Source organism: Malus domestica, chromosome 03 (genome assembly GCF_042453785.1).
Source record: "Malus domestica chromosome 03, GDT2T_hap1".
In the NCBI taxonomy this organism is placed as follows: Eukaryota; Viridiplantae; Streptophyta; class Magnoliopsida; order Rosales; family Rosaceae; genus Malus; species Malus domestica.
The window spans coordinates 34,698,652-34,769,639 of NC_091663.1; the positions used below are offsets into that span (position 1 = coordinate 34,698,652).

At 39.8% G+C, this 70,988-nt stretch overlaps 4 protein-coding genes, 2 long non-coding RNA genes and 1 pseudogene across 9 annotated transcripts; 3 read left to right on the top strand and 4 right to left on the bottom strand.

Moving 5' to 3' along the window:
• The first annotated feature begins 4,753 nt into the window (after nt 1–4,753).
• On the top strand, nt 4,754–6,098 carry LOC139194291 (uncharacterized). Its single transcript, XR_011579053.1, has 3 exons — nt 4,754–5,346; nt 5,680–5,782; nt 5,893–6,098. It is a non-coding gene; the product is annotated as an uncharacterized lncRNA (long non-coding RNA).
• Nucleotides 6,099–11,873: 5,775 nt separating this feature from the next.
• Nucleotides 11,874–14,302, bottom strand: LOC103413377 (vicilin Jug r 6.0101-like). The gene is made up of 4 exons (XM_029100686.2): nt 13,759–14,302; nt 13,380–13,636; nt 12,997–13,293; nt 11,874–12,548 (listed from the first exon to the last, which is right to left on the bottom strand). The coding sequence occupies exons 1-4, from the start codon at nt 14,300–14,302 to the stop codon at nt 12,078–12,080; spliced, it is 1,569 nt and encodes a 522-aa protein (XP_028956519.2). The 3' UTR covers nt 11,874–12,077.
• Nucleotides 14,303–21,691: 7,389 nt separating this feature from the next.
• LOC139194566 (uncharacterized) lies at nt 21,692–22,820 on the bottom strand. Its single transcript, XR_011579537.1, has 4 exons — nt 22,634–22,820; nt 22,453–22,550; nt 22,272–22,369; nt 21,692–22,096 (listed from the first exon to the last, which is right to left on the bottom strand). It is a non-coding gene; the product is annotated as an uncharacterized lncRNA (long non-coding RNA).
• A 4,788-nt stretch (nt 22,821–27,608) lies between these two features.
• LOC108170236 (uncharacterized) lies at nt 27,609–29,775 on the bottom strand. Of its 3 annotated transcripts, none has more exons than XM_017324910.3 (6): nt 29,510–29,775; nt 29,068–29,147; nt 28,885–28,980; nt 28,252–28,355; nt 28,015–28,151; nt 27,609–27,906 (listed from the first exon to the last, which is right to left on the bottom strand). In XM_017324910.3, exons 2-6 carry the CDS (start codon nt 29,125–29,127, stop codon nt 27,824–27,826), a joined length of 480 nt encoding a protein of 159 aa, XP_017180399.1. In that variant the 5' UTR covers nt 29,128–29,147; nt 29,510–29,775; the 3' UTR covers nt 27,609–27,823. The 3 variants fall into 3 exon arrangements, with proteins under 3 accessions (XP_017180399.1, XP_070675504.1, XP_070675505.1); XM_070819403.1 differs by having other exon boundaries at nt 29,479–29,604; XM_070819404.1 differs by lacking the exon at nt 29,510–29,775 and adding an exon at nt 29,219–29,281.
• Nucleotides 29,776–36,932: 7,157 nt separating this feature from the next.
• Nucleotides 36,933–38,842, bottom strand: LOC103423548 (non-specific lipid transfer protein GPI-anchored 16-like). The gene is made up of 4 exons (XM_008361635.4): nt 38,448–38,842; nt 37,682–37,708; nt 37,392–37,445; nt 36,933–37,283 (listed from the first exon to the last, which is right to left on the bottom strand). The coding sequence occupies exons 1-4, from the start codon at nt 38,782–38,784 to the stop codon at nt 37,069–37,071; spliced, it is 633 nt and encodes a 210-aa protein (XP_008359857.3). The 5' UTR covers nt 38,785–38,842; the 3' UTR covers nt 36,933–37,068.
• A 15,538-nt stretch (nt 38,843–54,380) lies between these two features.
• LOC103427395 (F-box/kelch-repeat protein SKIP30-like) lies at nt 54,381–57,763 on the top strand. Its single transcript, XM_008365448.4, has 3 exons — nt 54,381–54,695; nt 55,484–55,534; nt 56,306–57,763. Exon 3 carries the CDS (start codon nt 56,382–56,384, stop codon nt 57,417–57,419), a length of 1,038 nt encoding a protein of 345 aa, XP_008363670.1. The 5' UTR covers nt 54,381–54,695; nt 55,484–55,534; nt 56,306–56,381; the 3' UTR covers nt 57,420–57,763.
• A 783-nt stretch (nt 57,764–58,546) lies between these two features.
• On the top strand, nt 58,547–61,709 carry LOC103427421 (uncharacterized; annotated as a pseudogene). The gene is made up of 10 exons (XR_011579538.1): nt 58,547–58,684; nt 59,036–59,199; nt 59,337–59,517; nt 59,662–59,718; nt 59,797–59,867; nt 60,140–60,218; nt 60,377–60,424; nt 60,598–60,698; nt 60,793–60,853; nt 61,157–61,709. The product of XR_011579538.1 is annotated as an uncharacterized protein (transcript).
• The last annotated feature ends 9,279 nt before the right edge of the window (nt 61,710–70,988 follow it).

The window sequence follows — 70,988 nt, forward strand, 5'->3', positions numbered from 1 at the left end:
TAACAAATATGGGTCGCTCCAAATTCTGTACGGATCCAACACCGCCAAGACTTAGGTTATGGTCTATGTTCTCTCATGATATCAATAAGAAATAATCTCATACGGTTTTATTAGGAATATTAGCATTCTAAGAAACTCAGTTACGCATTCATCTCTAAAAAATAAAAAATAAAGATGGTAAAGATGATTTTTTTTGGAGTGCTAATGAGAATCCAATTCTTTTTTATTATGGTATAAACAAATTATAGTATCAATATGTTACCGATCAACATTGTCAAAATAGTAGTGCTAGCTTGTTTATAGTTTTATTCTTTTTTTTTTATATAAATAATAGGATAATTTAAATTAATATATTTAAATTACCGAGAGGGGGATTCAAATATGAAACCTTGAATTGAAGGTAAGGACGAATACTCTTAACCAACTATATTAAAAGTCAGTTGCTAGTAATACTATCTAGTTGCAAGATCCTTAACAAGAATTTTGTTTGTTATTTATTTTGTAAAAAAAATTTGATTTTTATTTATTTTTAAATTTAAGTGAGCCATTTAGAAATAATAATTACTCGTTTTTTATTGACCGACTCTAATCCTTTTTTGTCTTGGTTTTCCCTTGGGTCAAGTGACCGACTCTAATCCTTTTTTGTGTTGGTTTTCCTTTCGGTCAAGTGACCGACTCTAATCCTATTTATACCCTATAAAACCCTAGCTAATTAGCAAAGCTACTACCATATCAAACCCTGGCTAATTAGCTACTACGTACTTCAACAAACTCGATACCTACAAAAATCACCTGCAACCAGAGAAGGAAAAATGGCCGTTCTGCCGATGCCATTCTCCATTGTACCACACCATCGTCGCCATAAGCTTGTTTGTAAGGCCAGTTCGGTCATCACAACACATCAACCGCAAACCCTATTCCAAAGAGTCAAGTTTCAAGAGCCCACGCAACATAAACTTGTTAGCGATTACCAAAGTTTGTTTGGGTTGGACGTTCACATTCTCTCGAAACCCGAGCGAAGTAAGAAAGAGTGTTTTGGAGGACAGGACAAAGAAATTGCTGCTGTAATCCAGAGGTTGGAGGCATTTGCGGAGAGAGCCATAGAATTGGAGACGCAGAAGTTCGAGAATAAAACGAAAGGGTTAGAACTATCAGACGAAGAAAGCAGGATAGTGCAAGATTTGAGCAGAGAGATTGTTAGCAAGTTTTTGGAGAAACCCATCCAGTTCTTGAGGAGCAGTGACGAGGACTTGGAGGAAAAATTGAAGGAACTCCAATTCCTTGCGACCATTCTTGAAGAGTCATGTTAGAAAGGAGGAATTCATGCATGGCTAGCTAGCCGCCACTGCAGAAAAAAAAAAAAAACCCTTTTCAGATGAAAGTTTTGTCTTTGGCTGACGAGAGATTCCATGGCACAAATTTCGTAGTGCAAAATCCATCGCTCAAAAGTTTGTCCGATGAAATATAAGCATTCGTTTGGCGAACATAGTTGACCCGACGAAACAAAGTCGTTGGGTATAAAGGAGCCGCTTCTTGGTCATAGAACTATTTGTTTGTTTGGATTCTTTTGTACATGTATTCTTGCGATGCCACGAGAATTATTATTTGTTTGTAATTAAATCATGAACAATATTGTTAATGCAAAGAGTTTAGGTTCTTGCCCCTTTTTGGGAAAGTTTCAAAGAGTTACTAATATAGCTGGCTTTCAATTTGTCCCTTTTTCCAATAATATTGACGGTAATTTTAGATGTCCTAATTACGAATGGAATGAAGCGAAGTAATTTTTAGATGTCCTTGGAACAACATGACGCTTGTTACCATTCCGCATAAATTATAACATGTTTATTTATTTTTATTAATAATACCCTAAAACCCTAGCTAATTAGCAAAAAGCTACTACCATATCAAACCCTAGCTAATTAGCTACTACGTTCTTCAACAAACTCGATACCCACAAAAAATCACCTGCAACCAGAGAAGAAAAAATGGCCGTTCTGCCGATGCCATTGTCCATTGTACCACACCATCGTCGCCATAAGCTTGTTTGTAAGGCCAGTTCGGTCATCACAACACATCCACCGCAAACCCTATTAGTCAAGTTTCAAGAGCCTACACAACATAAACTTAGCGATTACCAAACTTTTTTTGGGTTGAACGTTCACATTCTCTCAAAACCCGAGCTAAGTAAGAAAGAGTGTTTTGGAGGACAGGAGAAAGAAATTGCTGCTGTAATCCAGAGGTTGGAGGCATTTGCGGAGAGAGCCATAGATTTGGAGACGCGGAAGTTCGAGAATAAAACGAAAGGGTTAGAACTAACAGACGAAGAAAGCAGGATAGTGCAAGATTTGAGCAGAGAGATAGCAAGTTTTTGGAGAAACCCATCCAGTTCTTGAGGAGCAGTGACGGGGACTTGGAGGAAAAATTGAACTCCAATTTCTTGCGACCATTCTTGAGGAGTCATGTTAGAAAGGAGGAATTCATGCATGGCTAGCCGCCACTGCAGAAAACCCTCAGACCAAAATTTTGTCTTTGGCTGACGAGAGATTCCATGGCACAAAGTTCGTAGCGTAAAATCCGTCACTTAAAGGTTTGTCCGACAAAATATAAGCATTCGCTTGGCGAACACAGTTGACCCGACGAAACAAAGTCGTTGGATATAAAGGAGCGTTTCTTGGTCTAAGAACTATTTGTTTGTTTGGAATCTTTTTTGTACATGTATTCTTGCGATGCCACGATAATTATTATTTGTTTGTGATTAAATCATGAACAATATTGTTAATGCAAAGAGTTTAGGTTATTGCCTTAATTTTTTGGGAAAGTTTTTCAAAGAGTTTTTTTTTTTCCTGAACAAACGTTATTATCTACATTAAAGAGGAAGAGGTTGGCTTAACCTCACAATCAGTGGCGAAGCCACGTGAGGGCGAGGAGTGGCGGCCGCCACTCCCCTCGCCGGAAAACACAGCCCCAGCGCAGGTTTAGCCCCTCCCCTCCCAGAAAACCCAGCCCCTCCGCTCAGTGGCGGATCTATATAGGAACCTGGACGGTAGGACCCGTCGGCGACCTTGAATCTTCGCTTGAAATTTTTCAGGGACCCCTCGTACTGGAAGGAGAAGGCATGTGCAAGCTGAGTGGCAGCGTCTTCACGGAGGAGACGATTGCGCAAAGAAGAAGGGAATGTTCCTTTTTTTAACCCTGGCCCAAAACGCTCGTTTTGGCAGTTTGTTTTAATTTTTTAAAAAACATAAAGATTCAAACAATTGGCAAAACGCTGTCGTTATTCCCTTTTTTGTTTTAACTCCCCAACCCCAGCTCGTCCCCCACAGTCCCATCCTACTTTCAACATCTTGATGCCCGCATTTTTACATGTTCACCTGATCTCCATTTCCCCAAAATTCTCAAAACCCTAAAATTCTAAATCCCACCCAATATTTTTAATTTTTTTTCTCCAATATCATACATCAATTTGTTTCATATCTCCAAACCATCACCATTTGGTTCAAAATTCAAGTTTATTTTTTGGTATTTTAATCTAATCTCAATTATATTATATTAGAAATTAATGGAGATTTATATCTATTATTGATAGTTTTATGTTTGCATACTCATTTGATTATTGAAATTTTGTTTCTTGGTTAATTGATATGTGTTTCTGTGTTTTTTTTTTATTAATCGTGTATTGTAGAAATAAAAAAAATGAGAGATCAATGGTTGAGTGTCAACTTAGTTGTTTACATTGAGAAAATTGGGTATTCCACCACATAAGAAGTCAGTGAAATTGGGTACTCACTGTTGAGTACCCAAGTATTATCATTGGGAAAATATTAAATAGACATGTGTTATAATGTTATTAGGCCACCTGTTATATTGTCCTTTTTTTTATCTTCCGGCCCCACCTTTTTTTTTGTGGTTTGTTAACCCATTTCTCTCTTTTTATTATTATTACATTATTTATAAATATTGTATTAATTTTTTAAAAATAATTTAAATATTGTTTAATGCTTATTTTACGATAAAAGAAATTTATTTAAATCCATCTAGACTCCTGTCTAAATCTTACCTAGGTGCCTAGCTGCTAGGCTCCAGTCTGCTGCCTGACTAGCGCCTAACGTTTTTTAGAATCTAATCCTAACCAATTTAAGCTTCTTGAATGGCTTTGATATTACCACTTACAACTGCTTTGGTGAAGAGACTGTTTTCTGTTATGAATATTGACTAAAAACTTTGCGCTCTCTAATGTAAAAGCAACAACTTCGATTGAACCTTACACTCTTTTGAATTTTGCCCCTCCCCTCGACAAATCCTGGCTTCGCCACTGCTCACAATGGGCTAACAATAATGTAGTTCAAATTCGTCTTTGGCGAGAATCGAACCTAAGACCTCTCACTTACAAGTGAAGAGAAATATCACTAAACCGTAGTACTAAGTGACAGTTTCAAAGAGTTACTCTTCCGCATAATTTATAACATGTTTATATATCTTTACTAATAGAATGCCAGAAGTCCATTTGGTGTCTCAAGGCTTCACCAAAAATTTCTGGACTAGAAAGCCCCTCAAACAAAAAAAATCAAAACTGACAGAAAAAATACGAATATAATTGCTAAGGGCATTTTAGTAAATTTAGAACTAAAACTAACTATTTTAATTAGCAAAAAAATGATGATAATTATCCACAATGGAGTTTTACGGTTATAGAACTCCCTCATTCGTCCCCCCACGTCCTCTAACTTCTCTTCCATTTTTAAAAGCTTTTTCACGCCAAACCTCCTCTCCAGATTCCTTAGTTTCTTGCAGGGTACGGGAGGTCAGATCACTCAGGAGGTGTAAAGGCCTCGGCATTGGAAGATATAATTTAATCTTTCCCAAGCTTATTCTTATTTTTCCTCCAGTAGGTCTTCCACAAATTTTTTGCGATTTCTTCCTTGAGTTGAAGGGAAGCAACTTCTAACCTATTGCTTCTATAACTCCTCTAATCATATTGCGTTTTTATTGTGTCTTTTTTGGAGAAATCTTTCTGATGGGGAAGCAACTTCTAACCTATTATATTTATTGTGTTGTGTTTGTTAGCATCGGCTTCTTGCAATTGTTTATGTTGTAGGCTAATGGCTTCTTAAGGTTGTTTCGTATTACGTAAAAAGACAGAAGGAAGGGCGGTGATGGAAGGTTTCTAATACATTATGTCTTGGAATCGCATCAATCAATTTTAGTCGAATATGAATTGCAGGTTGTATAAAGAACGTAGTGTCCCAGTCGTTGGAAGTGGAAAAAAAAATTTCCAAACTGCCAAAGAAAAATCCAATATAATATCCAAACATTTTCGTATATGGAAAACTGAATAGTCAGTCTCAGGTATTTGCTTCCACTTTTTCTCTTTTGTCTTCTTTCCCTTTTGATTCCTATCTCCATTTTTATCCTGCATTTTAATTCAGATTTTGTGTTTGTTTCTAGCATCGCAAGGTATAGTTTAATCCTTTCCCAAATTAATTTCTTGAGTTGAAGGGAAGTAACTTCAAATATATATGCTGCTCTCACATCAGATTGCTTTCGGATTGTTTTTTTTTTTCTTTTTTTTGAGAAATCTTTAGGATTGTTTGAATTCCATTGCTGACATTTAATTAACGTACTATATTTATTGTGTTGTATTTGTTTTCTCTTATAACCTATTTCTTTCTGATTAAATAGTTGCAGATGAAAAGTTTCGAAGCATCAACGTACGTACAAACATTATCTTCAAAAGAGAAGTGAGCTTTTAATATATTGCATCCCAATCTCTCCAATCACAATGGTGTGACTGAAGTATATCTATTTTGCTGTTACATTCCACTTGGATTTTTATACAAGATTTGAAGGACTATTCTTATGTAAATGTTTTCTTTCTCTTTGATTCATATGCAGGGTTAGGTGATTGAGACTCTCAATGTATCATCGGGTGATTTAAGTTGTCATCTCCAAAGTTTTAATTATCATGGATTGAGTCAAGAAGAGTAGGATTCTTTAGGCTTCTTATGTAAGTATCATGAATTATATGTACGTTTGTTATGTTGAAAATGTAAAGAATCACCCATGAAGAGTAGGATTCTTTAGGCTTTCTCTTTGAAGTTCTTGGATTGTTTTTATACTTTTTATTTAGCTTTTAGTTGCAACTAAATTATAAGGATCTTCTATGTTATTTATTACTTCTTCTTTTTTTATACGTATTCTAGACAAAATACTTCAAATTTATTGCTTCCAGTTATGTGCAGCCATCTTCTAGATTTCATCACTCACCTCCATACTTGGTATCATCTTTACTATTAGAAAGCTAGAAGGATAGTTTGGTGTCTTAAGGCTTCACCAAAAAAAATTGGACTATAAAGCCCCTCAAACAAAAAAAATCAAAACTGACAGAAAAAATACATATAAAAACCCCAAGGCTAATTTCGTCAGAAAAAAAAAATTTCATTTTTTAAGAAATAAAATTTTAGTAGAAAAAATTTAAAACAACAAACGTGGAAGACACAACTTCAACCACGTTCGGCAGTTTTCGAAAAAAAAGGGAAAAAAACACGAAAAATAAAAAAGGAAAAAACTTCCGTGCAAAACTGAAACCCATTATCTTGCGAACTGAAACCCCATTATCTTGCCATGCCGATAGAATTAAAACCCACTACGATATCCTGTTTTCTGGAATCTGGATCCGTCTCTCACTAACTCTCTCTCTCTCCCTCCTCCGCAGCCACCTCTCTCTCTCCCTCCTCCGCGGCCACCGCCAGCCGAACCTTCTGTCACTAGCTCTTCCCATCTAACTATCTATCCTCTCCAAACCACCACTGATTTAATCCCGAGGTATATACTTTTTGGTTTTTCAATTTATTTATTTATTTTTATTTGTTTCATCAGTACAGGCTTTTGTATTTATTGTATTAATAGGAGAAATAACCTCAAAGAGATGATAATTTGTATTTGATTTCAATTGCCAGAGTCGAAGCTCTGAAAAGGGAGCAGCATCCAACCGCACCAGCAACTTTCATGTAAGCTCCGATCTTCCTCTCGCTCTATCTCAGTTACCCATTTGTTGTTCATCTGGATCTTGCTTCGATTAAGCTATTTGTGACTTAAACCGTCGCCTTCATTGCCATATTTTCCAGGTACCCAACTTCCCAATTTAAAAAACTAGGGTTCCATTACCCTTTCGAATTTCTCTCATTTTTTTTGTGATTTTGTTCCTGGGTTTGATTCTTTAATTTGATTTTACTGGAAGTGTTTTACAGTTTTGGGTTAGAGAGAAGGAGAAGGAGAAAAGAGAGGAAGCATTTTACCGAGGGAAAGGTGAAAAGGGAAAGGGGGATTCTAACAGCGAATAACCCACGTCGACTGTTTTTTTTTTTTTTTTTTTTACCTAAACTCTGTTTGCTTCTTTTCCCATACAGGTTGTTCTGATTGGGATCGGTTTTAACCCTCTTCGTCTCTCTGCACACACAACCACTCCACTTACTTCTTCTTTTTATTTTTTTTATATATCCAGGACAGTTTGAAGATTTTGCTTCCTTGAAAATCTAGCGGCAAGAAATCATCCGTACGTTTTGGTTTCAATGTTGTTCTTTATCGTTTCAGTTTAAATAATTTGATTATTTTCTTACGAAAATTATGCAGATAAGAAGAAGTCCACCCATTGATACTTCCAAGTTCCATGTAAGATGTTGGGGATCCTATATTTGCTTTCTTATATGTTTCTACAATTTGTCTCTGTCTGAGTGTTGAGATTTCTGGGCTTATTAGACCACACTAAACCGAATAGGAATCGGCGAGCGAGAGAGGGTGGGTGGTGCCACTACAATCCTACTTCTTCTGCTCTTCCAGTGCCTTCCAGGTATTTCTCTTCATTATTTCTTGCTTTGTACTCTTTCTAACTTATATTTGTTCCATTTTTTTTCTCAATTTATATGTTGCGGTGAGAAATATGTCCTTTAGTTGTCTTTTTCTGTCGGCGTTTGTGATGATTGCTAATAAAAGAAACGTTTGTGATTAACCAAACGACATAGGTTTTGCATCAGCTGAAGATTTTGCTTCCTTGCAAATCTAGAGGCAACAAATTTTGTTGTATGTTTAACCATTCTGTTTTCTATTTGTTTTCGTAACTCTTTTTGCTTTCAAAGTTTACTGCTTGGTTAAATTTTTGTACTAAATTCTTCAAGTTGTTAAGATTGGGTAAATTTAGGGATTCATGATTGGGTCCGTGGTTGAAGCTCAGGAAAATTAGCTCAATCGGATCTGCAAATGGGTTAAATGCATACTGTCTTAATTTTGGTTATGGTGGTATATGTTTGGCTCCGTCCTATTAGTTTGTGTTAGTCTGTTTTTTCCTTTTCGAAATCCCCAATGTTATGTGTTCTGTCAATTCGATAGTGTACATTTCATGAATCTTTTAACTGTGATCTAATTTGTGTAAGCATCATTTTCCATTGTTGAATTTCAATGCTATGTTTCCATATTTTCCTTCAATTTTACCTTTATTAAGAATCATCCAAATTGAAATTTCAGTTTTAAGATTTCCAGAGGACTTCAACATATCAACTATGGAGGGAATTGATAGAAGCAATATGTCAGAGGTTCTTAACTTATCTGTATTATTCTTCTTCTGTAGAGATGATTTATTTTTTCTTCTTTTTCAAAAATAAAATAAAATTCATTCTTTTTGGCAATTTCTCAATGTAGGTCGACAATGAAGAAATTCACTTCGGACAAACAAATGTTCAAAATTCTCAACAGTCAAACCAAAGTTATCGTAGGAGCAATCAACAAAAGCAAAGACGACAATCTATGAATTCATCACAGCGGGCTCAAATTTCAATGCAACGACGTGTCAATTATCAAACACGATTGAACTCAGTAAATATAGTACAAAATCAAACGGAAGTAAACCAAGATGACATCGGACCAACATCGGCGGGTAACTATGATTTTTTTTTTTTGTCTCTATTAATTATATATTTGTAAATTCATACGTTGTATGAATATTTTTGTACAAATTATTAAGACACATCTATTAAGATTGAACGAATAGTTATTTTACATTGTCATTGCCTTTCGTACTATCAATGGAAACATCCACTTAATAATTCTCTTATGTCTATAACAATTTCAACATTCGGATTGTATATATTTACCACAGTGACCAACGTTTTAACAAGTACCCCAACAAAAAAAAAAACAAAAAAAATAAGGAAAGGAATATGTCTGGAACGGTAAGTGATAAATTTTTTATGTAAACTTGGAATAACAGTTCAACTATAATAGTCAAGGAAAAAATACAAAAACAATTACAATTATGTGCAGCCATCTTCTAGATTAAAATATAAAAATAACAGTTAAACTTGGTAAGTGATAAAATTTTTACGTAAACAGCTTCAAATTTATTGCTTCCAATTATGTGCAGCCATCTTCTAGATTTCACCCCTCACCTCCATACTTGGTACTATACTTTCTAAAGCATATACATTAACAATTACAATGGAAAAAAACTAACACAATACACATTTAGGGGCGCGTAGCGCCCGTGATGTAAAAATGCCTCTCGCACGCACGTTAGTGCGTGCAGAGAGGCTAGTTTTTATTAATTTACCCTAAAGATATTAACCGTTACATTGTTCACCTTATTATAAATCTTGAAAGGATTGCCACCTTATCTTGACATGGTTTGGGTAAAAACTCAAATCTATATCCTTTCACCTTATCTTGGCATAGTTTGGGTAAACTCAAAATCTATAGTACTACTGTTATAGTATTTGTTGGAATTTAGGATTATTTTGTTATTTGAATTTGGGCTTAGCTCATTAGTATTAGGGTTTTGTTTTCTTGCTTATTAGGGTTAGGTTAGTTCTCTATATATATGATGATTTGTAGCTCGTAGAATAACAAGTTAGTCACAATGTAGCCTCTAGGGTTTTGTAGCCGTTTCGGCATTCTCAGCTAGTTTAATAATATTATTATGTTGTTAGTCTTGTTCATTGCGCACTCTGATATTTAACTTGGTATCAGAGCAAGTTTGATCCTTCGGGATTTAATCTACCCTTGATTCATATCAGTTTGTTTGTCCATCTTGTTCGTTGTTTAGATTGTCGTTGGTTTAGTTTTGGAAAAAAAAATTGAATATATGTGCTCGGAAGTCACACCACTCCCATCTTTGCAACTTTCATCGAAGCGCTTCTCGCACCAGACCCGACCCCACCACCACCATCTGCCTGTAACCACCTTGCACCTAAATCGTACCCATTGTTGCACCTGCACCCATGTCCCTTGCCGTCGTCTCGCAGCTGCCAAGCCATACAGTCACCCACCGCTGCATCACCTCATCCAGGCCCGCCTGGACCACTCCTGCAGCAGTACAAGATCCATTTCATCTACACTCACTCCTAGATCCATCTCCGCCTCATTGACCCTCTGCACCCCACGCGTTTTGCACTAGAGTTCCTGCACTTGTTGATATGGAAAGGAAAAGGAAAAGAGGGACGATGGAGAAAAAAAAAAGGAAATAGAAGAAAAAAGAGGAAGAAGGAGAAAAGAAAAAAGAGGAAGAAGGAGAAAAGAAAAAAAATAGGAGAAGAAAATAAGAAAGAAAAAAAGAAATTATTTTTGGATGTTTGTTTTAGGCCTACAGGAATTGTTGGTTGGTCTGCTTGGAATTGTGACCACTCGAGTGATAAGAATTTATTGATTGCTGGAATTGCTTGTTTGCTCGCCCGCTCGCTTGGATTTTTCGTTTGTTCGCTTGATTGCCCGCTTGCCTTGTCGTGTCCGCCTAACGGAGCTTGTCTTGTCGTGTCCGCCTAACGGAGCTTGCATCCGCATCTGCTTATTAGCAAACTCATGACGTGTACCGCCATGAGTTTGACAGGGGTGTTGGAATTTAGGATTATTTTGTTATTTGAATTTGGGCTTAGCCCATTAGTATTAGGATTTTGTTTTCTTACTTATTAGGGTTAGGTTAGTTCTCTATATATATGATGTTTTGTAGCTCGTACATAACAAGTTAGTCACAATGTAGCCTCTAGGGTTTTGTAGCCGTTTCGGCATTCTCAGTTAGGTTAATAATATTATTATTTTGTTAGTCTTGTTCGTTGCGCACTCTGATATTCAACTGTATTGTGTTGTGTGGAATGATGAGTTTATTTGTTTGGTTCTATGGGATGGATTTATGCCTTCGAGCAATATTATTTGTGAGGTGATTTGCGTATTCTTTGTGTGGTGACATGAGAGTGAAGGGCCTACGGATGGAGAGATTTTTTTAATGTGACTGATACACAGAATGATACATCACGTGTCACTATATAAATAGTGAGATACATGTGTTAAAAAGTTAATAAAGGTCGTACTCAGTGCACAAGGCTCCCGCTTTACGCAGGGTCTGGGAGAGGTGAATATCAGCTAGCCTTACCCCCATTTATGGAGAGGCTGCTCCCAAGTCTTGAACCCGAGACCTACCGCTCATGGTCTGGTCACAATGAAAATTTTCTCCTACGGATGACCTTAGGGTTCGATACCTTAAACTTTCGGAGGATTTGTACGGACATAGTCCAATACCCCTGCAAGTGCGGTTAGTTATGTTGTCTGACCATGGAAGCTACTTTATCATGCCTGGTAGGAGGAGTGGGTCTTAAGGTTAGATACTGCGATACCTTAAAGCGTTTGTGAATGCTAAGTGAGCACATAAGCTTGGCATTGTTACGTATCTATTTCAGCATGACAAAAAGCAGTATATGTTTTATATAAGCCATAATTTACACTAAAATTTATCTAAATTAAAACTGAAAACTTAATCTATAACCTAATTATAATCACAGTAAGCAAAAAAATAAATAAATTAAAATTAAAAAAAAAAAAAACCACAAGACGTTGGCTGCAGAAGTCATTGTCTTATTTAAGGATACAACCCGAAATTTACAACATTTAGTTAGCATGCATGTGAGTCATGATCTTTTATTTAAGGTTACAACCCAAAATTTACATTGGTTGACCATGTTGTAATATACATATCATATCAGTACCACAAAACTGCAACCTCCTCTCCTTAGAGCTTCTCAGTTCTCACAAAACCTCAACTTTCATGCATAAGCCCGGCCATGCTCAAGCTGATCATTTGGTCCTTCGAAAAACAGTTCATCTTTCTGGTTGTTGAAAATACTTTCCACCTCACTCGCCGGCACATTAAACGACAGCTCCTTGGCTTGCCTGTCAAACTGGCTCACCACATTGTTCTTCCCTACCAGTGGGAACCTGATGTTGTCATGAGCGTTGACCTCGAAGCAGAGGACTTGGAGGTTGTTGTTCCTTGAGGCAATGGTTGTGAAAGGATGGCCGGCGGGGGCAACGAACACCGCTCCGCGTCGCAAGTCTCCGCTCATCCTTTGGTAAGTTGGGCTGCTCTTTTGTCTCTGCTGTGACCTTCCACTGGACTGACGTTGTCGACCCCTTGAGTCAACATGTGGACATGCCATTTCAAAGTAGCCTTCGCCATCTAGCACAACTGATATCTTCGTAGCCCTTGAGTTGAAATATGGACCGGCCATTCCACCCTACGTATATCACAAGGAACATAGAATCCATCATTATTTACTAATTCAAGGTACGTAGGAGTTGTGCTGAATTAATCTGGTAGAACTATTTGAAAAGAAAATATTACGAATATTGCTTGGCTCTTTGTATTCAATGATTTAGTGAAACCACAGTATTGAAACAGATGTAAAGAATAAGTTAGACCAATTAAAAACACAAAAGAAAAGATGAATTTGTGCCGACAAGTATGATGTCTAGAAATAAGTCGTACAAAAAAGGACGAGTTTACGCATTTGGAAGCAGGAATTGCGAAATCACAGATTGACACATACACGAATAAGTTATTAGAAACACAATTATAAGCTTATATAAAAGAAGTCGATCTGTGGTTGACTTATATACAAAAATAAACCACTAAAAACACGAAAGGATGAATTTAATCATAAACTTTTATTCTTATATTCTTACCCGGGTGATGTTAGCAAATGAGACGACGAGGTTAAACTCCTGAAGCTGCTTGAAGTCGTTGAAATCAGCTTCAAAAAGACGGCCGAATTTGTTTTCATGAGAAGGATGCTTCTTGAAAAGATTGAATGAATCTTTTGAAGATGATTCATCACCGCCATGGAAAGGCAGCGGCCAAATGCCTTTGCCGCCACCGTGACCATGCTGCTGGCTCATTCTCTGTACTTGTTCTTTGGAGGCCCTTATGATGCTGCCTCGCCTCTGCTGCCCAAATAGCCTATCCAACTTATTCCTATCCGTCTGTTTAATTAGAAGCACAAACATAACTCACCAAATTAGTAATAAAGCACAAATATTCAACATAACGGAGTTGAGGTATGTTATACCTTAAAAGCGGCTTGAAGAACTTCGGGGCTGAATGCTCTGAAAAAGGATTCGGGGTCTTGGCCTCCGGCTGAGTGAAACGCCGCATACTCTCCGGGGGTAGAGACTGTTTTGAAGAGTTCGACAATATGGAGCTTTTCATTCTCGTCTCTATTGAGCACATAAAATGGGGTGCCTGCTGGAATCCTAAAGAGATCTCCACGTTCAAGATTGTAGCTCTCTTTCTTCTCCCCCCTCACCGTACTAATTGTTGGTCGGCCTTAATTCACATAAATAAGGTAGAAAAAAATTGATCAAACAAGAAAAGAAATGGATTATGTGGCTGGGATTCCAGTATTTCACAATAATTAGAAGAATTATCCTAACAAGTGACCTACTTACCTTGGAAAACAAATAGGATACTATCCGCATCAAGATGAGTCGGAGCAACGAATGCATGAGGCTCCGTGACAAGAAACCCGACTCGAAAGTTCTCAATCCCACGCAGAAGATCAGACCTTTCGTTGAATTTCTGCAGAACCTGAACCCTACCTTCCTCGGTTTGAATTCTCGTCTCGAAATGCTGGTCTTCGAAGAAGTAAGGATTCTCGTCTCCTTGTTGTTGTTGCTGCTGTTGCCCTCGCCCCTCGAACTCCTCTCTCTCTCGTGTGTAAAAACTTCCCCCTTCTCCCCCTCTTCCTCCTCCGCCTTCCGACCTCCGCCGCTGCTCCTCCTGCTCCCTCTTCTGCTTAATGTAGTCCTCACACTTCCTCTCGCACTGTTGCTTCTGCCTCTCATCAAACCCTCGCTGGTGTTTGCACTGGTGCTGGCACTGCTTCAGCTCCGGATCTTCCAAAACCACAGCGGCCGCAAAAGCACTCAGAACAAAAGCAGACAACAGCAAGAAAACCACGAAAACCTTGCTTTTCAACTCTGTTTGTACCATACTTGACCAATCCCGAAACTACCGAGCACCGGCCAACGCTATACTGTCAAGGACCCAGAAGAGTTCCCCTCCGACCAGGAGGCCAATCACTACTCGACACGTGTCAAGATTAGAAGCCAATCAGAGCGCAGCACGTGTCAACATCAAGAACCAATCATAACATGACACATGTCAATGTGACAAAGCTACAAGTTTTTCTATAAATAGGGGTCATTCCCCCACAATATTGCCGAATGCCATTTTGTGTGAAATCATTCACAAGAACTCACTAAATTGAGAGCTTGATCCTTTGTACTTGTGTAAGCCCTTCACTACTAATAAGAACTCCTCTACTCCGTGGACGTAGCCAATCTGGGTGAACCACGTACATCCTGTGTTTGCTTCTCTGTCTCTATTCATTTACGTACTTATCCTCACTAGTGACCGAAGCAACCAAGCGAAGGTCATAAAACCTGACACTTTCTGTTGTACCAAAGTCTTCGCTGATTTTGTGCATCAACATTTGGCGCCGTCTGTGGGAAACGACACTTATTCCTACTCTCTTCAGCTGTGTCAAGCTGGTTTCTATCATTCGTACACTTTCTTTTGATCAGGCATCCCTCTCCAACATGGGAAGCGAAGGAAGCCACAGCACACAGAATGACACCCCCCTTGCACATAGTGCGAAACAACGAAAGAAGGAAGGAAAACGAGTTCTTCTTCAAGCTAAAGTCGATGAGTTGGAAGCTCAGAACAACAAGATAGCAATGAGGAATGAGGTCCTCCAGGAGCAATATGAGAAGCTCTTCGAGACACTCCACGAAGCTAGGCAAGCTCAGACACGCGAGCTTGTTGCCCCCGTGGAAGTCAACCATCAACTGGGTGCCCTCCAACATGGAGGGTCACATGCATTCGACATAGATATCCCTGATAGGGAACAGATTACCCCTCGACTTGATAATCAACATGAGGCTTCTCTTAACCCAGTTGCTTCGACCCGAACCATGAGAAGTGGAGGGAGACACCTCTTTGCTGAAGGGGCAGAAGGATCGAAAGCCGTCTTTCGCGATTGTCGGGATTTCCTGAAGCAACGTCGAGAGAATTCCATCCATATAAGCTCAAAGATCAATGACCCAAGGATTTCTGAGAGACTCGGTCCCCTGCCACGGCCCGAGCCGGCCACCAATTTGGGGAAGGGGCAACAAGTCCTAGAGAGACATGAGGGTACAGGGGACTCAGAGGTGTTCCGACAGACATACCCTGGAAGCCAGTACAACGAGTCCAGGGAAAAATCACATGCCCTTGATCAAACCTTCCTAATTCCAAGAGGAGATGAAGATTTACGAAAGAAAGCTCCAGTGGCACATAACTCCGCTCAAGACCCCCTTGTCCTACAACTTATTGAGGAAGTAAACAAGTTGAAGGCTGAACGTCAGGCTGAAATACCTGACTGGAACCAACCCAGGCCTGGCCCTCTTACAAGGAGGATCCTCAACACCCCCCTTCAAGCAAAGACAAAGCAAAAGCTTGGCTTGCAACTTTATACTGGAAAAGAGGACCCGATTGAGCACCTTAACCTCTTTGAGTCCACCATGGCATACCGGATGCACACCGACGAAGAGCGATGTCTTCTCTTCCCCTCCACCCTCTCTGGCGGAGCTCTAAATTGGTATTGTCGTCTTACACCTGAGACGGTAGACTCATTTGAGGAATTGAGGAAACTATTTGTTTCCCAACACATTTTCCAAACCGATCGCTTGCACTCTGCAGATGACCTGTACACTATCCGCCAGAAGCCAGACGAGTCATTACGTATGTATGCTGGTCGCTTCAGCCATGAATACTCCCGGTGTGCCGAGGCAGACGACAAGACTGCCCTCAAAGCCTTCACGGCAGGCCTACGTGATTGTTTCTTTAAATACATGATCAATGCCAATACTTGGAAGACTTACTCTGAGGTGATGGCGCAGGCTTATAACCATGCCTCCGCCGAGGCAAAGACATATCAGGAGAAACCCCCTACAACCATCCTTTATCAACAAGTGGGAGGTGGAAGCCAGACTCACCTAAATGAGAAGACCTCGACTTTCCAAACAGCAGTGGCACCTCCCCATGCCTTGCATAATGCTTCGCCGAATCAACAGACATATCAATTTCAAGGCAAGAGGAAGGATTTCCATCCTCACCACTCTCATTTCAGTAAAAAGAGTAAGGGACACTATCCCGATAACCAAGGGTATCGCCACAATAACGCTCGCCCCCAGGCAGTCAATGCAGTGGGTCAAACCCGCGTCAAGATACCCCCTACCCCAAGGTATGAGACATACACGCCCTTGAATGCCACATGCGCGGCCATTTACCCCAGCATAGCTCACCTGATACCAAAGCCAAAGCCGAGGCACCCAGATTACACGCCCCCGAATAACGCGGGCACGTTTTGTTGCTACCATGAGCATAACGGCCATGATAGCGAGAAATGTATCATCCTCCGTGATCGTATTGAAGCTTTGGCACGAGAAGGAAAAATTGATCAATTCCTTCTTCACCCTCAAAGGGATAACCGTAACCAACGTCAGGTGAATGTCATATATTCCATAAGCGGCGGCACACCCATATCTGAATCTTCCAATAGGGCCATGAAAAACAGTGAACGAAGTCTGAGGCCTGGTCACCAAGTGTTTCACGTGGAAGACATCAGGGGAGGGAAGTATCAAAAGCCTAACTGGGATCCGATATGTTTCTACCCTGAGGAAGAAAGAGGCATCATCTACCCTCATAACGACCCATTGATCGTGGAGGCTCACATAGCCAACTTTGATGTTCGACGAATCCTCGTAGACACAGGGGCTTCGGTCAATATCATGTTTGCCGAAGCTTTCAGGGCACTCAGTGTAGCTGAACACTTGCTCGATCGCTCGATTTCTCCTCTGATAAGCTTCTCCGGTGATATCGTGCAACCCTTAGGGAGCATACATTTACCCTTTACTATTGGTACAGGCCCTTACACGGCTACCATTACCACTAACTTCCTAGTGGTTGACTGCCCAACGGCATACAATGTCATCTTTGGGCGCACAGGCATCAATGATCTCAAGGCTATGGTATCCACGCATATGCTGTTGATGAAATTTCCAACCCCCCATGGCAACGGCTACATCAGAGGAGATCAGCTTAGTGCACGATCATGTTACAACACTTCAGTTAAGCAACAACACTTGCCCGGACCCAAGGAAACCCTGTCTGTACATGACCAAGTCACAAAGACCAGCCTAGATGAAGCGAACTTGGATCTTCCTGATAGCAACAATCAACCCGATGATCCTCGAGATGACTCTTTCACCCAGCAAGCCCAACCTGCTGAAGAGTTGGAGAAGGTACCTATCTCAAGAGATTATCCAGATCGCATGGTGAAGATTGGCACCACATTGTCACCACCCCTTCGGTTAGCATTGATATCTTTTTTGAAAGAGAACACTGAAGTCTTCGCCTGGTCATACGAGGACATGCCAGGCATCTCTCCCGATGTCATCTGTCATCGTTTGAGTATTGACCCCAAGATCAAGCCGGTGAGACAGAAGCGAAGATCTTATGACGCTGAACGATACGAGGCAATGAAAGCAGAAGTTGAAAAACTCAAAGGCATAGGCTTTGTCCGCGAAGTCAATTACCCGACATGGGTAGCAAATGTGGTCCTTGTTAAGAAAAATCCGACCAAAGAAAGTCTTTTGCTTCAAAAGGTCTTGTGGAGAATGTGTGTTGACTACACCGACCTAAACAAAGGGTGTCCGAAAGATAGCTTCCCTCTTCCTCTTATTGACAGACTTATAGACTCTACGGCCGGGTGTGAACTCCTGAGCTTCATGGATGCTTACTCAGGATACAACCAAATCCTCATGAACCCTTCGGATCAAGAACACACAGCCTTCACTACCGACAGAGGACTATACTGCTACAAAGTCATGCCTTTCGGCCTAAAGAATGCAGGAGCGACTTATCAGAGACTAGTCAACTCAATGTTCGCCGAGCAGATTGGGAAGAGCATGGAAGTTTACGTTGATGATATGTTAGTCAAGAGCAAACATGCTGACCAACACATCACCAACCTATCTGAAACTTTCACTATTTTGAAGAGGTATCGAATGAGGTTAAACCCCAACAAATGTGCCTTCGGCGTAGGCTCTGGCAAATTCTTAGGTTTCATGATTAGCCAACGAGGCATTGAAGCTAATCCCGAGAAGATCAAAGCAATCCTCGACATGAAGGAACCGGTAACTTCAAAGGACATCCAGAGCCTTACTGGCAAGGTGGCAGCCTTAACCAGGTTCATTTCTAAGGCCACAGACAAATGTGCTCCCTTTTTTAAAGCACTTAAGGGAAGTAGGAAGTACATTACATGGACTGATGAATGTGCCGAGGCATTCAAAAACCTCAAGGAGTACATGAGTAAAGCCCCTCTACTCTCCAAGCCCGAGGTAGGAGACATTCTCATTATCTACCTATCGGTATCAGCTTCAGCCGTAAGTTCCGTTCTCATTCGAAAGGATGGGAATATTGAGCGACCTGTCTACTACGCTAGCAAAGCCTTACAAGATGCGGAGACACGGTACTCTAACATTGAGAAATTGGCTCTGGCATTGGTCATGTCTGCTCGAAAACTCCGCCCTTACTTCCAAGCGCACTCCATCATCGTGCTTACCAATTATCCTCTTCGACAGATACTCCAAAGTCCTGACACTTCAGGGCGAATGATCAAATGGGCAATAGCGTTGGGTGAGTTTGACATCTCCTACCAACCAAAGCCAGCTGAGAAGGGCCAAGCAGTAGCAGATTTCATCGCCGACTTCACATATCCTGTTGACATTGCTTCTACACCTGAAGCAGTAGCTTCATTACCATCGGAAGCTCAGAAAGTAGAATCAACGACCTCAGCATGGAGTCTGTATGTTGATGGCTCATCCAACCAACAGGGCTGTGGAGCGGGACTAGTCTTGACTACGCCCGACAAAGTAGCAATGGAGTATGCTCTTCGTTTCAAATTCAAGGCATCAAACAATGAGGCCGAGTATGAAGCCCTTCTAGCAGGATTACGTTTGGCCAAACACCTCGGGGTTAAACAAATTGATATTTTCAGTGACTCCCAATTAGTGGTCAACCAGGTTACCAACAACTTTGATGCTAAGGACAGCTCCATGGCAGCATATCTTGCGCAAACACAACTTTTGCTCAAGCACTTCCACTACCAGATCACCCAAGTTCCTCGAGCGGCAAACAGTCATGCAGACGCCCTGGCTCGCCTCGCCTCAGCTGTGGAAGACAAGATTGGAAGAAAAATTCATGTCGAACTGTTGGCAACACCAAGCACCATGGCCGCAGAAGTATGCAACTTACAACGGGGGGATAGTTGGATCACCCCGATCTATAATTTCCTTGCTCATGGCACCCTCCCAAATGATAAAGTCCAGGCTAAGCAAATTCGATACAAGTCTACCCGCTACCTGATCATCAATGATCAACTCTATAAGCGAGGTTTTAGCCTGCCATACTTAAGGTGTCTTACGCCTGCCGAGGCGGAAATCGTCCTTCGGGAAATACATGAGGGAGTCTGTGGAGATCATGCTGGATCTCGGTCCCTAGCACACAAGACTTTTCGCCAAGGATATTACTGGCCAACACTCCACCAGGATGCCATCAAAGTATCCCGCTCATGTGACAAATGTCAACAATATGCGGCTATTCCTCATTCCCCTCCAGAGCCTCTTACTCCTATGATCAGCCCTTGGCCCTTCGCCCAGTGGGGACTTGATTTGATCGGCCCAATGCCGGCAGGGAAGGGCAAAGTCTGTTACGCAGTCGTTGCAGTGGACTACTTCACAAAGTGGGCCGAAGTAGAACCCTTGGCAACCATTACTGAGGCAAAGATAGAAGACTTCGTGTGGAAGAACATCCTTTGTAGATTCGGCATTCCCAATGCGATAGTCACTGACAATGGGCGACAGTTTGACAACAAGAAGTTCAGGTTGTTCTGCTCTAAGTTTAACATCAACTTATGCTTTGCCTCTCCAGCTCATCCCCAGTCTAATGGACAAGTTGAGGCTATCAACAAAATAATCAAGCGCACTTTGAAAACCAGCTTGGACAAAGCTAAAGGCTGTTGGCCAGAATTTGTACCCCAAGTTCTTTGGTCATATCGCACTTCATATCGGACTTCAACAGGAGAAACTCCATTCTCACTTGCCTTTGGCACAGAGGCGGTTGTCCCTGTTGAGCTCGAGCAAGCAACATTCCGAGTCCAGAACTACATTCAAAGTGAAAATGACAAACAACTCACCCTCAACTTGGATTTAGTCGAGGAACACAGAAACCAAGCTCACTTGAGGAATGTCGCCTACAAGCAGCGCATCTCCAACTATTATGACTCTAGGGTCAAGCCTCGTTCTTTCAAAATAGGAGACTGGGTCTTAAAGAAAAGATTACTCTGCGACAGAGTCCCGAGTGAAGGCACACTTAGTCCAAACTGGGATGGACCGTATGAAGTCATTGGCATCAGTCGCCCTGGCTCTTACACACTTAGAAGCTCCGATGGCAAGACCCTTGGCCATCCATGGAACGCTGATCACTTGAAGTACTACTACAAATAGACTCACGATGTACAAGTGTTGAGCTATAGCCGTTCGGCATCCTATGTAATGAAGGCCATTTGGCAATGAATTCAATAAAGAGGTAATTTAGCCAACTCAGCCCTCACTCTTTTACATTCATAGCAAGCGATGCCGGAACCCTTCTCAATCAGAAAGCAATCTGTCTTCCACAGTCACTACAAAACAAGCAAATGAAGACCATGTCAAGCGCCAAAAAAAAAAAAAAAAAAAAAAAAAAAAAAAAAAAAAAAAAAAAAACAACTTCATCCAAAAAGCTTCACCCGAAAAGCTTCACCTCCAAAGCTTCACCCACAAAGCTTCACCTAAAAAGCTTCACCCAAAAAGCTTCACCATCAAAGCTTCACCTAAAAAGCTTCACCCAAAAAGCTTCACCTAAAAAGCTTCACCCAAAAAGCTTCACCATCAAAGCTTCACCTAAAAAAGCTTCACCCAAAAAGCTTCACCCGAAAAGCTTCACCTAAAAAGCTTCACCCAAAAAGCTTCACCCGAAAAGCTTCACCTAAAAAGCTTCACCCACAAAGCTTCACCTAAAAAGCTTCACCCAACAAGCTTCACCCGAAAAGCTTCACCTCCAAAGCTTCACCTCCAAAGCTTCACCCACAAAGCTTCAACACCAAAGCTTCACCTACAAAGCTTCAACACAAAACCTTGCTCCAAATAAACAAATTTTGTTCACAAAACCCAAGATGCCCTTGAACTTGTACAAAAACACTTGGGTAAACATAAACATTTTTTGTTTTACACCCACAAGGGCCCAAAATTTTCCTTCTTATTTATTCACTTATATATGTTCCCAAACATATTATAATAGATCCAACAACAAGCCAAAGTCCCAAATTTCATAATGGACAAAAGTACAAGCAATTCATCAATAATGAAGGTGCTACAAAAATTGGAATCTGCCCCAAAATAGAAATCCAACCCAAGAGACTTTTTCTCTCTCTCCCTCTTCCGCCTCCTTTCATCTATCAAATTTCTGCAACCTCTGCTCTTCTCCAATGGAGCTGAATTTTGGACACCCTATAGTTCTTGAGCATATGAACAACTTTCAAGAAGGAACCATTTCTGTTTGAGCGACGGAAATTAAAGTGTTGAAGCTCCAAACATGATAGTCGGCTTCTTGCAGATTTCGAAGCTGTTGTGATGTTTCGAAGATCTGGAAATATTTAACCGTTAGTTCATCCTGAATTTTTGATATGTTATGAAAGAGTCGATGAGGAACAACTTCAATGAAGAAAGCATACCGATCTGAACAAGAGAAAATGGAGTTTCGAAGCTCACAACAAATCTGACGGGTTGACAGACAAATAATAACCAGTCATTCATCATACCTGAATTTCTTGAGTTATACAGCTCCGAGGGATCTCAAATTTGGATATGTTGTAGTTCACAAGCTGAGGAACAACTTCAATGAAGAAAGCATACCGATCTGAACAAGAGAAAATGGAGTTTCGAAGCTCACAACAAATCTGACGGGTTGACAGAAAAATAATAACCAGTCATTCATCATACCTGAGTTTCTTGAGTTATACAGCTCCGAGGGATCTCAAATTTGGATATGTTGTAGTTCACAAGCTGAGGAACAACTTCAATGAAGAAAGCATGCTGATCTGAGCAAGAGAAAATAGAGTTTCCAAGCTCACAACAAATCTGACGGGTTGACAGACAAATGATAAACAGTCACTCATCATACCTGGATTTCTGGAGTTGTACTGCTCCGATGGCTCTCCAATTTGGATATGTTGTAGTTAAGGAATTAACGAACAACTTTCATGAAGACAACTTTGTGATTCGACCTACAGATGATGGTGTTATGTTGAAAAACAATTCCGGTTGTTAGGGGAAATGAAAAACAATTCCACCAAAGAAACATCATTATGATGTTTCATCATTATGGTGTTTTCATCATTATGATGTTTCATCATTATGGTGTTTTCATCATTATGATGTTTCATCATTATGGTGTTTTCATCATTATGATGCTTTCATCATTGTGATGCTTCCATCATTGTGATGCTTCCATTATGATGTTAATGCACCAACGGTTACACCTTCTGCAATTCCACTTATTCGGGCCTCGCAACCTTCATCAACAAAATCTATGAAGAAAAAGTCCGGGGCTACCACTTAGAAAACAAAAGAATGAAGTTTTGGTACTTACGACATGGACTATTAGCAAGACACCTCATTCGTCAACTCCCTCGACTAGAGACTTGGGGGACTCCCACCATATGCTACTACGCCTTGGTACTCAAAAGTTCGTGACTACTCAGTGACTTGGATTTTTCAAGTCTCCAACCGAGAAGTTTTCCTCACTCGGGAAATTAAGGGAACACTACCTCAAACTACATGCTTCACTCACAAAGCTTCAACAATACAGGTTTCAACAAAAGCAAAAATTCAAAGAACTTTATGAAGAAGGCTTTGGTGTATTTAACACAATATGTTGAAATGAAGCAAAGCTTATTTATTAATATTTTCGATAAGCCACAAATATGTACATATACATGAGTCAAAATAAACAAACAAAAGGGAGCCTTCACAAAGGTTGCTTAGGGGAAGTCTCAGCAGTCGGTAGAGCCCCAGAAAGAGAAAGCACCGGAGGGTGGTTATCCGGAGCCTCAGTACTTGACAAAACCCCAGAAGGAGGAGGCATTGGAGGTTCATCATTTGAAGCTTCATTACCAGGTACAGCCCCAGAGGACGAAGGCAATAAATGCCTTTGGAACAAACCCACAAACCGCTGATGATCAAGTAAAACCTTACCATCAGATTCCTTCATCTGGTCAAGCTTCCTCTTCATGTTTGTAGCATAGTCATGGGCGAGCCGGTGCAACTGCTTATTCTCATGCTTGAGCCCTCTAATCTCCTGTTTGAGACTCATCACTTCAGCAGCCAATGATTCAACTTGGCGGGTTCTAGCAAATAGGCGTTGGGCCATATTAGACACAGAACCTGCACACTGAACACTAAGAGCCAGAGAGTCCTTAACAGCCAACTCATCAGACCGTTTGGAAAGTAGTCTGTTATCTTTGGGAGTGAGAAGGTTCCTGGCCACCACTGCAGCGGTCATATCATTCTTCATCACAGAATCCCCAACGGTAAGAGGACCAGTAGGGGATATGAAGGATGGGCGCCATATATTGTCTGGAGAAGGCGTGGCTGTCTCTTCTCCAAGGTTCAAGTCAAAACGACGGTCGGAGGGTCCAGACATTTTCAAATGTGTTGAAGAAGGAAGAGGTCAGACAAATCAAGATCTTAGAAGTGCAAGAAATGAGCTTCTACTGGTAGAGATTCAAGTGTGCTGTGGAACTTAATGCCAGCCTCTATAAAAATCTGCACTCGACGGAGCTTCAGAAATCGAAGAGGCGTTTGCTTTCTCAAAAGCTGGGCTGCTCAGAGACCACGAGGGCCGATCTCAGAAATCGAAGAGGCGAATGCTTTCTCAAAAGCTGGGCTGCTCAGAGACCACGAGGGCCGATCTCAGAAATCGAAGAAGCACCTGCTTTTTCAGCCTCGTCAGCACCTGTCACATGCACACTCAACTTTGCGGAAATTACGGGCAATCTGTCGAAGATTTCTGGTGAAGTAGAAAGCACGTGAATCTTACTGTTCAATCACCGCTCTCCATATGCACCATCAACACCTCGGGTACCACATATAACTTTGTCAAAGATCTCTGACAAAGTTTAGGCACGAGAATTTCGAAGTTCCAGCTACCCTACTATTACCCATAAGGGTAAAGGAACAGCACCACTGCTTGACAACTGGAAAGTCCCTATGTGTGTCGACCTCCGTGTTTTGCGGCAAGACAGGTTGGCAAGAACGTCCAACCTTTACTCACATTCGAGAAAAGACTCCCAACATAATTACTTTCTCAAAAACCGGAGTAGCACCGCTTTCCGAATCTCGAGAGTCAGATCCTCGACGGGATTGCTTGTTCGAAAACCGAAGAGGCACAACTCTCAGAACTTCGAGAGCCAGATTTCCTTAGATAAAGCTTGTCTGTAATCTTCACACGTAACATCAGCTTTCCAGATACCACATACCACTTTTTCAAAGTGCTCTGACAAAATTAAAACACGTGAAGCTGGCAGCTCCCACTACATTGATGTGACCAAGAAGGGTAAAAGAATAGCATTACTACTTGTTATTGGGAAATCCCTATATACATTGACCTCCCTCCTCAACGGACAGGCAAACCTGCAAAAATGCTCAACCCTTTCTCGCATTCGAAGAGGCACCCTCAACATAACCTCTCGAAATACTCAGCTTTATTTCCCCCCGATAATACCTCAGCAAATAAGCCACACCAAGAACAAGAGTATCTCATATCATCAGGGTCGAAAGCAAGAGTATCCCATATCATGCTTTCTCCCTGTCTTTGTCTTTGTCCTTGTCCACACCTGCAGGACAAGGAGAAAGAGAGCAGTCAGTCGGAACCTGAAATCAAACCTCCAATTTGGAACTGACTGCCTGGAGCCTTTGCCTGGTTGCTTACTTAGCATTGCTCTCGAGTACTCATCCTCAACTGCTGTCAAGGTCACGAATTCCACCGGCAAATACCTCATGACAGTTGATCAGATATTGGCTCTTTACACTGGAGCTGCCAAACGTGGATGAGTCACTATGAAGGAATGTTCTGAAGGACCATTTAAATGCAAAGGTTGCACACCACTTCTGCCATGCAAAAGATTGAAGCAGAAGGTTCAACGGTGAGCTGAAACAGATCACTACAGCACGACACCTTTCCATACCACATTCATTATTCCGTCAACAGCAAAAGTATCCCATATCATCAAGGTCGAACGTACTCTAGATTTGATGGACTTGTTTTGACCCTCAAATATTTGAATCGGCCTTATACTCTGAAGGGCACCAGAAAACCCTCCAGCACAGTTCAAGAATAAGCCTGTGGAAAGTTACTTCTTCAAAAGCAAAAGTATCTCATATCATCTCTTATCCATTTGCTTCTCCTTATCCTGGCAGTTGAATGAGAGACAAGGAGAATGAGAACAATCAACCGGAAGCCGACGTCAAACCTCTGATCCTGGGTTGCTTACTTGGAAGTTTGACTGCTTACCTTGTCTGTCACCTCTTTCGGCAGATCTCCTAGCTCGGCGACTTGGGGGACTCCTACTATAGGGTTTGTATCACACTTGACTAAGCCCGAAACTACAACTAAGCTTCAAGTGAAATTGATACATTACCTTGTGCGTCAACATCAGCTAAGTACACCATTCCCGGATGGAGGAAAGGTACTTCCAGAGAAGGGCAGATGAAGATCAGACCACACTTCGGTACTTAGAAGTTTCGTGATTACTCAAGGGATTGGATCTTGCAAGTCCCCAACCGAGGAGTTTCCCTCACTCGGGAACTTAGGGGAGCACTGTTTGTACCATACTTGACCAATCCCGAAACTACCGAGCACCGGCCAACGCTATACTGTCAAGGACCCAGAAGAGTTCCCCTCCGACCAGGAGGCCAATCACTACTCGACACGTGTCAAGATTAGAAGCCAATCAGAGCGCAGCACGTGTCAACATCAAGAACCAATCATAACATGACACATGTCAATGTGACAAAGCTACAAGTTTTTCTATAAATAGGGGTCATTCCCCCACAATATTGCCGAATGCCATTTTGTGTGAAATCATTCACAAGAACTCACTAAATTGAGAGCTTGATCATTTGTACTTGTGTAAGCCCTTCACTACTAATAAGAACTCCTCTACTCCGTGGACGTAGCCAATCTGGGTGAACCACGTACATCCTGTGTTTGCTTCTCTGTCTCTATTCATTTACGTACTTATCCTCACTAGTGACCGAAGCAACCAAGCGAAGGTCATAAAACCTGACACTTTCTGTTGTACCAAAGTCTTCGCTGATTTTGTGCATCAACAAACTCCATGGCTTTTTCCTAATATCTCAGATAGTTTTTTTTTTTTTTGCTTGATCTTGTGTTTGATGGAGATGATGAACGCAGGTGGCTCTATAAATATGGAGGGATTATGGGATGAGGAAGTGGGATCGAAGCCATGCATGGCGACGAGTGTCCGATTTACGTGTCGATCGTCAGATCAATCCAGAGCTCCAGTGGAGACTATTTTGACATGCCTTACTAGCTTTTGTAGCAGCGGTTTCTGGTTTTGGATTTGCATTGAATTGTTTTGTGTTGTAGTACTTTAATTAATTGGGACGGACAAAAGGTCGGGGGATTTTTATTTGGCGAGTTTTGGTGGGCATGCAAAAAGGATGCGACGCCTGATCGGTGTCTTCTGCAGCGCTCACCATGTCCATGTGAATCACATGGCAGTCGCCTGTACGGACATGTAAGGTTTTAGCTACCAAACAATTTATCTATTGACTTCCTTTCTTTAAATTTTTTTCTCTGTCAGATACTTCTCTCACTACTATAGCTTGCAAAATTTCGTTACTGAAATCAGCGTAATCATATTCATTAGAACAAATATTTTTAATTGATTCCTCTTTTATCTTTATTAGACGTGATTTTTTTAATAACTATGGTCATAAGCACTTCTACCAAAAGTATAACCATTTAAAAAAGAAAATGCTTTTTGTCTGCAACGTGCTTCTTCAGAAAGCGTTAAAAATGATCTTCTAATCTCCTTTAAGATTACTAGTATAGCGATGTGAGATGTTCCATATGCAAGAATAAGTCATTCATCTCCAAAATCCTATAGCAATCAAAGCCATTTCGCTTGTACAATGTTACCAACGAAATAACAAAATGTATGCACAAGTTCAGTACACAAACTTCTCAATCATTTTCGCCCAACATACGAGAACTAATATGCTTCCATTTCTTTCTGCTAAAATCTACCATTCCGAGCTTTAGAAAGATAGTTGGAAACTAATTCTCTCAAAGTTCAGGCATGCCCTTCCCCGTCTTAGCATCGTAAGTCTTCTCGAACACGACATCCATCGGAGTGTCCTTGGGGCCAGCTGCAACCAAAGTTTGTTTGGATTATCAGCGGAAAATATGGCAAACTGAGATATGTGTTCACAAGTAGCAACAAAAGAATATAAGATCTGAGGACTTGAGATAAGTACCAACTGTAGGTCTTGGAGTAGTCCTTATCTTCAAGATCTCAGGACGAGGGATTATAGATCCCGACGCGCCTAATCCCCTAGATACTCGAACTTTCATTCCATCCTCGAGATATCTCACACCAACCTTAACAGGCCTCCTGCAGGATGAAAATTTTTATCACCACGCTGAAAGAGTGAAACAAAGGACGAAGACATGACGAATTTTAAAACATAATGTTAAGACGAGTGCATGCTTACCCTGTCACTGGATCAACAACTTGAACATTTGAGGCATGGAGAGGCGCTTCAACAGTAAAAATCCCACCTTCATGACCTTGGCCTTGCTTGATATGTTTCTTTACCTGCAACGACAGAGTACTTGTTCAGCGGCAACCAAAGTTTACAAAATTTATTAGAACCTTGAACATCACATGCTACATGATGCTCGTCTGAATGGTATCCTTCAGACCTATGGATTTTTTCAATACGATGGGACTCATTCCATATGCATTGCACAAGATAAAGAACTTCACTACTAATATGATCATTAGAATACCTACCAACCATTAAAGATACTTTTGATAAATAAGTATACTGTCGACAGACTCTCACCCACATTACACTGGCCAATTCTACTTGCTTAATAGCATGCGTGGAATGAGCACAGGCCCAAAAACATGATCACACATTTCTGATGATAATGATAGAGATCATCTACAATCTCAATCTGATTGGAGTGACCAGAACAGAACAGATTCATAACAAGTTTTCTCACGAAGAAAGAATGCTGTAATTAAAATCGATTGGAACAGTATATAAAATTTCTCACAGAATTGTAAGACAAAATCGGATCAATGAAACAGTATACCAACAATAGGGCCAGAACGATACCAGATTTTTGCCCTCTACGATGACGCGATTCTGAGAGCGAATGACTCGCTTGATGACACCCGTCTCGCCCTTGTCTTTGCCTCTTGTTATCATCACCTGTAAATGAGATTAGAAAAACTATTAACTAATAAATAATGGATAAAGAAAGAGGCACAAAGAAAATGATATACATTCCCCCCTCACATTATCTCCTCTGAGAATCTTCCAGTGCCTAATGAGTTTCTCAGCCGCTTTCCAACCCATTTCAAATTAAACCCAGATATCTGCAGAAGCCAAAACAAACATTACAACCAAAAGATGCGTTATTTCAATGGACGATTAGCATAACACTCACATTAAATCTCACAGCATAAGAAACAATCCCATTTCCTAAAATCAGCGAGTGGGTTCATCGAATTTTTCCTGTTAAATACAATTTTCCATAGCAAAACTTAGATTTCGAAGTAAACAAGCAAAGAACCCAGTTTCCAAACGCGTTCCCACTTGTCAAAAAGCGTTGAGGCATTTCGTCGAACGCTTGGTGGGCATTCTATGCTTAACGAGTAACTTCAAATAAGCAGGTGCTAATTATTACACGAGCAACAATAAGCTCACCTAAGTGAGAGTAAAAACCTAAATTACGTACTGTTATCTCGGCGTCTGCGTCCGCACGGTCGGTGGAGTTATCCCAGAAGAGTTCGCTCGGAAGAACAGGAAGAAGACGAAGTTCAAAATTGGAAAAGGATTTAGGGGAAGAGGAGCGAAGAGAAGGATTTCTATGGGCTTCAGGTTGGGCCCAGATTCAATTCTTTGACAACAGGCCCAAGAAAGACACTAATACGATGTCGTTTACGTATTTTTTGGCATGAATTTGGTCGGTTGGTACTTAATTTGGATTTCAGAGGATTTTAAGCAACTTTTTGAAGTAGATTTTGAAGAATTTTAATAGATTCTAACAATTTTATATAAATTTTGACAGATTTATATGCGTTTGTATTATAGATTTCTATGAATTTGTTTATTTCATAGATATCTTAGGATTTTTAGTTAACTTTTACAGCGTAAATGAATTTCTTTGCACAATCTGAAAGTCCAAGTCTTTAACATCTTTCTCGCACGAATATTGTAGTGGATAGGGTATTTGGAATCCACTTATGCATTCCTGGTTCGAAGCTCTCCCTTTCTTTAAATTATTGTATTTTTGAATAAACAAAAGTTTATTCTTAATTAAAGGACACATTGCCTCAAGATAATTACGGAGCATAAACAAAAGATAAAATAAAACACTAACAAGGGTTCTAATATGTGCTTAATTGGTCAGGTTCTAATTTTTCAATGGAAAATATTCTAATTTTTCAATGGAAAATATGAGGGTCGTTGTCTATGAGGATCAATTCTTCTCTCTACGCATGTCTCATTTAACAAGAGTGTGTGAATAGCACTATCCTCTTTCTAAACCTTTAGATTATACGCAATATTGGTCTGATTGCAATTAGCCAAAACAAGGGGAAAATTTCGTTTTCCTTTTTGACAAAATAAGGAGAGTAATCGGATTGTGTTTGACCTATATATGCGACACTATTAATGTAAACAAAGGGTAATCTGATTCTGTTTGTTCTAACTCCTTGTTTCTCTGTGTTTGGAGCAACGTCGAATACCATATTTATCTCTTTAAACCTACGCGCTTTTCAAGCCTATAAATACAATTAGGAATGAGAAATTACAAGTAAAGAGCTCCTTGTGAGATTCTATTCTTCTAATAATATTATTGTATTGTAAAGTTATATAAGATGGTTAATACATTATCGCTCGTCCGTTTTCTGGTCATTCTTGTTCTTTTCGGTTCAGGTAACGTCAACAAATTATCTGCACATGGGAAGGGTATACTTTTGTATACTTCATGTTTTTTTCCTTTGAAAAAATTGTATTGTAGCTTCTAGTTTGGTGGCAACGAGACCGATGGATGAAGGTGTTCGCCTCCTAAATTCGCCATGGATCTCGTGGGCATGTTGGGAATTTACTCGAACAAGAAACTGGTGGATGCGAGTATGCCACTACTAGATGCCACAAGTAGACAGGATCTGAATGATTGAGATTCCGCTTGAATTCGACCTAACCAAGAGATTGTGTCATTGAGTGAGAGTGACTCAAATCAAGGTTATTTCTTTACCTTAAAGATAAGGACTTTACTTATGTGGAGAGATGTAACAATATGTAAATGGTAGGGTTGCTAGAAGTGCAACTGACAGAAGAAAGTAAATGGCTGGTATTGTAGATTGCTTGTAAACTAAATGACTGGGAATGAGTTGTACAAAAATGTATTTATTTAAAGTACAAAACATTGTAAGTACAAAGGGATGCCAAATACAAGGTTGGAGCTTGTTCCCGAGGGATCGGGCAAGTTGCTCTAGTCTTATGGCAATTTCTGGTGGTTTGGGAATGGCTTGGAAGGTTGTGAATAAAACTACAAAGGAAATCGATACTACCAGGTGAGCAGCAGAGCTAAAAACAAAGAAAGTAAAGGGTGCTTGGCTAAAAGTAAATGTCTACAAGGAGATTGGAGAGTTGATTTGAGTAGAGTTGTTTGATTGATTGTTTGAGTGTCTATAATCCTTGAGCCTCTACTTTTTTTATATAGAGATTTGAGAGAACCTCTTTGCTGAGAACATTGAACTTGCATGATAGAACTCCACTGCCAACTTGCATGTGAAATAATATTAAAATAGGCAGGCTTGCATTTCCACCACATGTTTCCACCACATGTCCATCTCCCACTTGCAAATAAATAATAATTAAAAGAAGCAAGTTGGCTTCTTTCACCATATGTCCACTGCCAGAATGTCTGCGTGTTGCCTTCCAATCCACTTGCAATGAGAAAACATGCAATTGTTTTGATTAAACAAAAATCTTGGCACACCTCCACCACCCAAACAAAAGAGAAAAACATTATTTTAATGTCAAACTATCCCACTAGATGCAACCAAATATCTTCTAAGTAAGCATTTTTGCATAATAATCCTCCAAATACCCTATCTTGCCTGAATGCCCTAAATAAGTAAAATTGTGCACATTTTAGGAGCAAACAGTGAACAGAAGGCACTTGCGGTTCAACGTTAGAAGATGTCAAATGTGAAATTCCAGGGCCGAGTCAATCATGCACTGAGAAATGTATCTCTAGATTTCCTCAGTATCGCGTAACTAAGGGAGTTTGCCAAGAAATCTACAAGCTTCCCAGAATTGGAAATATGTTATATTGCTTATGCTCATATCCGTGCTAGATTCTCTCCCTCTCTTCATGGATTATCAATAAGAAAGAAAGAAAACAAAATATCTATACCCTGTTTAATATCTATTTGATTTTTAGTGTTTACGTTTTAATTTTTGTTTAATATATGAGGAGAATGTACGGGGAAGAGAGGATAATTGAGTACGAGTGGGAAAGAATACTGAGAGAGATAAAGAAGAATGTAAAAGATCAAGTAGATAACGTGTGGTTAGAATTTTTTATTTATTTTATTTTTATAAATGATGATGATGAAGGATTAGACAAGTCGATCTACTCATATAATTGATCATCAAACTACAAATAGTCTAATTTCTAGCACGCACAAAGCAATCAGAAAGAACCAACTCCCCGAGATTTAACCATCAACTACAAAACAAGAAGGTGATATCATATTTTCGCATAACCAAATGATTGGGTGTGAGTTAGCATCATGTATTAACATTTTGATTTCATCCAACATTTAACTTATATAGTGACCTTCCATATATTTCATCCCTTGCAAAGGTGGTAAAAAGGTCTGATATTAATCAAGGGAAATAATCAACAATATCCTGTAGATTTATTTGTAAATGTGACATAGTATTTGAAACCATCTATTGATTTACAAAGTGCTGGACCTCAAAAATCACTATGCACAACTTGAAAAGGAATACAGAATTTTTTCAGAAGATGAGAAAGGAAGTTTTCTAAATTTTTCCTCTAAACAACTTTGACACATTGTAGGTAAGAAATCCTTCACAACTGACACTTTGGACTTAATAAGTATGAGAGATAATATTGACTTGAAGGGATGACTTAGGGGTGGTTTGGGAGTGAGGTGCTTAAAAAAAAACACCCATGAAAAAAAGCTGTGAGGGTTTTAGGTGTTTGGTAAACTAAAAAAAATGGCTTATTTTGGAAGCTGCTGTGAGAATAAGCTGAAATCAAAGGAAAAAGTTGAAGCTGCTATTTGCAGCTTTGGAAAACTGGCTTTTTTTTCAAAGCACACAGAGCTACAGTGCTCCTTTAATGAAAAAACTCACTATCAGACTGTTTTTTTTTTTTTCCAAAAGCACTTTTACAAAAAAGTTTACCAAACACTTTGCTGATTTATTTCACAACCGCTTATTCTCACAGCACAGCCGCTTATTCTTACAGCCATGGAATTAAATATCGATATTATCGGCGAAATATCGCCGATAATATCGTTTTTTTCCAACAGCGATATTTTCAAAGTATTCAAATTGATTATCGTGATAATATCGCGATATTATCAATAATATCGATAATATCGCTCTCTCTCTCACCGTCGTCGGAACTGCAGCCGAGCTCCGTCGTCGCAGCTGCCAAGATCTGCGCCTCTCACAGGTGGTGATGGTGCTCGCCGGAGTGTGCGCCACGGTGGAGGTCACGGTGTCGTCCGCCATTCTTGCAGAGGCGGGAGAGAGAAGACTGATGATGTGTGATGATGGTGGTGTCGTCCTCGAGCTGCTCGAGTCGAGCAGATGGTGCTACTGCTGTGTGTGTGTGTGGTCACGGCAAGAGAGGGAGAGAGGTAAGAGGATTTTGAGAGAGAGAGAGAGAGAGAGAGACAGTGCAGAGAAGAGAGAGAGAGTCGAAGTGAGTGAGAGAAGGAAATGGCTTGGTCCCTGGTGTGGATTTGCACTTTGAAGTGTGTCTGTGCGTGTGTGTGTGTAGAAGTGGGGTGTGTGTGTGTGTGTGTGTGTGTGTGTGTTATCCGAGAGAAATCCACACTTTGAAGTGTGTGTGTAGAAGTGGGATGTGTGTGTGTGTGTGTTATTGAAGTGTGTGTCTGTGCGTGTGTGTGTGTGTAGAAGTGGGATGTGTGTGTGTGTGTTATTGAAGTATGTATCGTGGGGTGTGTGTGTGTGTTATCCAAGAGAAGAAAAAAAAAATCCAAACCTGCTTTCAAAATATCCAGCCCATGTGTCAGTCCGTGTGTGTTATCCGAGAGAAAAAAAAATGTAATGTATAAAGTTTAAAATATTGTACTAATTCATTATATATAAATGATTATGGTGTGTTTAAATTTCTTTCATTAATTACTAAAAATTTTCTACACTCACAATGTTTGCCAGCTCGCTATATAATCAACTTGATAATGTTAAATCCATCATGCAATGCATTTCCTTCCAATTTTTTTGTGATAAACTAATAGATAATTGACTAAATAAACATCCTGCAAAGTTTCAATAAAAATTTCCAAGTTTTTCTTACAATTTCCGTGGTTTCCATGTAATTTTTATCGATATCGATATTATCCCGATATTTCCATCGATATTTCCGTGTTTTCGGACTACCGATATTTCCGATATTACCGATATTTTCTTCCTTGCTTACAACAATATTTTTTCAAAGCACAACAATACCAAATCAGCCCTTAGTAAGTCTGCTATGCCACTTTGGACTTAATATGCAATTGGGTGAAGGGCTTGATGCTTTGGTGATGGACTGAAGGAAGCAAGTGAAAGATGGGATACAATCCATTATTTCATAGGCCTTTGAATATAATTCTCCCTGTGGCTTTGTCCTGAATTCAAAAGGAAAATGCATCGAAAATCAACCAATAGGTATTGTCCAAACAAAGTCTATACACATACACTAAGTTATGAGACAACTTTGGAACATATAACAGTGAATTCAACTTAAGAGGATGAACTTGAGTTCAAAGGACTGAATTCCCTGTATGGGACACTTGCAAACCTTCACCATTAGCTGTTTGCACTGTTTCATTCAGTGGATAAGGTCATGCCAAGGACAAATTGATGAGATTAGTGGTCATGTGGTTTGTAGCACCTGAATCTGTGAGCCAAACTTGTGGAGCAGATGGTGGTGCAGACATAGAGCTTGACACAGCATTTGACACATGAGATGGAATAGAAGGTGGCAAGACAGTAGACATATTGGATGGCATTGCATATATTTGATTTTCTCCAGGGAAACTAGAATGCATAGCAGTCATATGTGGTGTAAGTGTATAATTCCTATTTCTGTATAAGCAAAGTGACAGCACTATGATTTATCCTATTGCAAATTTGACAAGGTTTAGAAGAACTAGTGTTTCTGTAAACACAATTAGCCGCACCGTGTCCTTGTTGAGCACACAATTGGCAAGTGATTGTAGATGAGGATACTCCAGTGTGAAGTTGAGATGGATTTCCCAAAATTCCAGGAGTATACTTATGCGTTACAGGTTTAGGTTAGAGTACCTTTGACCTTGGTTATACTAAAACCTGCCTTTGCCTTTTGATTTGGAATAGAAAAGGTCGATTGCCTCCATTAGCCCACCCCTTTACCAAAACCTATAGCTTCGCCGTTGTAAACGACGGTGTTTTATGGTGGTACTACTACAACGACAAGCGACCAAGTGATTTTCATTAACGAAAGCAGAAAGAAATCAGTCCATAGGCAACATCAGCGAAGTAATCGGGTTGTGCTTGTTAGACATTTCCTTGTAGCCTATGCAACACGTATGCATGCAACACTGATGACTTGCTTTAAGACTTGTTTATACACCATTAAATGGAAAATATTTGGATATTTCCTATAAGGAATAATATTTCCCTTCAAACAAATCACAATTAGGCGAGTATACTTAGCTTTTCTTTTTGTGCTTATTGTGTTATCTTGGTACACTTGATTTACATGTAAGACGGAATGACTCCTTGCATAGAAGGAGCTAATTTAGTAGTGTTTATTTGTAGTTTACCATGTAGGTCTCGCTATAATATGTGCTTGTTTAACATTTCCTTATCTCCTGTGCAACATTAATCATTAATACATTGTTGGTGACTTGTAAGAATACATTCATCTTGCAGCTAAATCACAGTTTGACATATATACAAATCTTTTTCCTTTTGTGCTTTTTGTGAGTGATTTATGTGTATGTGTCAAATACACTTGATTTACATGTAAAACGGAATGACTCCTTGCATAGAAGGAGCTAATTTAGTAGTGTTTATTCGTAATTTACCATGTAGGTCTCGCTATAATATGTGTTGTTTAATTTCCTTATCTCCTGTGCTACGTGACAAATTGTAATTCACAACTAAAAAGGAATGGATCCTTATAGATTTGCCCATTAATTTTTATTTTTAATTTACGATGTATGTCAAGAAATATTGTGATACAAAGACAAGATCACAGGCTCATAGCTATTTGTAGGTTTTCTTTTGCTCATAAAATGCTTACATTTTAAATGTTTAAGATGGCCAAATCATTTTCACTCCTCAGCTTTCTATTCATTCTTGTTCTTCTGTGTTCAGGTAACTACTTGGTCCTCCACATCCTATAGCAAATATCCATGCATGCCAAATTAACTTGTCATACATATGTGCAGCTACTACTGATGTGAAGAGATGCAAAGTGGTGATAGCGGATTATCGCTGCAATTAATAATACACGGTATGACGAGAAATGTGAAGAAAAATGTTGGTTGCAAGACCTCAGCAGCTCGTCGAAATGCGAAAATGCCCCCGGCGTGTCTGGTGACATATTTTGCACATGCATGGTTCATTGAGATTAGGGTTTCTCTTTTATGTTATATTGATTACACTCGACGGAATCCGCATAGGGTTGGTCGAGTTTATGCAATTGTCCACCTCACCATTATTGAACATGAAATTGTCTAATTCTTCTTTGATGTTTTCCTTAAGCATGGAACGGCAAGATCAAAATGCCTCAAAATGGCATGCGGACTTCATCTGGATCCCAAGAGGAAAATACAATGAATTCGCCTTTGTACACATTTGATTAGCTATCACGTATTAGACGACATTCACTAGCCCAAACGATTAAACATCTAATCAGCCAAGCTAACAATTTTTATCAAGCTTACACCATCCCGATCAACACGATATAAAATTAAAGATCTTAAACCATAAAAAAAATGCATATGATACAGAGGTATCTAGCAATAACTAGTAAGAATTGAAAACCATAATTCCCAACATTATCAGTAGGACAGATGGTGGGGAAACATAAGATAAACTCGATGCTGATGGGGTCAGCTGTGGTCGTCCGATTCCTTGGGTACTTTGTGTTGGAGCTTCTGATTCATCTGATGGAGATGCTGGCTGCAGATCATCAGATGTTCCAGATTCTGGTGCAGGACCTGATGCAACTGCCTTAGAAGCTGTCCATCAATTCCAAGATATCAACGTTAGTACTATAGCCTTCATAAAAAAGAGTAAGTCTTCTTTGAAATTTAAAAGAAAATTAGCTAGTAATCAATAAATATTACCTCTTGGACTTGAAGAAGCTGTTGGTGGAGGAGTTAGCCCTAGTAACGAAGGACCTGCCAGTTCAAGTACTAGTTAACACGTTGGCACAAAGTCTCAGCCAATCTAGATGGGTCATGTAAGTCACAATATGTCGGACAATTGCCCAATTTAATAAGTCTAGTCTTTATATGTACTAGTTAACCGAAAATAAGACACGAGAGTCCATTTTAATTGATTAGTCTTGTCTTGTCTCAACACTAAACGAGGTTTAAATTTTTACATTCTTAGAATAACATGAATTTGAACATACCTGGAGCAGGTAAAGGACTACCAGAGGCTGCAGATTGAGAAGAAAAAAATCGCAAAATTAGATTTCGACTACAAGTGAATTATTGTCACCTAAAGTATGAATGAGTTTGTTAAAGGGTACTTGGCAAAACACTTTCAAGATACAACAAAGTATGAAATATTCGATTTGCAAAACCAAATTATATTCCCATAGAAATAACTAGAAAGAAATTGTATGAATGTGATGAAGAGAGAAGAGAAAGCAAGGAAATTTTGTAGACAACAAATTTCTGAATGATTCTTCTTTTCTGCCAATGTTACCAATATATAGAGTATTGCACCCATTAGACACATCATTTAGTTTGAGTATGTCTTTTCACTATGGAATACAACTTATTGCAGTAATATATCCAATAGACATATTTAATACAAAACATCGATTACCCAAAGATCATATATGTTATAGAGCATGCGGTCAGGTACCCAGTCAATGGGTATGTCTGTTAGCAACAATGAAAAGCTGCAATGCTTCAAATTGAAGAGATGCATTGGGCAAAGAACCCAGCTCTTTTCTACCAATACAAAACGCACGCATATACATATGCCTATTATATATATATATATATATATATATATATATATATATATATATTCTTGAAATATCCTACAAGTATAACACAAAAGCAGCAACAACAACAAAATATTTTCCCACTAAATGAGGTCGGCTATGTGAATCCTACAAGTATAACACAATTAAAAAAAAACAAAAAACTTATGTGAGTACGCACCCTTGCATTGCACTGGGACGCCTCCCATCTTACAAGCTCGAGGAAGAGAAAGCGCGAGGGTTCGGTTAATGGGCAGTTGGACAGGGACACCACCAGTTATAAGAAGACAAGCACAGTCCATGCCGGTGCCCATTAACGACTTTAACGAACTGCAACATCCGGCTGTCGGTGACCCGCCGTTGCTGGTACTCCCGGTGATGTAATTTGCGCATGGAGTGACGCTGCTTATCATTGAGGCTGTGCATGGTGTACTAATCTGCCCATTAACCAATCTTAGTGAAATGATTAGGAGGGTAATTGGGATTAGATTTAATCGACAATCCTTGAATGATTCCATGATTTTGTCTTCAATGGAAGGCTATAGGAATTGAAATACTGGGATTTAGAACTTAGTTGGGTTTGGCTCAAGTTGAGGAGGTATTTTATAGCTGATAAAATAGAGAGGTTGAGAAAATATAAAAATGAATAGTCGGTTTTGGAGTTCAACAACTATAACTAGGTTTTTTCACACTTGGACGAATCGTCTTTTACTTATAGCATTCTCTTTTACTTCTAGTTAGCGAGAAGATATTCAATAGGGAAACATTTTTAGTGTGTACATACGTCATGTCAAGTAGAGGGAGATTTGAATAAAAAAATTTAAAAAAAAATTTTCCTCTACTTATGTAACATATAGCGTATAACTCCGTATTCTGAACACAGAAACAAATTTCTCATTCAATAGGGTGTGCGACTGGGTGGATCTCAAGTGGGATATCATGTAAGACTATGTGAAACCAAAATATAGATAAGGATTTTTTTTTGTCAAAAAAAAAAAACAAGGATTCTCTCTTCAATTCTCTTTTTATTCTCTCCCCTTCCCTCATGTTTGAACGCTAAAGATTCCATCATGTTTGAATGTTTGAACGCTCAAGATTTCATTTTATAAATCATCTTGTAGAGAAAGAAAGAAGAAAAAAAAAACCTGTGAGAGGAGAGGTGGAGTGTAAGGAAAAAAAGAAGGAAGAGAATCTCAATCTCCCAAAAAATAGAGAGGTTTCATACTGTTGCGAACAGTGTTTAATAAATGACGAGGTATAAATTTTTACCGGAGTTTTCCTAATTACTTTTGACTTATACCTTATTGTAAATCCTCTTAACACATTGAAGGATATAGATCCTCTGGTGCAGTAGTGAACCATTTTAACAACTTGAACTGTCACATCCTAGCTCAGGTCCGGTTATATCCTGGACTCAACTCTATCGTAGCACGATATTGTCTGCTTTGGGTCCCAACCACGCCCTTACGATTTTGTTTCTGATAACTCACACGAGAACCTTCCAGTTTGTCACCCATCCTAGGAATGCTCTTGCTTGAACTCGCTTAGCTTTGGAGTTCCAATGAAATCCGAAGCCAGTGAGTCTCCAAAAGGTCTCGTGCTAAAGAATGTGAGCATGTACATATAAGTCATAGATGATCCACTTTCCGGGACGATGTGAGATCTAACAACTACTTTACCGGATAATTGATGATCAAATTATGTAAATTTTATTCAATTATATATGACGTATTCCTCTCAAATATGAATATTATATATGTTTATCAACTTTATCTTACTTTTTGCTTTGACATATCAAGTTGTTACTGGGTAGCTCCAAAAACTAAGGTAGGTAATCTGATTTTAGAACATATCATTGGGCATGCTTATTATTTATATTCTAGTAGGATGAACATTATTAATTAATGACAATTTATTATCTTATTTTATGAAAAGCTATTTTTAGTTGCCAGCAAACACTAATTCAGTTGAAGTTGGCCACCCAAATACACCAATCTTTTTTTTGACAAAAAGTACCAATTAATCTTAATTATTGTCTCAACAAAAAAATAATTCCCTATATAAATTCCATCCCATCCCTTATCTTTCCTCACTCAAACCCAAATCAGAAATATACAAATTACACACACATCTTTTAAAATTTTAATCACCTTAGTCCATCTCTTTTCATTATTTTAAAACAAGTCAAGTTGGCCATGGCATTCTAAGGGATTGAGATGGCTCTAGCCCTAGTCCTTGGGTCCATGCTATTGGGTGGAGCCGTGGCTCAGTCAAGCTGCACCAGCACAATCACAAGCCTGGTGCCTCAACTTCATTACTGGAAACTCATCAAACCCTTCATCTTCTTGCTGCTCACAGCTCTCTAATGTTGTCCAGTCATCTCCACAGTGTCTTTGCTCGTTGCTCAACGGTGGCGGCGCCTAATTGGGCATCACCATAAACCAAACACTCGCTTTGTCTTTGCCCGGTGCTTGCAAAGTGAAAACTCCTAACCGTTTTTAGAATTCAAAGTGAGAAAGTACTAGGGTTCCGCCGTCATCCTAACAATCCTATGTAGTTCTTCTAATTACTTATGAATTACATATGCATATTTTGAAAGTTAGGTTTTTCTAAAGTATATCCTACTTAGAACCTCCAACATAGAATGTATATCTAACATACAACCCGTCCGTCATGTCCAGATTGAATGTGAACATGCAAGACTAATTAAGTTTTGTGAAAACCCTTTGAACAACCATATAACCCTTAAGATGTGTCGTCCATCCTAAGAAGTTACACATATTAACCATAAGAAACCTTAGTCAATTTTAGGGACAGTTCTCTGCCAAAATTGCATCAAATTACTTTTCTAAATATACTAATGGTCGTGAATCACTAAGACAATTATATAATTTTAACCGGTGATTAACAACTCAAAACTTGCATGCATAAATTCATAAGCAAATTAAAAAGAGACTACATATTCTTGCTAAGGATCATGGCCTCACCCTATCAAAAAGAATTAATTACTCATATTCATAATAAAAATCACAAAGTCTTTATTGAAATAGAAAAAGAATAAAAACACCTTGAAAGTATAAGTCTTGAAATCTCTAAGTTTTGCCCCAAATATCCTCTCCAAAAATTGCATTAAAAAAAAAGAAAAAAAAAAGAAGCTGTAGACATCGAAATTTCGGTAAATAAATGTTGACCGATAAATCAAAGTTTCAACGCTCATGTATTACATAAATTTTACACGTAGCGTGTGTCTAAACAAAAAAATCGAAATAAGTTGGAAAAGTCATCAAACAGGACACGTGTCAACACTTGGCAGAAACGACTTATTTCATCTGGGATATTATATTCAAAATTAGGCCTTGGAAAATTCTATAAATAGAAGGCTAATTCATTCATTTGAGGAGAGGAATTCATATTACACCTTGAAGCTCTGAAGCTCTGAAACTCCGAAGCTCTCAAGCATCCAGGTTCCCGAATGATCAAGAAAGCCCTTTTCGTTCTTCATCAAATCCTCCTTCAAGATTAAGCCCTGACGGCCCTTGAAGAAAGTGTTCTTCGTTCTTCGTTCTTCGTTCTTCGTTCATCATTCTTCCAAGATCAAGCCCCGACGGCCCCTTGGATCAACAAACTTCCACCTTCAAGATCAAGCCCCGACAGCCCTTGAAGAAAGTGTTATTCGTTCTTCGTTCATCATCCGTTCTTCCAAGATCAAGCCCCGACGGCCCTTGGATCAACAATCATCCACCTTCAAGATCAAGCCCCGACGGCCCTTGAAGAAAGCGTTCTTCGTTCATCGTTCATCCAAGATCAAGCCCCGACGGCCCTTGGATCATCAACCATCCACCAATTCAAGATCAAGCCCCAAAGGCCCTTGAAGAACTTCCACCAATTCAAGATCAAGCCTCGACGGCCCTTGAAGAAAGCACCATCGTTCATCATCCGTTCATCCAAGACCAAGCCTCAACGGCCCTTTGGATCAACAACGTCGACAAATCTACACATCCAACCGTTCTTCAAGATTAAGCCCAAAAGCCCTTGAAGATCCGTTCATCACTGTTCTTCAAGATCAAGCCCAAAAGCCCTTGAAGACCCGTTCATCACCGTTATTCAAGATCAAGCCTTAACGGCCCTTGAAGAAACACTCATCCTTAACATCAAAGCCCCAACGGCTCCTTAAAGATCCGCTCAAATCCACCTTCAAAGATCAAGCCCACGGCCCCCTTGAAGAAACTTCCAACAGTTCATCCAAGATCAAGCCTCGACGACCCTTGGATCAACGAAACATCCACAAATCAACACCTTACGGAGATTGAATCAGAGGATCAAAATAGAGAGAGATTGTAACCCAAAATCATCAAATACAAATATTTGTTTGTGCACGTTGTTCTTGTCGCTTTCGTTTCAGGAATTTTCCGTGTTCACAAATTGGCACGCCCAGTGGGACAATCTCTACCTCTCATCTCTTTCTCCGTTCAAGAAATTCGAGCACACTTCCAAAATTAATGGCATCAAGGAAGGCTCAAACTGTTCCAGCAACTGGTGTAAAGAACAAGAGCGTCCTCGTCGCAAGTGGTGTCACTTTAGGCATCACGACTTGAAGCAAGGCAAGAGCTACTTCTGCCGCCTCTTTCACCTCTACATCAACTCTGCCAAGGGAACAAGAGCACCCAAGGCACGAGCCTTTGATCACCTTAGCCTCACCAAAGGCACCAAGGGGCGAAAGTCCAAGGAAATACTCTGAATCCATGCTCTCCGATGCCGATTCGAGCGGCAGTTCAGCCATGCAAGTCATGACCATTGGAGCAACTTCAATCGATGAGCAGCTGGCTCAAATGAATGAAGCAATCGCAAGGCTAACCCAAACTGTGGAAGAAAAAGACTTGCAAATCGCTGCACTCGTCAGCCGACTGGAGCCACAGGACGGCGATAACCCTAACCCAGAAGAGAAGCCTCCGGTGGAGAATATCGATATGAAGCCGGAGCCAGACCAAGCAGCGGCACTCATGGTATCTCTTTCTATCCAGCAACTGCAGGAGATGATCGCCAGCACCGTCAAGGCACAGTACGAAGGGAGTTCAAATACCTCCGGGTTGTACTCAAAGCCTTATTCAAAGAAGATTGATGCCCTAAAGATGCCGAGGGGATATCAACCACCAAAGTTCATGCAGTTTGATGGAAAAGGAAACCCAAAGCAGCACGTTGCACATTTCGTCGAAACTTGCAACAATGCGGGGATGGAGGGAGACTACTTCGCCAAGCAGTTTGTGCGCTCGCTGAAAGGAAACACCTTTAAGTGGTACACGGACCTAGAGCCCGAGTCCATCAACAGCTGGGAATAGTTGGAAAGGGAATTCCTCAACCGCTTTTACAGCACCCGCCGCACTGTGAGCATGCTAGAACTGACGAGCACAAAGCAGTGGAAAGACGAGCCAGTCATTGACTACATCAACAGATGGCGTACTCTAAGCCTCGACTGTAAAGACAGGCTCTCGGAAACCTCTTCAATCGAGATGTGCATCCAAGGCATGCAATGGGGTTTGCAATACATCCTTCAAGGCATTAAACCACGGACCTTCGAGGAATTGGCCACTCGCGCCCATGACATGGAGTTGAGCATCGCCCATCATGGGAAGAAAGAACCGATCGCCGACTATAAGAACGACAAAGTTCTTGGGCCAAAGTTGGAGAAGACTGCGTGGAAATCCACCAAAAAAACAATGACGATCAACACAGCTCCCGTCAAAATCCTTACAAGAGGCAAGGCGATTCAAACCGAAGCTTTTCGTGATCAAGAGATGCCTAGACGCACTTTGAAGGAGCTTGAGGAGATGACTTATCCATTCCCCGACTCTGATGTGGTTGCCATGTTAGAAGACTTGCTGGAAAAGAAGGTGATTAGTTTGCCTGAGTGCAAACGGCCAGAAGAGATGAATCGCACTGACAGTCCAAGGTACTGTAAATTCCACCGCTTCATCAGTCATCCGACAGAAAAATGTTTCGTGCTGAAAGATCTCATCATGAAGCTGGCTCAGAAATGAATCATTGAGCTAGACCTTGACGATGTGGTGAAGTCAAACTATACCACTTTCACTTTTGGCTCTTCCGACTCAAAGTTTTCACCTCAACCGCTGGGGGCATCCTCCAAGACAAGCAAAGTTGAAGGATGGACTCAAGTCACTCATAAGAAATTGCACAAGAAGCATACGTCTCCTCCACAAGTCCGTCAATTGAAAAGGGGGCAAATCAGCTCTTGTCAACCTTCAAAGCAACGTGAACGTGTTGAAGATGATGAAATTGCAACACAAAGATCGTCCGTTGCCATCACAATGCGCGATTTCTTGCCCGAAGACTTCTTCAATCACTCGGTCAAGGCTCCTTGCTATGAAGATTGTGAGGAACGCCTCTCCAAAATTGCTTGACAAATTAACCAATGCTCCTTGTTCGCACGAGCCTAAACTGCACGAACCAATGCTCCTTGTTTGCACGAGCCTAAACTGCACGAACCAAAGCTCCTTGTCCGCACGAGCCTAAACTGTAGGGCACAAGGCTCTTCGCCTGCACGAGCCTAAAACTGCATGGCAAAACGCTCATTGCCTGCACGAGCTGAAACTGCAACACAACACCAAATGCTATTTGTCTGCACGAGCTGAAACTGCAACACGGCACCAAATGCTCATTGTCTGCACGAGTTGAAACTGCAAACGACACCAACGCTCCTTGCCTGCACGAGTTGAAACTGCAAACGACACCAACGCTCCTTGCCTGCACGAGTTGAAACTGCAAACGGCACCACCAAAAGAAAATACAAAAAAATATCTATGTATTTGAACTACGTTATGACTTGATCTCTTTTTGGAAGAGTACGTAGGCAACTTGAAACATCAAAACTTCAAGTACAGTCACATCAAAATAAAAAAATTAAAAAAAAATTAAAAAAAAAGGTTGTATTAAATGTTTGACTGATGAAAGTCAATTTTTATTACAAACATTATTACAAAAAAAAAAAAAAGCCCAAACTCCAGGCCCAGGCCCGGCTGTCAAAACCCAAATCTCTCGCAGCTCTTTCTCCCTAGTGAGCCCACCTACAAATCAGGGCCCAGCTCCAGTACACTCGCCTCCTCACACCCGTTCCCATCCACATCCATGCATCCACCGCATTCCGTCGCACTCTCAGCCCTGATCCTCGCTTATTCTCTCTCCCCACACCACCAACTTCACTGCCACAAACTGCTCATCCTCTCACTATTCTTCCATCCCCAGTCGATCCATCAACATCTCCGCCTCCCCATTTCGATTATCCGACGCCTCCTGCTCCCACATCTGCGAGAAGCTGATGTCGGAGACACCGCACAAGGTTCTGGCTCTGGACGTCTACAATGACAAGATCAAGCACCTACTTGAGCCCGAGAACGCGCACCCCTGGTCCGATCGTATCCAGTTCCACCGATTCAACATCAAGCAGGACTCGCACCTCAAAGGCCTCATCAAAATGGCAGATCTGACGATTAATTTGACAGGACCTTTGCCCCCGCTCTCCACCGTTTCTTCCATGACCGACCCATCATAAAAAAATCACACTTCGTTTCAGCTCACCAGGATCCCAGTCAATACTTCAAATCCTGGTCTGCTCTCTACTCCTCCACAATCGGGTCTCCATGCTCGACGTCGTCACCGCCTTTGAATCGAAGCTGCATCAGTCAGGCAACAGATTCCAATCGAAGATCTCGGTACCCATCGCCATTGAACTCGCCAAAGCCCAACACTGTCACTCGCCTGACCTCGCTCGACATCCTGATCGCTGCGATTTCGTTCCAAATCGCGAGGAACACCTCTGGTCCAGATCCTGGGGCTGAGACCATCCGACCCGAAAAAGGCCTTGCGGGTCGCGAGAACTGCTCTGAAGAGAGCCCCGCTGCTGATACCAATTTTCAACCATTGCTACATTCCGTGCAAACCCTGTTTGGCGGGGAACCCCATCTTCTACGTCGACGAGAATCAGATCTTCTGTTGCGGCTTGGATCTATCCAATTTCTTCGAGCGCTAGTACTAAGCCACAATTGCAGCAACAGCATTTGCAGCTCCTCAGCCCAAGTCACATTCTTCCTTCTGCTTCTGATCGCCCTGAGGTTCCCGTGCAAGATGCGGCTGCTGCAGCTGAAAATTGGGTTAGTCATTTTCCATGGTTCCAATTGAAATGCAGCGGAATCCGTTTATGTTCAAAGGCGATTTGAGCGAGGGCACTGAGAGCTTTGGGGTTTCGTTCTTGAGGTCGGCGAGAAGAGTCCGAGCTCCATTAGATTATGTTGCCGCACAAGATGCGACTGCTGCAGCGGTTGCATATGCTATTGCTGGACTGCCTCCACATCAAAGGTTTAGTCTCTCATCAAGCTCTGAAGAATTGAGCTCAATATATGGAAGCAGACATCATGGTCAAAAAGTGGAGGAGATAGAGGAAGAATTCTACGAAGAGTTGTTACTGTGATGACATCGACAGTGTTGACATCATGGACATGGGTTTATGGTTTGTCAACAATTTCCAGGCCAATAGTTTATAACTATTGCCCATCTGTTCTGTTGAGAATCTTCTAATCCTATTGATGCAACGAATCGAATAGCTCGAGAATTGACGAGGCGGAGTCTAGTGTTTATGCTCAGTGGCTGTGCTTGGCTGCGCTTGGTGGCTGTGCTTGAGGGTTGTGCTCGGTGCCTCTGCTGCTACCTTCGGATCGGCGAAGAACTTCAATAACCGCCGTCAAACGACTAGCCGGTCATGAAGCCTCGACTGCAGCATCTCCGTCGTCTTCATCCTTCCCTGCAAATTCCCCATCCCGTCATCCAAATTTATACAAAAATAATAATAATAAAAAAGTATATGGTGGAACACTGCACCATGATTAAAGAAAAAAATAAAATAAAATAAAACAATAAAATAATAAAAATGCATGGTGCGTCTGGCACCACATGAAAAAAGAATAGTGGGTGCATGATTACAAAATAAAAAAATAATAAAAAAATAAAAAATAAAATAAGTGATGATGGTGCATCTGGCACCATGTGACAAAAGAAAAAAGAAAAAAAAAACGTTAAGAGAAATAAAAGTCTGTTTTTATTTATTTATTTTTTCTGGAAATTTTACATAAATTTGCATTATACATACTTAAAAAAAAATCAAATCAAATTTACAAGAGGGGATCTTCAAGGACGATCAGGTGCTGCCTCACCACTCGGCAGAGCTCCAGAAATGAGAGGCGCCGGAGGTTGACTGTTTGAAGTCACACCACTCGGCGGAACTCCAGGAAGAAGAGGAGCCAAATGTTGATCATTTGGAGCTTCATTACGCGGTACAACCCCAGAAGACGAAGGCAAATACTGCTGGAACAAACCCACAAACCGCTGATGATCAAGTAAAATCTGACCATCAGATTCCTGCATCTGGTCAATCTTCCTCTTCATGTTTGTCGCATAGCTATGTGCGAGCTTATGCAACTGTTTATTCTCCTGCTTGAGCCCTCTAATCTCCTGTTTGAGACTCATCACTTCAGCCACCAATGATTCAACTTGACGGGTTCGAGCAAATAGGTGTTGGGCCATATTAGACACAGAACCTGCACACTGCACACTGAGAGCCAGAGAATCCTTAACAGCCAACTCATCAGACCGTTTGGAAAGTAGTCTGTTATCTCTGGGAATGACAAGGTTTCGGGCCACCACCGCAGCGGTCATATCATTCTTCACCACCGAATCCCCAACGGTAAGAGGACCAGTAGGGGATATGAAGGATGGGCGCCATATGTTGTCTGGAAAAGGCGGGACTGCCTCTTCACCAAGATTCAAGTCAAAACGACGGTCGGAGGGTCCAGACATTTTCAAAGTGTTGAAGAAAAAAGAGATCAGACAAATCAAGATCTTAGAAGTGCAAGAAGGGAGTTTTCACAAGCGAAAATTCAAGTGTGCTTTGAAACGAACAGCGTGCCTCTATAAAAAATCAGCACTCGATGGGATTTCAGAGATCGAAGAGGCGAGCTCAGAATTTGAAAAGGCCATTCAAAAATCGAAGAGGCAAGCTCAAAAATCGGAGAAGCATCTTGCTTTTCCAGACGCGTCGGCACCCGTCACACGCAAACTCAGCTTTGTGGAAATCACGGGTAATTTGTCGACGCGCCGATCCCGGATATCGGAGAGGCGCCAGTCTTTTTCAGCCGCGTCACCACCTGTCATATGCACACTCAACTTTGCGCAAATCACGGGCAATTTGTCGAAGATTTTCGGTGAAAGAGAAAGCACGTGAAGTTTACTGTTCAATCACGCGTTAGTTGCCGACACGAGTGAAAGAATAGTACCTCTACAGGTATTAAGGGACCTCCTATAACTGTCCACCTTCACCTTCCATAGCAAGGCAGACATACAGAACCTTTCTTCATCTCCGAGAACCTCTCTTCATCTCCGAGAACCTTTCTTCATTTCCGAGAATGCCTTCCCAACGAGACCTCTCGAGTTACTTAGTGTTTCTTATTCCTTGGGGTACCTCTGCAAACAAATGACACCAAAGCAAAAGTATCTCATATCACCAGGGTAGAAAGCAAGAGTATCTCATATCATGCTTTCTCCTCGTCCTTTCCTTTGTCCTTGTTCTTACCTACAAAGACAAGGATAAAGAAAACAATATGCCGGAACCTCCACTCAAACTCGGGTAAGGAACCGACTGCTTGGAACCCTTCCCTGATTGCCTACCTAGCACTGCTCTCGAGTACTCGTCTCCCACTATTGCTGTACTTCCAAAGAAGCTGCCACATCTGCCTGAAGAACAGATAAGGCAAGTGAAAATGATACCTTGCAGCATGTAGAGACAACGTGCAGAAGAAACAAGCAGAGAAGAATGCAGCCTGCACAGTCAACTCAGCAGAAGGAGTCTGAGATGAGGAACTCGAGAAGATGCCACATCTGCCTGAGGAACAGATAAAGGAAATGAAAATGATACCTTGAAGCATGTGGAGATAAGTGCAACAAAGCACGTGCTGATTCACCCGCTACTTCTTCAAAATCAAAAGTATCTCATATCATCAGGGTTGCAATCACTCTGGACGGTGAACTCGTTTTGACCCTCAAATTCTTGGGTTGACTTACTAGGCGTTGTGGACTGCATGTGCCGTTTCACCACCCTTGAATCAAATCCTTAAAGATCAAGTCACCAACTGGAAGAAGAGCCCATCAATCTTGAAGATCATACCGTTGACCAAACTGTTCAGGTGTGAATTAGAAAGATTGAATAGAGCAACAAGTCGTCACCTCCACCTCGTGCCTGTTTGTCATGTGTTCGAGTCAACCTTCAAGAATCAAGCCTTAACGGTCATTGAAGAAGCTTCCAGCCAAATTCAAGATCAAGCATCGACGGCCCTTGAGGAAATCACAAGTCCGAGTCAAGATCAAGTGTCTACCACCCTTGAATCAAATCCAGTTCAAGAATAAGCTGTGGAAAGTCAACAATTGGAGGAAACCAAAAAATCTTCCAACCCAGTTCAAGAATAAGCTGTGGAAAGTCAACAATTGGAGGAATCCAAAAAGTCATCCAATCCAGTTCAAGATCAAAGCTGTGGAAAGTCAACAAGTGCAACAAAATACGTGCCGATTCATCCACTACCAAAGCCAAGGATCATCTACCACATGAAACTCCTTGGGGTCCAATTTCAACCTTCAAGATCAAGCATCGACGGCCCTTGAAGAAATCTCCAGCCCAATTCAAGATCAAGCCTCGATGGCCCTTGGATCGACATCTACAATAAGGGACTTCAAAATGCATCTCCTACACGTGACAAACACATGTATACAACGCGCCTTGAAGTGGGGGCATTTGTAGACATCGAAATTTCGGTAAATAAATGTTGACCGATAAATCAAAGTTTCAACGCTCATGTATTACATAAATTTTACACGTAGCGTGTGTCTAAACAAAAAAATCGAAATAAGTTGGAAAAGTCATCAAACAGGACACGTGTCAACACTTGGCAGAAACGACTTATTTCATCTGGGATATTATATTCAAAATTAGGCCTTGGAAAATTCTATAAATAGAAGGCTAATTCATTCATTTGAGGGGAGGAATTCATATTACACCTTGAAGCTCTGAAGCTCTGAAACTCCGAAGCTCTCAAGCATCCAGGTTCTCGAAGGATCAAGAAAGCTCTTTTCATTCTTCATCAAATCCTCCTTCAGGATCAAGCCCCGACGGCCCTTGAAGAAAGTGTTCTTCGTTCTTCGTTCTTCGTTCATCATTCTTCCAAGATCAAGCCCCGACGGCCCCTTGGATCAACAAACTTCCACCTTCAAGATCAAGCCCCGACGGCCCTTGAAGAAAGTGTTCTTCGGTCTTCGTTCTTCGTTCATCATCCGTTCTTCCAAGATCAAGCCTTGACGGCCCTTGGATCAACAATCATCCACCTTCAAGATCAAGCCCCGACGGCCCTTGAAGAAAGCGTTCTTCGTTCATCGTTCATCCAAGATCAAGCCCCGACGGCCCTTGGATCATCAACCATCCACCAATTCAAGATCAAGCCCCAAAGGCCCTTGAAGAACTTCGACCAATTCAAGATCAAGCCCTGACGGCCCTTGAAGAAAGCACCATCGTTCATCATCCGTTCATCCAAGACCAAGCCCCAACGGCCCTTTGAATCAACAACGTCGACAAATCCACACATCCAACCGTTCTTCAAGATTAAGCCCAAAAGCCCTTAAAGATCTGTTCATCACTGTTCTTCAAGATCAAGCCCAAAAGCCCTTGAAGATCCGTTTATCACCGTTATTCAAGATCAAGCCTTAACGGCCCTTGAAGAAACACTCATCCTTAACATCAAAGCCCCAACGGCTCCTTGAAAGATCCGCTCAAATCCACTTTCAAAGATCAAGCCCACGGCCCCCTTGAAGAAACTTCCAACAGTTCATCCAAGATCAAGCCTCGACTGCCTTTGGATCAACGAAACATCCACAAATCAACACCTTACGGAGATCGAATCAGAGGATCAAAATAGAGAGAGATTGTAACCCAAAATCATCAAATACAAATATTTGTTTGTGCACGTTGTTCTTGTCGCTTTCGTTTCAGGAATTTTCCGTGTTCACAAAAGCCTAAGGCAGGCAAAAAAAACTTATTTATACTACTCTAATTAAATCATCCTAGTCAAAAGTCTTAGAATAAGACTAGGAAACTAAATAAATTGAAATAAATTAGGAAATATAATCCTAAATTAATTTGGAAATTCGCCCAAAATCCTTCATAGCCACGTTTTGGACCCATATCAGCTCCAAAATTGGCTAAAATAGCTGAATTTAAAGCTTGGGTTATTCTGAACACTTCACCAGAAGGCCACGTACCAATCTGAGATCATCTTGGGCTTCAAAAACTGCATTTAAGCCCAAAAACGTTAATTTCCAACAACTCGCACGACTCATTTATTTAATCACCAGAAAATAACTGCTTGATAGAAATTTCTGAAATTTTGACACGAATACGGAAAGAGACACATGAACGTCCTCCAATTTGAATAACTCCAAAATTCATTCGTTTGATCATGTTTTGCTCCAGAGGAAGTCGAATATCCTATGTTGAAAATATAAAGCAAAATATCAAAATTCTACCAAAATAATTACCAAAATATACTAAGAATGAGGTAAAATATATAATATGAAATTGACTCATCTGTCCTAACTTTGGTCTTTTTATGGCTTTGTGGGAAGGAGACATCGTTGTTGCTCAATCTTCAAGTTGCACCAAGATAATTAGCATGTCCCCATGCCTTAATTATGTAACAGGAAACTCATCATCCCCATCATCCTCATGTTGCTCACAGTTTTCCAATGTGGTCAGCTCTCAGCCACATTGCCTCTGTGAGGTTCTCAGTGAGTTCTTCTTCACTTGGTGTGAACATCGATCAGGCTCAGGCCTTGGCTCTCCCCTGTGCTTGCAATGTCCCCCAATTAGCCGCTGGGTATACAAAATGAAGTGTTATTGTCATTTCAGAAAAAAAAAAATCATTTTGTACTCCTCTTAGTATCATTTCTCTTTTGTGCACTGCATTTTAGACACACAAAACCGACCACGTTCCTGATACGGTTCTATTAGAAAGTGTGTCCGCGGTGTTTTCACTTTCGTGAATAACATTATTATTCTGGTTTATCCGTTTATGTAATTCTATAACACAGGAGTGCAACATGACTTTATTAATCTTTGTGATTGTGCAGGGTTTAGTAAACTTGTTGATTAAGTTTTAATCACGATTTTTCAGGGTCTTCCACTCCAGCAGATTCTCCATCTTCAGAAACACCAACTTCTCCTTCAGGGAGTGGATTTAAAACTGTGCCATCAACACATATGGGGTCTTCAGACGGAAATTCTAACAAGATGGCATGTTTTCTTCTGTTCTTCTTGCTCTTCATTGCATCATATGCCTCAACTTCCACATCCAATTACTAAGCTTTTCTGCCATGTTGTTGGTCAAATTTTTGCATAATGTAGGCTTTTGGTGTTCATTCTTATACGCAGCGGGATATCATCGGTTACACAGTAAAATTTATCGAGGGTTAAGGATGGAATTGGCTATCTTTCGTATTAGCAAATAGCAGTAAGTGTACGTGTTTTCTGGTTTGTATATTGCTTAGTGTATATGGATTACATTATTTCTGATTATATATCTCTTCATGTCTATCTTTGTTGTCACGTGAGTTATATCTCTTCATGTCTCTCTTTGCTGTCACGTGAGTTTCACTATCTATCTGCTTACGGAACTGAAATAAAACAGGCACCGAGTTTTCTACTTTTCCATGTACAATACAAACCAAGTACTGGAATCATTGCTTGTACCAAAAGAAGCAAACAGATTAATTAACTTGTCACCAGTAAAACGTTGGTGAAGCCTCCAAATGAAGTCAAATTTCAATCCTGAAGATGAAAGAACAACCATATCAACTACAAAATCATGAGTTTTGACCAATACAATCGTGTTTTTTAAGTAAATTAATCACAAAATTAAATGATAAAATGTTCTACAAAATATGAGTTTTGACCAATATAATCGTGTTCTTTAAGTAAATTAATCACAAAATTAAATGCTAAAATGCTCTTATACAAAAGAACGTTTTATAAAAGCACTTTTGTAGGTCTGTCAAATTGCTCCATGACACGCAGCAAACGAGGGACCGTCACTGTGCCCCCTATGCCAAGGAAGGAAGGCTTATTCTGCAGTCAAACATGAATGCATCCAACCTTGCGTTGATTTTAATCTCACTTAATTGATCTTGTTTATCAATGATCTTCGTTGTCATACAAAATTATTAAATAATGCTAGGGAATATATGAAAAATAAAAGAAACACACCACACATAAACACAAAGAATTTAGTGAAGTTCAACGAACTTTGTCTACTTTTCGTGTGATCTCTCTGGAAAAAACACATGCACTATTAATAAGTCGGTTAGAAGAGCTTATCTAAAACCTTTATGTTAAACCCCAAAACATTGCTTTTGATCTCTCTGTCAGCTCTCTCCTATTGTCTTCTCAATGTAGTATGTTGCTCATGTGAACAGACAATCCACAAATATTTGGACAGTAAAATTTTGTTAATCGTAAGTTGGATAACAAGTAAATTCTCCCACACGAAAACACAAGCTCCTATAGAGAAGACATTTGATATGCCTAATCGCTTTATAACACATTAAAATATTTCTTCTTATAAAATCGATCGATAAAACTATTTTATTGTAGTAGCTCTCGCAATTAGTGGGACCATCATAGAGTTGGATAAACAAAAGGAATAATGGTAGGAAAACTAAATTTGAAGACTAAATTTGCAAACTAAATGATGTGTCACCAATGAGAATAAGCACGCTTATCAACGTTTAAGTAATAAATCAATTATTAACTTCCATGTCTTTTAGTTTTCAAAACTTTATTTCCAAATTTAATCTCTCTAACATTACCCAAACAAAACTTTCGTACAAAGTATTGCACGAATAAAGTAAGTGGATGCCATTACCCAAGTTTAACCTTTTTGGTAAGATTTTGAAAGCATGTGCCATGCACGTTTCAACCTAACCAAAACATAATAAAATTGCCATGGCTAAGCGCCAAGGAAATCAGAAGCAAACAGGAATTAGGAAATTAGGAATTATCCACAAATGTTTATTCGATTATTAGGGTTAAGTGAAAGAGAATAGAACACAGAAAATTCCCAAAAAAAATCCCCAATTTCCAATCCGTCGCTATAACGCTCGAATTCTCTCGCATTACCTTACGGACAAACAGCACGCACAAAATAACAGCTCTGAGAAGTCATCCTCTCAACCTAGAAAACCAAACGCTACCCTCTTTTTCTCTCTCTCACTCTACAAATTTGAGGAGCAAAGCACAAATCTTTGTGTTCTTCACCCGGTTCCTGTATTACAGGTACATCCACTTTCCCTCTATCTTTCTCCCTTTCTCTCATGGGCAAGGAAAAAGAAATTGTAATATGTGATTAGAGTGGTTTCAGTTGTAATTTGCATTTTTTTACCATAATTTTGGGTGAATTGTGGTAAATTTTTAGTTAGTACTGAAATTATTGATTGCCCAGTTTTTGTTATGTGGGATTGGAGATGGGTTTTGTGTTAAAAGTCCAGAATTTAGTGTAATAGTAGGGATTGAGATTCAAAGTTGTGTGCTTTGTGCATCAATAGGTGCATGAATCTGATTGGTTCTGTTTTTTGGATTGAAATTTGAAACAAAATTTTCATGCTTTTGTTGCATAAGTAGTAATGCATGTGAGTTCATACCAATTTGGTTGCATGACGCCTGGAGCATTCTTAAATGGTGGAGTCTGATTGAATTTGCGAATTACCTATTCCCTTAGTTCTTATTTGAGCAGGGGTTTTAATTTTCACATTTGGAATTGATAAGAAAGATCTCTTAGTTAACAGGATGGGCACCAATGCGTTTTCGTTTAGTGTGTGAATCCACCTTAAGCCAAATAGTTATGCCATAGCTGATAATGGTGTATACTTGAATGTGTGAGAATTTTCGGACCAACAACTAGTTTATTTGAAATGCTATGAGTTTGTCTGGTGTGTTTGAATGTGGGTAGTCTTGTACTGTGAGATATCTATAATTACTTGTTAGTTTTAATGTTTTGAACATCGTTTATACAAGCTATTATATCTCAAAGTTCAAATTTTTTAACTTTGTGTTTGCTTTTGTAGGGATTTCTGCATAGGGAAGATAATTGTTTTGTTTATGTCTCACTAAAACTGGTAAGTAACAGAGAGCAGTCATATGCAGCTATGTTTTGGCTATATTACGATATCAGTACATTAACAAATCTCTGTGGCTTAGATTTATAACATTGGCGTTTGTTTTCTTATCCTGTATTGTGCAGAATTAGTTTTACCTTATGTTATTTTGTTTTAGTTGTTATGTCTTTTCCTATTTCTTTTGAGCATCACGGTGTATTTTCTTTCTTCACATTTTCTTTTCTCTATTTTCTAGTTGAGAAAACTGCCTTTTCTATGTGCATTTGAATGAAGCACATTATGTTCCGACATTTTGAAAATTGATGAACGTTTTATGCTCTTTATGCTGTCATTTATGCAGTGTGGGATTCAAATGTAAAGGTCCTTCAGGATGTTTTAGCAGTCTCATTTGGATGCTTTTAGTAAATGATAACTTTTTTTTTTCCTTTTGTTTTGGGGCTCGGTGATAACTTTGGTGATTGAGAATCAGACCCATTTCATTTTCTAGATTATGTTACACTGTGATTGTCTTTTGTAGCAGTATATGCACATAAGGGCATTGAAAATTGCAACACAATTGGCGAGATGATTTCAAATGTTGAGGTTTTTTTAAAAGTTTTTGTTGTAACTTGTCGCATTTATTTGCGGATTACTTATGAAGTTTCGTAGAAAATACATTGAACTTTATTGTGCACCTTCTTTGATCTTAATACACCTTCATTGAAACTTTGATTTTGAAAATTTGAAATGAATATTCTCTTCTCAGCATAACCTCATATTTTGTTGTTTCAGGTTGTTTTGCGGTGCTGCGCTCGCGTGGCAACAATCAGCAGTGAAGATCATCTGAAACAGATGAACTGTGATTATTATGTCTGAACAACTGATAGAAGGTCTCCCCGACGCTGTTGCCCTTAGGTGCCTTGCATGGGTTCCGTTCTATCTCCATCCCAAGTTGGAGCTTGTTTCTCGTTCCTGGCAAGCTGCCATTCATAGTGCTGAACTTTTTAGAGCTCGACAGGAAGTTGGCTCATGTGAGGATCTATTATGTGTGTCTGCTAATGAACCAGATAATTTATGGCAGCTATATGATCCTCGTCGAGACCTTTGGATTACACTCCCTGTTCTCCCCTCTAAAATAAAAAACCTTTCCAACTTTGGCACTGTCTCAACTGCTGGAAAACTGTTTGTTCTTGGTGGTGGCAGTGATGCCGTTGACCCACAGACTGGTGACCATGGTACCTTTTCAACCAATGAGGTTTGGTCTTACGATCCTGTAATTAGGCGATGGAGCCCACGTGCATCTATGCTTGTTCCTCGTGCAATGTTTGCATGCTGTGTTTTAGGTGGAAAGATTGTTGTTGCAGGGGGTTTAACCAGCTGTCGGAAATCAATCTCTTTAGCAGAAATGTATGACCCTGATAACGATGTGTGGGCTCCAATTCCTGATCTACATTTATCTCATAATGCTGCATGCTCAGGGATAGTGATTGGAGAAAAGATGTACGTCTTGCACAGGGGTTTATCAACGGTGCAAGTCTTCGACAATGTGGGGCTTCAATGGACGGTTGAGGATTATGGTTGGCAACAGGGTCCAATGACAGTCATTAAGGGTGCACTTTATGTGATGAGCCATGGAGTTATCTCCAGGCAAGACAGAGAATCAGAGAAGGTATTGGTTTCGGCATCTGAGTTTGGTGGCAGAGTTGGGTTTGCAATGGCTGGGCTAGGAGATGAAATTTATGTGATTGGTGGGGTGATCCTCTCTGAACATGGGACCTCTGAGATCAAGCAAATATCAGACGTTGATGTTCTCACGATCGGAGGTGAAAGACCAACTTGGCGCCAGGCAGCTCCGATGACACGGTGCAAAGGAAGTGTTTATGGTTGTGCACAGTTGAGAATTTAGGTCTCATTTCTGGTCGCTATTTGTTGTTGTTTCGTAGGTGCTCTTCATGATGGTTTTCATTCCTGCTAGAAGGAATTGGCCACATGCCAGCTGCCTTTTTGTTATCGCCGGTCGGCTTTGTGTCATGTTACGACTTGAGTTCCCCTCGGAACTCCTATATCCGAAGGCAGCACGGTAAAAGGCCGAAGCGCCATTGGAAGAGGTAACAGTTCAGTAGTACAAGAATTATATGAGGTTTCTCATGGATCAAGCACTTGTTTTCTTTTGTTTTCTTTCCTGGATAATTGAACAAAGAATCTTAATGTATGTCCGTATCTTATTTAAATTTCTTTCATTCATGTTTATTTGATGGGGAAACCTATGTTATTCAACCCAATTTCATAGTTTGATTGATTATTGTAATTATGATACGCTGATCCAACACGATGTTAGTTAGGGTAGGGACACTGGCCACTTCATTCCCCTGTATTCTAGTCTCATTTAACTCCACACATCAGTCTCGCTCCATATGAGAGTTGCCTACCGCCACACACTAGCCTCACTCTATGAGAGAGCTGCCCTACTGAAATTTCTTTCACAAATTACATGACCAACTAAAGTTAAATATCATAGGCTCGTTTGAAACTTTTTGTTGTTAAAATCGATTATGCTCAAAAGCTCTTTTAATAAAAGTGTTTTTATTATAAAATGTCACAAAATTCATTAAAATTTAGGGAACTTTAACGAAAAACTCCCGGTACTGTTTACTTTAACGAAAAATCAATCTTGGTACTATTCACTTTACCCTTTATTTTGTCTTTATCGTTAAAACTCAAAATTTTCAAATTATTTTAATTAGTTTTCCTTAAAATTTATGTGCTTCTCCAAAAAAACGCTTAAAAGTTTTCTACCCAACAAAGTCCGAAGAAAACAATTTCAACCTTTCAAGAAGTGATCCAAACAATTACGTAGTTGCAATGCAATCAAACCATTTTCAAACCGAATATTTATTATTTTCCATTGGGCCACTGGGCCCAAATACCATTAGATGGGCTTTTTACAAAACCCAAAAGATAAACCCGGAACTTGGTGTCAAACTAAATCCCCTGAGGAGGACGAGCGCGAACCAGAGCCGTCTCTGAGCGACAATGGAGGACACTCCGATGGAAAACGGAGAGACCAACGAGGATTCTTAGGTGGCCCCAGCCTTAATTTCCGTCCACCCTACCCAAAGCTCCGTCGCAGTCGCCGTCGGGTCGGACCTCCGCGTCTTCGACCTCCGGTAAGCAATTTCCCCCTAGTCTCTGTGCATTGTTGCTTTGGATTTCAAAAATTGGCCTCGCTGAAACACAATGCGATTCAATTATGAGTCCCTGAAGATTGAAACGACGTCGGTCTTTGTATAGTTTCAATTGTACATATTGAACACAGTGTCAGTTTTGGTCAAGTTCTAAACTTTAAGCTCTGTTTGGCTCTGATTAATTTGTCAGGAAAATTGGAAGTTGTAAATTCAGTTTCTTGTTGTATTTGTGTAGTTAATGGGCTGTTTTTATGTGAGTTTATGAGAAAATTAATCAATTTCAGCAAAATAACTGTTTGAAATTAATCAATTTCAGTTTCTTGTTGTATTTGTGTAGTTAATGGGCTGTTTCTTGTTGGTAGATAATTCTGGTAGTCCTCTTCATAAGGATTCGATAAGAACCATTCGCTACGGAGTAGACGGGAAGCTTTTTGTGTCGGCTGGTGATGATAAAACCGTCAAGATTTGGTCGACTGAATCTTGGCGCTGCATTACTACTGTGTAAGTTATTCAAACTTCATCATAAAAAAAAAAAAGGGCTATTGAAACACCCATGACATTGTGGTAATCTTATGAATGGTGTTGAGGATCATATCAACGAAATCATCTGATATTATTTCCGCCTTTTTTTGTTATAGGTGCTCAGAGAAAAGAGTGAGTGCAGTTGCCATAAGCAGTGATGGCTCCTACGTTTGTTTTGCCGACAAGTTTGGGGTTGTTTGGGTTGTGGATGTGGATTTGTCTGATGGAAATCAAGCTTTTGTTGATAAGAAGGCAGCACCTTTGCTTTCTCACTATTGTAGCATCATAACAAGCTTGGTGAGTTGTCTTCTGTTGCTTGGGATTTCTTTGTTTCTTACTCACACGTAGATAGTAGTGGTTCTTATATCATAGGTGAACATTGTTTCTGTGACCACCTGATATTCATGAGATGAGTAGTAATTAACATAGTAATTTTGGCAGGAATTTTCTCCAGATGGACGATTTTTCGTTAGTGCTGGCCGGGATTTCAAAATTCGAGTAATCCAACATTACAACCCTTTTGAATAATCTGATAGCTACATTTGCAATTAGTTTACATGATTTTTCTTTTGTCAGGTTACAGTGTTTCCCAAGAAGCCTTTAGATGGAGCTCACGAGATACAAAGTTTCTCCCTTGGTCATACAGAGTGAGTGGCTATCTCTTCTGTTATAAGACAACAGAGAAACTATATAGATAAAGGAAGAAGCATTATGCAAACAGTCGTATTTGCTATGCACTTAGTCAAGTCCTTCCTTTAAACTTCAATCCGATATGCACAAAACATGCAGTGAACTCGAAATTAAATATATGGGGCTCGGTGTTTCTTATTAATTTTGGCAATTCGATCTAAAACATGTTTAGGAAATCTTCTGGTTACTAAACTTTCGCTTATCTTCACTTTCATGCATCTATTGGCAGGTTTGTTTCATGCCTTGCCTTTGTTTGCACTCAGGAATGCCCCCAGGGGTTTCTTGTCTCTGGAAGTGGTGATTCGACAGTAAGCAATCGTAATAACTCATGGTCTTTGAATTGCTTCCACATGCATCTTGTGTATGGTAGAGTAATTGATCCACATTGATTTTTCAGGTTCGTCTATAGGATATTTCCTAGCCGACCCCACTTAGTGGGAAAAGGCTTTGTTGTTGTTGTCTATAGGATATTTCCTCACGATCTCTCCTAAACACATGTAATATCAGAGAAAAGGTACTTCAATAGTTCTATGTTTCCTGGGATTCCCATTCACCTTTTTGTTGTTTCTGAAATACATTAGCATGTTCGGCTAAAATTTTCCTATTTCTTTAGTTGATACTTACTAGCGGTACAATAGTCTTGTAATTTTTCTGTTGGCATGCTGTTTACTTGATTTCATTATGAAGGCAGGACTTTTAGAGTCCAATGGAATAGAAAAGTGCCATGGGGCCGTTACAGATTTGTGCACCATCCCAGATAGCACCCTTGTTGCAGTGGCTGTTCAAAGGCAAGTTTCTATCTTTTGGATTTTATCTCTTCTTTCATTGTGCGGTTGTCCGTTTATTTCACTACTTGATCCTCAATTTGATATTCCATTGTAGTTTGCAAGGAATAATATTATTGAGCTGTGATCTTTCTGCTAAAACACTCCATGTCGCCAAGGTAAGGACCTCGATTAGTTAAGTAATATGAACTGTAAGTACGCATCTATACAAAAGTACACGCTGAACTGTTATCAGGCAGTTGTAAATGAATTTACTTCACAAGAATTTTTCTTCTTCATACACTTTACATCTTGCATAGCGTTACCATTGTTTTTTATCATTTGCCCTTCATGTTAACCCCTTTATCCTAAGTCTTAACTACCTCATTAGCATGAAATATAGCTCCTTGGAGCTAAATTGCTGAAGATCTATCATGACGCGCACATAAAGTAGACATTGACATTTCGTGTGATTCGAACAGGTGGTTTCTATCGAGGGAGATGCCTTTATTCCTACAAGCTTGGGAACTAGCTTATCGTCAGGATTATTGTGGATGGTAACGGGTGCCTCTAACTTGCATGATTCTCAATACCCTTGTGTGGCCCGTGTCAAGGTTATCTCTGGCGTTAAGGAAACCAGTCCTGATTCAGTTGAGCATGGACCAATTGTTTTGAAAGACGCTGAGATCCCCGGAGGTGAGAAATTGCTCCAGAAGCTGCAGGGAAGAGTGTCGTTTGACGATAACGTTTTCTTGACAGCTGCTGAGGCTTTGAAAACATCCATGAGCAATTTGTTAATAAAAAAGCAGTACTCTACGGAGAATCGAGAGTTTAGAAAGAGAACCAGAAATGATAAGAAACTCAAGCAGTGATGGGATTCCAAAATCGGCAAAAGCTCCTCCAGAAATCGGTTTTGAGAAGGCCTACTGTGAACTACTTGTATTACTATTAGCTTGTGTAACCCTAGGGATTTATTTTTTTCATATTCTTGGTTCAGTTCTCCACCTTAACGATAAAAAAAAAGGATTGATCAAATTATATTGAGTCTAATTCATAGTGATCATTTATCAAAGAATGATTTTGGTGATCAAATAGTTTAACAATCGGGAGCAATTTACTTACGATATTTAGTTGACATTCATAAAAAGTATCTAATGTATCTAGTATTGTTATTGTAGTGTATAAAGTTGTATTGTAATGCGGGTTAATTTAATATAGATTAATATAGATCAATCTACAATAGTATCATCATATTCCTTTTCTATATATATTTATTTTTTTCATATCTTTGTAAGAAAATGGGGGCACGTTTGTTTGACAGGATTAGCAAGGTTTGGACTGGACTAGACTATAGTCCTGTGTTTGGTGTGCATCCGGATTAGCTTTAATGAGCTTAACTCGGACTCGCGTGGACTAACGACCTCCTTAGCTGTTCTTCGCGAGGAACCCCAAAATTGGGCGGACTCGTAAGCCAGAGCAAACCGAGAGAGATCTTCCCTTCGTCCTCATCGCTGCCTTCCCTTCGTCCTCATCTCAGCGTCCCGTCGAAGCCGGTGCGGAAGACGAGTTCCGTGGCCAGAGGGGTCACAAGTACCGCCCCGTCGTCGACAACGATCGGGCCGTGCTCGAGATGTCGCCCATGGATCCTTCCTCCTCCTCTTCTTCATCGTCTTCTCTCCCGGTTCACCAAGCTTCCCTCAAGTATGTGTGTTTTCTGTATCTGAGACTTAGGGATTTGAATGGTGGTTTAAGAATGAATTTTGATGCGTTATGCTTTTGGTTTAATGGGTTAATTGTCGAAAATGAGTTAAACCCACAAGTTCACTTGATGATTTAAGCTTTGTGTATGGTGAATTCTTGTCTGAAATCGAACATGGGTTAAACCCAGAAGTGCAAGTTGATGCTTTAAGCTTTGTGTATTGTTAATTCTTGTCGGAAGTCGAAAATGAGTTAAACCCACAAGTGCAATTGATGCTTTAAGCTTTGTGTATTGTTAATTCTTGTTGGAATTCGAAAATGAGCTAAACCCACAAGTGTAATTTGATGCTTCAAACTACTTTGTGTATGACGAATTCTTGTTGGAAATCGAAAATGAGTTAAACCCACAAGTGCCCTTGCCAGTATGTATGTATGCAGTGTGTGTGTGTGTGTATGTATGTATGCAGTGTGTGTGTGTGTGTATGCAGTGTGTGTGTATGTGTGTGTATGTATGCGGTGTGTGTGTGTGTGTGTATGTATGCGGTGTGTGTGTGTGTATGCGTGTGTGTGTGTGTATGTATGTATGCAGTGTGTGTGTGTGTGTATGTATGGAGTGTGTGTGTGTGTGTGTGTGTGTATGCAGTGTGTGTGTATGCAGTGTGTGTGTGTGTGTGTGTATGTATGCGGTGTGTGTGTATGTGTGTGTGTGTATATGTATGCAGTGTGTGTGTGTGTATGCAATGTATGTGTGTGTGTGTATGCAATGTATGTGTGTGTGTGTATGCAATGTATGTGTGTGTGTGTGTGTGTATGCAGTGTGTGTGTGTGTGTCTATGTATGCAGTGTGTGTGTGTGTATGCAGTGTGTGTGTATGTGTGTGTATGTATGCGGTGTGTGTGTGTGTGTATGTATGCAGTGTGTGTGTGTGTATGCAGTGTGTGTGTGTGTGTGTATGTATGTATGCAGTGTGTGTGTGTGTATGTATGGAGTGTGTGTGTGAGTGTGAGTGTGTGTGCAGTGTGTGTGTGTATGCAGTATGAGTGTGTGTGAGTGTGAGTGTGAGTGTGTGTGAGTGTGAGTGTGTGTGCAGTGTGTGTGTGTGCAGTGTGTGTGTGTGTGTATGCAGTGTGTGTGTGTGCAGTGTGTTGCATTATGTCCCCGTGTGTGTGTGTGTGACTGTGTTTGTGGGTGAGTGTGAGTGTGAGTGTGTGTGAGTGTGAGTGTGTGTGCAGTGTGTGTGTGTGTATGCAGTGTGAGTGTGTGTGAGTGTGAGTGTGTGTGAGTGTGAGTGTGAGTGTGTGCAGTGTGTGTGTGTATGCAGTGTGTGTGTGTGTGTATGTGTGCAGTGTGTGTGTATGTGTGCAGTGTGTGTGTGTGTGTGTATGTGTGCAGTGTGTGTGTATGTGTGCAGTGTGTGTGTGTGTGTGTATGTATGCAGTATGTGTGCAGTGTGTGTGTATGTGTGCAGTGTGTGTGTATGTGTGTGTGTATGTATGCAGTGTGAGTGTGTGTGAGTGTGAGTGTGTGTGAGTGTGAGTGTGAGTGTGTGTGCAGTGTGTGTGTGTATGCAGTGTGTGTGTGTGTATGTATGCAATATGTGTGCAGTGTGTGTGTGTGTGTGTATGTATGCAGTATGTGCCCAGTGTGTGTGTATGTGTGCAGTGTGTGTGTGTGTGTGTATGTATGCAGTATGTGCCCAGTGTGTGTGTATGTGTGCAGTGTGTGTGTGTGTGTGTGTGTGTGTGTGTGTGTGTGTGAGTATAAAAACAGAGTGTGTGTGTGAGGGTAAGAGTGTGTTGCACTCTGTCCCCGTGTGTGTGTGTGTGTGACTGTGTTTGTGTGTGAGTGTGTGTGAGTGTGAGTGTGAGTGTGTGTGCAGCGTGTGTATGTATGCAGTATGTGTGCAGTGTGTGTGTATGTGTGCAGTGTGTGTGTGTGTGTGTGTGTGTGTGAGTATAAAAACAGAGTATAAAAACACAGTATGTATGCAGTGTGTGTGTATGTATGCAGTGTGTGTGTGTATGTATGCAGTATGTATGCAGTGTGTGTATGTATGCAGTGTGTGTGTGTGTGTGCAGTGTGTGTGTATGCAGTGTGTGTGTGTGTGTGTGTGTGCAGTGTGTGTGTGAGTGTGTATGCAGTGTGTGTGTGTGTGCAGTGTGTGTGTGTGTGTGTGTATGTATGTATGCAGGGTGTGTGTGAGTCTATGTCAGTGTGTGAGAGTGTGTATGTCCGTGTGTGTGTTAGTGTGAGTGTGAGTGTGAGTATGTATGTGTATTTTGCACATTTGTCCATGAGTGTGTGTGTATGTACTTGGTTTATAACCATGATATTACAATGTGAATGTTTTGTATTGTGTGGGGTTGATGCTGAATTGCAATTTTTTGTGGTTGTTGGTTGCAGAGAAAAGGAGCATAAACAGAAGGCTAAGGCTAAGCGACAACGCAATCAAACCGGAACTCAAGAAAGTGTTCGTCCAAAGGCTTTTAAGCGACAACGCAAGCGGATGAGAATTTTGGCTAATGTTAACATGGATGTATTTTATTAACGTTAACATGGATGTAAATTATGGGGATCTATTTTGGCTAATGTTAACTAATGTTAACTAGGATTTTCTAAATTATGGAGATCTTATGTACTTGTATTTGTTGAAGTTGCATGTATTGGCCACTATTATTTTTCTTCTGTTGGGTGATAGAGTTTAAATCAAGCTACATTTGCAAATTAAACCCAATTCTATTAGCAGGTAATAGAAACAAAACAATTGTCAATTTTTTTTAAGATTCATAATATACATGGCAAAAATATGCTCCAATTAACCCATATCATGAGATTTGTAGCATTACTCTATTACACAATGGCAAAAATTTGTAGTCCTAGTCTAAGCAAACACAAATCTGGTGAACAGTACTGTTTTTCTTATCCTGCTTCTTAGTCCGAGACTGCACCAAACGCTTCACTAAGTTAGTCCAGCTTAGTCCAGTCTAAGCCAGTCCAGCTTAGTCCCGGCAGCTAGTCCAGTCCGAGACAGTCCGGCGCAATAAACGCACCCTGGTTGTATTGTTTTGAGAGATTAGAAACTCTGCGCCTTTGCAAGCTGCAATCAACTTAGAGTCAACAATGTTGAGCCACGTTTGCAACTGAGATCCATTTCGGATTTATATGTCCAAAGTTGACGGATCTAGAGATTCGAACCATTAATGTGAAGTTTCTAGTTTAGTAGTCTAATCCACTAACTCACCTCGGACAAACCAAGGATTTGAATATTTCTCTCTCTTCAATAGCCTAAGTCTCTAGATCCTTGAGCTCTGACATAGAGATTAGGAGAGGATTTCTACTCTCATGCGTGTATTCAATTGATTGCTTTTAACTACAATAATTGTTACCTAATAGAGTTTTGTAGAGAATCTTCGGTAGGCTGCTCTTATACAATTTGATACCAATGTGGGATCGTTGAGACCAAAATACAGGACTCTTACGTTTTTGTGAAAATTTGACCTACTATAACGTGATGGGAGCCCCGTACCTAAGTTTTCTTGAAAAATTAGTTTTATGGTCAAATCCTTGAACACTTCCAATGCCTTAAATTTTGTGTGCAATATGGTGGATCCTATGTGGTACAACCTACTACCTGCAAAATACAGACTATGGGCCTACTACAGCAAATGAGGGGATTGTATCTTTTTAAGCCAAACAATCAAAAGTCAACAACCATTTTTTACTACGATTTAGTAGTATTATTTTTTATTTATAAGTAAGAGATCTTAAGTTCAATATCGTCAAAAGTGAGTTTAAACTATATGCTAACCCATTATAAGGTTAAGTTCATCTATCTCTCTAGTGTAAATAATATCGCTTGTTAAAAAAAATAAAAAATCAAAGTCAACATTTTTTTTCAGTTACAAGGGAAGATTATTGGTATAGATATTTAATCAAATCCTGCCTAAACATGTTTTGGATATTGACTTTAGAAGAAATACAATAAATCAAACCTGAAATCGTTAAAATTTAAATTCAATAAAAATACAAATGACGATGTTTTTCTTGTACTAATTACCCTTTAATTTAACTCGTAACTCGGATTATTTAGCCTTGATTGTTCATCTCTATCACGGTCTTGAAGTCGGCTACCGCACATAAGGAAATAACTAACCCATCAGAAGGTCTATAATACACCTTGTGTCCGTCTCTCTTCTCGTGTGACATGCATGCTTCTTTATATAAACATTATGGTTTTGAAGTTGACTACCATGCAGAAACATTAACTTACCCGTCACAAAGTTTCTGTAATACACCATTATATTTTGTCTCTTTTCACGTGTGACATGTAAGTTTCTCTCCTTAAATTTTGATCGAGTTAGTGGTTTTATCTTATTCTTTGATCTTTTTGGGGAGGAGGAAAAGTACCGAATTCAAAACGCATGGGTGAAAATTTAACATCTCATCCAATACCTAATTAGGTCTTCACAATCACAATACATACAAACAAATCCGTCCGGGAATTGTCTACTGTATCCACCAGGTGTTCTGAACATTTTGTAATTATAATCTTAATAAACCCCAAAAGCGTTAAGTACCTTATTTTATCCTTATTCGGAAAGTTGCTTATCTTAATTAATCGAAGTTGATTATCCTAATTAGTCAAAGTTGATTATCCTAATGCATTACTCCACCAAAGACAAATTTGGACCCCATTTTCCACTTCATTGCCCTCTTTCATTTCTCTCCTTCCACATGGTCATTACAAATCATCACGCAAAAACAAATGGAAGACATCAAGGGGGATCACATAATCATGTCTTATTAAACTAATCATTTACTTAATCCAATAACATTTTTTTTTTCTTCTTGCCTAACTATATTACGCCTTTTAAGTTTGGAGTAATTTTTGAAAGCGGTTACGAGGTTTAGATTTTCTCACATTGCACCATGAAAGTCTGAAATCGTGTCTTTGATTATCTGATCGTTCTAAATTGATGACATGACAAGTATATGAGTTGAGGTGAAAGCCGCAATTGCACAACATAGACCTAAATTGGAGCTTCAGCTTTTCTAACTCAATGCTTCATATTTCAAAATGACAACTCAATCACACATTTTTATAACAAGATATCTTATTTCTGTCACGTCAACAATATAATAAAGGATCATATGATCAAAGAGACAAAAAGCATAAATTGAAATAATTAAACCAAAATGATGCAATATAAGAAAAATGAAATCCAGCAAGTCACATAAAACAAAGACTTTAAAATGTAATTAGTTTTTCTTTTTCTTTTTCAAACTCTATTTGTACGTGGATGATAAAATGTCCAAATCAGTCGACTTGGTGCCAACAATATAATCCTATCTTATCCATGAAAAATCTATCAATGCCTTGAGGAATTGAGCAAAGTCAATAAACCAAATATGCATTGTATTTATATCTTTCTCTCTCCAGAATTGAGGCTTACCAAAAAATAATTGACTTACGACATTATCTTGTTTGGAGAGATTTTTTAGTGGGCCGAGAACATGATGCGTGTTTATAATATCATAATACAAGTAGTTAGATATTTTTTTTAAAAAAATCCATCATTTATATTATAATATTTGATGTCGAATGACGTATTTTTAACGTGCCGAAAAATTTATTTCTTGTTTGAGATCATATTAATGTCGCTTGGCAACGGTGAAAGTGACTGAAACTTGTTTGATAGCAATTGCAGTGGGCTCATCTGTTATCTTAAGTTTTCACCCCTTCGATCAAGACATCTCGAGTGGTTCGCCATCCATCCCTATATTTGGACGATGCCTCGAGTGTGTTGCATTTACATATTGCCACCTACTCCTTTCATATCATTGAAGGAGAGAGAGTTCGGCTTTGAGAGAAAATCTACGCCTATTTTTCCTATCACGTTTCTATTCGAAGAAATTATTATAAGACGAAAAGATGAATTTATAGTCGAATATAACTGATGACCCTAAATAATATTTCGTATTTAGGGTGGTCAAAGATTGCAAATCAGAAAGACGACAACTATTTCACAGTTGTAGTAAGAGATGTTTTACACGATCAATTTCCTCATATGCCAATTTTTTTTTATCACATTCTTCATTGGTTTGGGATGGCTTATAATTTTTTTAAAGCTGCTTCTAAGAAAAGTTGGGGACTTAATTGTGTTTGCTAAACGAAAGAAAAAAGTTTTTTTTTCTTTTCAAAATCATGGATTCAAAACAGCAGAAGCAGCTCTACACATAATTCTCACAAAACATTTTTTTCATTGGAGACAAGTGAACATATAATAACAATAAATGAGATTTTCATATTGACAATCCTACTCTATCAATTTTTTTTTCTTTTTCTAAAAGCACTTTTGAGTTTTTTTTTTTTCTTTTCGAATGTAACTATTTGAGCATAAACAACCTTTTGTTTGCTTTCTTATTTGTTGTGTCATTTCAGTAAAAATCTGAGCTGTTAAGAAAAGCAAATTATTAAAGCCACTTATATTAATAGTAATGATTTTGTTTCCCATTTCTTCGTTACACATATCATCACTTTGTCTTGAGTTAGAAAGTACAGAGTGCAGTCCTGTATCACTATAGAGCCCACATTTTGACTGAAAGATAAAACTTAGGCCCAAGTGTTGGACCCGGGTCCATAGTGGGGTTCACAATACGCATCCGGATTAATTTTTGAGTAGAGTTAAAAATCAAATCAAACGTTACAAACATTACAGTATAGTGATATTCAGCAATAGTTTTTCGGTGATGATATGAGCTCATCCGCCATGGTCACCTATTGCATCTCTACCACCAATGATGATAACAACTACAGAGATGCACCAGGCGATGATATGATCACCTTCGACAAATTCGCCTAGTCCACCTCCATCGTCAATGAGGACGATGGCAAGTTGGTAATTGATGAGGCTGTTATTGTATCGAAAAACCAATACAAGATGAGTCATCTTCACTTGTAAATAAGATATCTTATATTTAAATATTACAAATACCAAATTGATACCAAATTATCGTTCACCTCGTATGTTCTATAGCTAATCGCTCACCTCAAAACCATTGTATTTGAAAAAAAACAAAACGGCTCCCACAGTTTTTTATGTTTTTTTTGTCAAGGGCCCCCACAGGTTTACGTTACCAACGGCGAAGGAGTTGGGATCGGTTGTACGTCTCTCCGGTGCGAAAGAAAGAATCGAAAATTTTATCGCTACCCGTAACTCTCAATGGGCCCACCCACTCACTCTAGCCACGCCCATTTTAATTTTTGAAGGGCCCCACTAGTCACTTATTCGAGAGCTAACAAACAAGCAATCCCCACAAACCCTAATCACATGATTGGGCCAAACCCAGAGGCCCCACCCCTCTTCGGAATTGACAAAAGAGGTAAATATGGTTCGATTCGGTGCGATTTTGAGAATACTCGATAATTAACATTGTCTACTTGATATCGCTTAGTCGAAAAACTCATTTAGAAAAGAACATCGTTGTATATAAAAATAAAATTGTATAACTTCTCTAAGATTTGATCTCTCAAGTCAAGGAAAAAGTGGGGTGAATTGCACGAATGCTTACTCAGATATGACACAGAAAAATAAAAAATACAGCAAGTAGACGAGCCTAATCATTTAGCTCGTTTGATAATTTTTTATTTTTTTTTTATTTTTAGTTTTTACTTTTTGTACGCGCTTGAGACTCAAGAAAAAAATATATGAGGGGAAATGATAGGTGAAGAAGGCAATGGGAGGGATAGGAAGAAACAAAGAAGAATGGATGAAAATAAAATCTAATATTTTTTTATTTTTTGTTTTAATTTTCATTGTATTTTTTTTCTTATACAGTTCTTCCACCGCTCTCCCAAAATTCTTCATTCACTGTTCTTCATCCATCATTTTCTATGTATTTTCCTTCTATTTATCAACACAAAAATAAAAAACGAGATGATTATAAAACGCACTTTCTAATTTTTTTAAATATTGTATCAAGAAATAGAGTGTGAAATGTAGGAAAAACAAAGTCAAGAATAGGATAGATTTACCATGTTAATTCTGGACCAACTTTTTCATGTTGCGAGGACATGGCCTCTATAAAAACTTGATTATTATTGGAGTAAACTGAAAGTTCTAGACTCTATAAACTCTGGGGTCCCAAAGCTAAATTGTTCAAAGATAACATATAACTGACGACATTTAAATAGTACTGGGAAAGACCAAACATTTTAGACTAAACTCAAAATTTGAAATCCGTTAAAGGATGAATGGATTAATATTTCTACTATAGACATGTTATGGAGACCCTTTCAAAAGTAGGACTCTCTGTCACTTCATGTTTTTGACACAATGTTTTATAATGTTGACACAATAATTGACATTAAACTGTGATGTAGCAGAGAGTCCATAAAGAGTCTCACTTTGAAAGAGTTCTCTTCGCATTACTCTTCTAATTATGTGCAAAGAAAAGTAAGTGTGTACTACACAAGTAATGTAGCACATGTGATATGCTCATTTTATCGTATGTATACTTCTTCTGTTCAAGGTATTTTAACTTTTGCTTCATGAAATTTTGGTATTCTCCCAATTTTTAACCTAATCTAGGTTAATCAAGAGGATGAGTCGTGGA

Bases quoted from the DNA above. Each gene is read 5' to 3' on its own strand.
- LOC103413377 (XM_029100686.2), bottom strand. From the start codon at position 14,302: ATGGTACAAACAGAGTTGAAAAGCAAGGTTTTCGTGGTTTTCTTGCTG. The intron at 13,294-13,379 runs GTATAACATACC...CTAATTAAACAG, and splicing joins TTCTTCAAGCCGCTTTTAAG to ACGGATAGGAATAAGTTGGA. The intron at 12,549-12,996 runs GTAAGAATATAA...TGATATACGTAG, and splicing joins CATTTGCTAACATCACCCGG to GGTGGAATGGCCGGTCCATA.
- LOC108170236 (XM_017324910.3), bottom strand. From the start codon at position 29,127: ATGGGTTGGAAAGCGGCTGAGAAACTCATTAGGCACTGGAAGATTCTC. The intron at 28,356-28,884 runs GTATCGTTCTGG...CTGTCGTTGCAG, and splicing joins TCGTAGAGGGCAAAAATCTG to GTAAAGAAACATATCAAGCA. The intron at 27,907-28,014 runs GTACTTATCTCA...CTTTGGTTGCAG, and splicing joins TACTCCAAGACCTACAGTTG to CTGGCCCCAAGGACACTCCG.
- LOC103423548 (XM_008361635.4), bottom strand. From the start codon at position 38,784: ATGGAATCATTCAAGGATTGTCGATTAAATCTAATCCCAATTACCCTC. The intron at 37,709-38,447 runs GTGCGTACTCAC...CTCAATCTGCAG, and splicing joins CGTCCCAGTGCAATGCAAGG to CCTCTGGTAGTCCTTTACCT. The intron at 37,284-37,391 runs GTAATATTTATT...ATTGATGGACAG, and splicing joins AGCTTCTTCAAGTCCAAGAG to CTTCTAAGGCAGTTGCATCA.
- LOC103427395 (XM_008365448.4), top strand. From the start codon at position 56,382: ATGTCTGAACAACTGATAGAAGGTCTCCCCGACGCTGTTGCCCTTAGG.